Source organism: Nesoenas mayeri (genome assembly GCF_963082525.1).
Source record: "Nesoenas mayeri genome assembly, chromosome: 6".
Taxonomy (NCBI): domain Eukaryota; kingdom Metazoa; phylum Chordata; class Aves; order Columbiformes; family Columbidae; genus Nesoenas; species Nesoenas mayeri.
The window spans coordinates 17009777-17081865 of record NC_137545.1 but is presented as its reverse complement, the minus strand read 5'-3'; the positions used below and the strand labels follow the sequence as shown (position 1 = coordinate 17081865).

Here is a 72089-nt window from a genome sequence, read left to right as displayed (position 1 = left end):
TCTAACTCGATCTTCCAACTAAAATATTCTTTCCACCGCTATATTTAAGGTAGGAATGGATATTGTAAAATTAACGAGAAATTGGAAAAACTGAGACTTGAAAGCAGAATGCTAGGCCATATCCTAAAAAAAAAGAGGCTCCCAAAATGTGCACTCTCACCCTGTGAGATTTCTCAGTACAGAGTAACTGTTACACAGACCATCCACAACTAGCATTTATTTCAGCTGAGCTGTTCTGCAATGCTCACGGTGTCCTCAAGACAGTCCCCTGTCTCCCCAAGGCATGGTTTCTTTTTGTTCTGTTTTGTTTTTTTCTCCTGAAATCAAACTGCAAAATTAGGGGCATCAAGGTCTATGAGTACCATGACTGAAACCCATTTTCTTATTTTCTTCTTTTCAATTGTGCTGTTACAGATAATATTTCTATTTATGACCTCTCCAAACAAAATTTAATTGCGTGTTGCTGTTTGATCTATGTACTGTCATAAATTCCACTGTGTACAAGAGTTCTGATTTTAGGATTATGCAGCTGAAAACCTCTTAAGTGGAAAGGATACCTGATACTGGGTAGTAGCTCAGATAAGATAATTAGATCATTTGGGTATTGGGTAATATCTATAGATATAAAAATATTTATTATGTAGGGTAATCATGACAGTTCTTTGTCAGTAAATTAGACTTTTGAAAATAAATTTCAAATTTATCTTCTCATATCATTGACAGTTGAAGTCATTTTGTGACTTTATAGAGGAATTTATTTGACATTCGTGCTGCCAAAGGTGATGTTGGTGCATCAGGGAAAGTACATAGAGTTTGATCTCAGCCAGCAAGGCAGTTTAGGGAAATGAAAGAGTTCAGCAGCAATAGCTCTGATTCAGTCACCCATAAATCTCCCTGAGGGATGCGCACCCCCATCCTTTAGCCCTTTGTCTTTGCCCTAGCATACACTCTGAGGGAATCTCTACTCCAGCTTCTTTTAAGGCCTCTTCTGGCTCATTTTCCTGTTTGAAAATCCATTTGCTTTGTGCTCAGAAGAAGCCAGTTTTTCTGCCCACCTCATGATTGCACTGACCAGTTCAGACCGCACTGCAGGGCGAGCCTTTGGTGCTCTCCCCATGGGCTGCGTGTGCTGGGCAGCCAGTTGAACAATGAATTAAATAAAATATATCCCTTAAAGTGAGGGGGAGATGCATTCTGCCCTCAAAGAAAATGCAGAGAAGTGGGCCAGGCTCTTAAAGTAGCAAGAGACATTACAGCTGAGTCCACCCTTTCACAAGTTTGTCTGTATGGCTTAATTTTTCAAGGTTGAGAAATGTATCTTCCAGGCAAAGGTGGTTTGGGGACTTACTACAAGTACTAGGAAAACCTCTTCACTTCATACCCATTAAGCATCTTCAGCCTTGTCCATAAAACCACATGAAAAGCACATTTTGGGGAATGAATTAGCTCTTAGAGATGAGCTGATTTGCTCTGAACAAAGCTGGGATGAAGTAACTCTTTACAGCTACCTGAAAGAAGGTTGTAGCATGGAGGATGTTGGTCTCTTCTCCCAAGTAACAAGTGATTGGACAAGAGGAAACAGCCTGAAGTTGCTCCAGGGGAGGTTTAGATTGGAAATTAGGAACAATTTCTTCACGGAAGGGGTTGTTGGGCATTGGAACAGGCTGCTCAGGGCAGTGGTGGAGTCACCATCCCTGGAGGGGTTTAACAGATGCAGAGATGAGGTTCTTAGGGACATGGTTTAGTGCCAGTATTGGGTTAGTAGTTGGACTCGATGATCTTGAGGGTCTCTTCCAATCAAAACCAAGCACTGCTGAGCAAAAGTCTTTATATTGGTGAGTTATCAACACTGTCCTGGCTGCAAATCCAAATTGCAGCACCCTATGGGCTGCTATGGAGAAAGTTAACCCCATCCCTGCCAGGCCCAGGGCAAGTACAAAGCCTGTTACTTGTTTCATACGTGTTAACCTTATTCCGTTGTTGCTCATAATGATGTTGATCTCAGTGTGAACACTTGAAGGTGCAGCTGCTGATATAACATTCCTCTGAAACACATTACTTCTCCACATTAAGTACACCAGTGTCTGCAAGTGTTACAAGATCAAGAGGAGCAGGGTCTTAGTGTGTCACTGTTGGTCCATGGCTTCATCTGCAGCCATGGGTGTCTTTATCTTTGTTTAGTATTTTACTTCAGTACCTTTTTGGATTGGGAACCCTGAGACTGATTTTTACTTCAGAGAAAGGAACGTTATGTGAAGATTGGGTCCTTAAATTCCTCTTACTTCTCTCTATTATTTCCCTTTGTGTGGCAATTTTTTGTGCAGCTACTGCTTTGATGCTGTCCTCTGGGCTCTTAGTTTTTGGCGTGCCAGTGAACATATTCAATGTGATTTTTGCCTTTTTCCCAGATAATATTTGCCTATCACAAAGCTATAAATTTCAATGTGGGAAGAAGATGGCGTTTGCAGCCTTGTGTCACAGGGAAGCCTGATGTGACGTATTGCCATGTGCAATAAGTTTGAGTTTATTCTAGGAGAGATCTAAATGTAAAAGCTTTACCCGCTTTCTGTCTGTCCGGCTTCTCAGCTGACTGTAATTCTGGTGGGCAGCTTTTCAGTCCCAAATCTCTTTTGATCCTCTTTGCAATATTCTAATGCCTCATGGTTAATCCTCTCGCTGTGCTGCTGCTGGGTGTTTGCAGGGCTGCGGTTCACATGTCCTCCCGTGCTTCATGTTTTAACTGCTGTTAGATATTGATTATACAATAAAGAAAAGGGGACTTGCATATAAATTAGGAATTTTTCTCTGCCTTATTACCAAAAATGTAAATAATACTTGGTATTTACTGTTTTTCTGGTTTATGTTTTCTAGTGCTGTGGAGAGGGTAAGGACGGTCTCCGCTGAGGAGGAAGCGAGTGCCCGGCTGCCCGAGCTGTATGGCTGAAGCCATGTGTCCACCCTGTCTCTCACACACAACTTCTCAGACCCACTCCTAACCTTCTGCCCAACACAATCTCCAGTTTCACATATAGACAAAAGATAAGTGTCACTTTCCTCAAAGCTCCTGGGGAGTTTTTATTGCTGCTGTTTCAGTTTTCCTTCGTGATGAACATGCAGTGCTGCTTTGGTGATGCAGTGCTCAGCTTCTACACACAACACAGAAGGAGCCATCCTTTAGAAAGTCTTTGTTAGTTTAAATATTCGACCTCCTCCCACTGTAAGAAATTCCACTGTTCTAGAAAATTGTCATATTGAATGGGAGTTAATAGTCAGCATCAGTTTTAAGGATTTCTTGGCTGCTTCTGAATTCCTCAGGTGTCATTGCTCTGCCTTTATTTGAAGACACTGACTACCGTGCTTTTGGGGAGCAGGGTAATTTAGAGAGTCCCAGGGAGTCAGCACCACTCGCCGTTGTAGGGGACGAAACCTGGAAAGCCCCAAGAGCACTGGGAAAACATTAGGCTTTTATAATAATCTTTGCACTTCAGAGTAACCCAGGAAAATCTAGTATGGTGAAACTACTTCACATCAGTCACTAGAAAATTACTAAAAAATCAAGACTTTTCTAAGTTTTTCAGCTCAAAACCAAATTTTCTTCTACTTAACACTTCTAAAGCATATGGTGCATATAAAATGAGGCTTTATATTACAAAAGCATCTCAATTTTGTGAAGGAAGGAAAGATACATTTGTTTCTGGTGTGACTAAAAATCCAAATGTCAGTCCAGTTCTTCCTGCTAGAGATACAGTGTTCTGTACTGTGTCCTCCTAAAGGGTTTTTCCTCTCTATCCGCGGGCCAGACTCTGGTCCTGCTTTTACCTCACTACATGTAAGCTATGATGAAAGCGTCTTTTTGTATTGTAACGGCACTACGGAAGATGTAATGTATGTTGGATAGCAATGCTTTTCTGTATTTAATATTTACTGTTTTATTAATGTTTCTTGAGAATTCTGCTAAACAAAGGTGTAAGACAGGAGAGGTACAAAAATGGTAAAGAATGGACAAGAGGAGATTTATTACAAACAGGCATCAGGTTTCTGACTAAAAACTAGAAATAAGGAAAGCATTTCAGGCCTTACCTTGCAGAAAGCAGATGACAAAAGCTTCCATGGGCCCTCTCTGACTTAATGCTTTCTTGTAAACTTTGTCTTGTCTGTTCTACAAAAAAACTAAACGTATTTTCTTGTAACAGTATTTCAATGAGATGTGGTATGATGTAAGTTCTTGAAAACATTACAGGTTTTATCAAACAATAAAGACCCATTTTGTGAATTAACTTTTAAAGATTCCTAAGATTTCCCAAATAGACTTCCACTACAAACTTTCTGTTAATTTCTGGATTAATGGCTAACACACATTGAAACAAAGGCATCTAACAACTATTACACTCAGTTGGCTAAACATCTGTGCTGTATATAAATTGGTAATTTATTTTATAACTCCTCTTCTGGTTTCCTCTTTTTTATTACTGATAAGTATAGTTGTTCTATGGGAGAAAATAATTAATACCCACACATTATATCTCATTTTATTTGGGCAGAGTGCCTTTATAGTATAACATATTGTTGTAATTATCTTTTTAGCACATTAGTAAGCATCCAGGCAAGCTCTAAGTAAATATTGTTGTTTCCTCATGGAAAATGTTGTGAAAATGGAGGCTTAAGTAGTTCCAAATGTCTTCACACAGGTGTTGGTGACTGGATGAAATGAATTACTGCAAATCAGCCCTTATATGCTGAAAGACTGCAGCACACGCTGAAGCGTAAGTACATGAGTAAAACTGAGCATGTGCTTCAAGTTCTGCTGTTAAATGTGGCTTTTCACCTAGTTTTTGGAAAAAATGGGTTTTTCCCCAAATATCTCATTGCAGTTATGATCAAGATTGACCATAAGAGTCAGCTATTCTCACACAGTGCTGCGGGTTCATTAATGTGTACAAAGTTCAGTGAATATATGGATGGTTCATGTTGTTTGTTCTCCTTTGAGCTATAGCAGTGTATGCACATGCAAGTTAAAAATAATAATAATAATGAGTTAAACATTATATTTTAAATATTCAGGATACCTTTATACAAGAAAGCTGAACAAGGGTTTACCTTTATATTCTAAACTTGGTTAAAAACCATCAAACCCTTTTTTGAGAGTGGGAGGATGGGATGTTCCAAAAATAATTGTGATCTAGAAATCAATGTTGTGCCCTAAGGTTTGGAGCAAATGTGCAATCGCCCTGCAATGCACTTTTATAGTACGAGAGTTGAAAACTAGGGCAGCCCTCAGTGATTTCTGTGGCCTATGCTGCTTGGGGATACTCTAATTGTACTTGTCCATCCTTTTAATCCATCTAGTTGTAGACATCAAGGAAATATTTTAAGACAACTATGAGCTCTGAGAAAAGGCTTTTGTAAATCTCAGTTGTGCACAGAATACAAGAGCAATGCATAATAAAACAAGAATTAAGTAAAAAAGAGAGGAAAAATCCATAGCTGAGGAAAGGAACATCTCTCCCATCAACAAAGTTTTTGAAAATATAGCTTTTATTTACATGACGGTTACTTAGTCCATAAAGCTGGTTGTTGCAGGGAAGTGGAGCTTTGCATCATGGTTTTGATTTTGAAACCAAAGTATCTTATTGCAGGACAATCAGGGCATGTTAGGTAAAACTTCAAGGCTTTTGGATTAAGAGATTTTAGTCAACAAAAAAACTTGGGGATTTTTTAGCTCTTCAGACTCTATATTGATTATTTTTGGACTGCGTAACATTTTCCAACCCATACAGTTAGTGGGTTACTGCACGTATAAATAGATTTTGTAAAGTCACCGCGTGACCATGGGCGTGCTGGGCGGAAACTGCCAGGGCAGAGAATACTTGTCCTACCTTCCCTTCTGTAACTCTTCAACTGAATTAGAAACATGTGCCTCAATAAAGTCCTCCTGAACACAGATATGTGGATGTATACTTAAAATAAAAAAGAGAGAGAAATGGAGCAAGCATGAAGCCAGCAATGGATGACTAGGGACTGAGTTGGACAGATTCACTACTCCTCCGTGGAGTTGTGTAGCACTTTCTGAATGCCACATCCCATGTCCGTGAGATCTTAAATTAATTTAAGCACTGCTTGGGAAAAGGATTTGGAAGTTTGGAGAGGGGTTTGCAGATGTGGAGAAGCTGTGAAGTGCAGCAGGTGGAAGGATGAGGACAGAAGCTATGAAATTGTATCAGAGGGAAGGAGAAACCAGATTTCATTTATTCTGTTACCCTTGGACAAACTCATTAGAAGTCTGACATCCGGTACAGAGGTTGGTAAGTGACAAATTTTACATCAAAAGTAGTAGGTTAGCAATTTCTCACCTAAGTTCCTCTGAAACTTCAGCATAGCTACCACCAGGTCTTGGAGTTGGTGACTGCTCCAGCAATGCCAGTTCAAGCACCATTCAGTAACTTCTATGGTTCATTTTGTGCCATTTTCCTCCCGTTGCAAATGTATTTATGCTGCATCCACCTTATTATCAGAAAGTGCTTGTATCACTCTGGGGACATCTGCGTGCAGAGCATGGCATGCCAAGCATTTAGAGGGTTAGGGCTATTACAAGAAGATCTAGCACACTCCAATAAGTAAATAACTAATTAAAAAAACCTAATAAAATAAACATCCGATCTTATGACAACAAAAACGTCAAACTTGTTTCAAAACCATTTCTTCCAGAGGGCAAATGCCTTTCTTACCCCTACAGCAAAATGCTTTCAGCCACTCAGATTGGGAAGGTGGTGCAAGAAACAGCATGATCTGGGAAACGGAGTCCCAGGAAAGGCTTTGGTGTCCTCCTGAACCGGTCAGTGCACAGCATGGCCTCCTGTGTCCTGGCAGGACTAGGTACCCTGGGGACCCTGCGGCCCTGCTCCCTGTGTGACTGCTGCACCTCTGAGGCCTCCGTGCTGGGGCTGGAGTGCCTCAGATTTGGACATTGTGCTTTCCAACATCACAGCACCTGTGTGTGTCCCCAGCCTTTCCCACCAAAATGCTTTATGAGCTAAATATTTCATCGACTGCCTGGTGGTAGTCATTTCAAATGGATGCTCCGCATTTAAAAAGACCAACTGCTTTGCTTGAGCCAGACATAATAAGCTGTCTTGCATACTCCACAGCTTATAAAATATTAAATATGTTTTGGCACCCAGAAATAAATATCTGCTCAAAATTCTCGTCACACCTATCTCCCTCTCCTTAACTCCCTGTCCCCCTCTGCTTTACACTGAAGTGCTGCTGCTCAGACTAAACGGTTTGTTGTCAAGTCATGACACGGGGAGGCGAGCGCTGCACCAGTGCCGTATGGTTATTATCAGTTGGGATGTAACAAAGTGATCCAATCGGTTGCTAGTGATGTACTTGCAGCCTGTGAAATGTCTGCCCCACGGCTCAAAGTTGCTCAGTGGGAACTGCATTCACTTAAAAACTGGAGTTCAAAGTGGAGCTGAGTTAGAAAGCAGGCTAGAATAAAAAAGAGCGCAGTAGTGATAAACTGCTACAAAGATATTCATAATTTTGTTATGAAATTCTTATTTTAAAGTGTATATAGTTTAAAAATCACTGTTGTAACAATACCACTGTGTTAATGCAAGGCAACCATGCCTTTCCAGTACTCTGTCATGTTTTAATTCCCAGGGCTATGATTTTAGTTTATTTGCTCTTCTACCCAGCCAGGGGTGAATTAAAACAGTAATAAAAGATCTGACTGAAATCCACCCAAGGCAGTGGGTCCCAAGTCAAAGCTCCTTGAAATCAAAGGATATAACACTGCCAGCTCTAAGAGGCTTTGGGTCAAGCTCCTAAAACCCGCTCCTGCAAACACTTAAATACACGTGCTTAGCTCTCATCTGGGGAACTCATCACTTCAAAATCGCACGTGTGAGCAGCCAGAGCTGATGTTGGTACCTGAGGTTGCCTCCCCTGGGAACTGCTGCTGCGGGGAAGCTCGAGGTTGCCCCCCTGCCTGCACCCCAGCCTCAGAATTTCTCCCGTCGCTCTCTAAGGGCAGCGTGGTTCCCATTAGTGCTTTGGTGAAATGATGCAGCAAATGCAGTGTGTGCGATCCCTGTGCACGGCACTTGTCAGCTGAATGCTTCCTCCAGGAACTAGTAAAATCTGTATATTTTTTTATTTACTGACGGACTATTTGCAAGTAATGAGTGTAATATTGCGTGCTGTTGTCAAGTGGTCACAGCAGCTGTAGGCTGTGATCCTTTTGTGTTAGGTGCTGGATTTTGTTTGTGGAGGTGCACAGGGGGCTGCCTAGCGCTCTGGGCTGGAGAGGGGGTCTTTATTTTTGCTGCTCATGTGTATTTTTCTGTGCCCATCCAGGCCCTGGCTGTCCGGCTCTGCAGAGCTTCCCCAGGACTTGGTAACAGCCATGCAATGGACTAACTGTGACCCAGCGGCTATACTTATAATAGCATTTTTCTTTATTAATATTACCAGCGTAGCGTTTTATTTGGCTCTGATAACATTGCAATAAATTCCTCAGCTGGCCACTGACTAACTGGAAATACATTAGAAACCTACTTGACAATAAAACATTTGCCTAAATACGGAGGAAGACTTTGCCGTAGGTCAGCACAGGCATTTAAAGCCGGTTGTACTCAGCCCCACAGCCCCCCCCGGCTTTTAGCCTCTCTCTGCAGGAGAAACCAGGGCTCAGCAGGAGCCTCCCATCCCGAAGCATCGAGCCTGTCCCTGCCAGGACCGGGAGACCCCTGCCAGTCCTGGGGTGCTGGTTTCCAGCCCCAGGCAGGCGTGAGCTCCAGGTTGGCCTCGCAGAGGTGAGACCCAAGGCGTGCACTTGTGCTTTTTGCAGCAGCTTTGATGTCAGGACTCCCCAAAGGCAGGAACGCTTTACCTGAGATCTCTGTTCAGCCTCAGTTGAGAAATATTCATTTCATTTGTGGCATCACTTTTATTTTAGAAATATTAAAAATGTTATTTTAGTTTGTTCAGGTTCTTCATTCAGGAAGCTTTCTTTTAGGGTGGGGGCATTTTTTTTAATGGTTTGGTATAATTAATATTTTTCTGTAGTTGTGATTTGATGCTGTCTGGCAGGATAAAATAGGAGACACATCACCCAGGCCTCACCCCCAGCCCTTTCCACAGTTGTCTTCACTTAATCCTCACCAGTACCGAGTCATTCACCGTTCTGTGGCACGTTGGTGTTGTACCCAAGGGCTGCGATTATGACAGCGAGAAGCTTTCAGAGGGTGACTCTGTCCTTTAGAAACGCTTTCCCTCATTTAAAAGACGGAGAAGCCAATGAGAGGCGTCTTTCCTGGGTACGTGATTTCTTTCCCCCCCCCCCCTTTTTTTTTTTAATGTTAAAATTTTAAATCGCAGGCCCCATCGTGCCCCCGGCCCCGCTGCCCCCGCAGCCGGTGTGGGGGGCGGCCCGGCGGGCGGGGCGGCGGGTCGGGGCCGCGGCCCCTCCCTTCCCCGCCCCGGAGCCCCGGCCGTGCCGCGGGGAGGGCGGAGGGAGAGCGGCTGCCGGAGCGGCGTGAGTGGCGGCGGCGGCAGCGGGGGCCCCTCCCCGGCCGCTACCTGTGCGAGCTGGCCGGGCCGGGCGGGAGGGGGCGGCGGGGCCGGTGGCGGAGGCCCGGCGGGCGCTGGGCGTTGCCTGGCGGGAGCCCCGCGGTGCTGCTGCTCCGGCGGCGCTTGCGGGTCGTTTCCCCGAAGTGGTGTCAAAATGGACTTGGAGGATGACTCCGCGTCCTTGTTGTTTACCAACAGGAACCTGGAGGACGCGGCGTTGGTGGGACGAGGGCCTGGGTCAGACCCTGCAGGCGCCTTTGGAGGAAGGAGCAGCCCTCTCCAAGCTGACTGGCCACCGGAGTTTCAGCTCGACGGATGGAGGCACACTGGTGGGATCACGTTTGCAACGTGTTCTTCGCGCTTAGACCAGCCCCATCGCGCTGGTAGGTCAGCTGGGTTTTTTGCTCCCTTCTCATCTTGCTCAGGTCCTCCAAGGAGGACTGGGACAGCCTGGTGTGGTGTTGCCAGAGGAACGGGCTGTGTTCTTTTGCAGCTGTCACGGTGAGTGGTGACCCATGGGGTGAGCAGTGGCGTGGGCAGGACCGGCCTTCAGCATCGTAAGCTGGCGCTGTAAAGGAGAGGAAGAAGAGCCAGGCTTTGAGGTGGGGCGTTTCGGGGCTGGCACTGGCGACGCCTTCCCCCTCCCATCGTCTCACAGCGAGGTTGCTAGCAGCAAAGTCCTCAAAAGTGAGCAACCCAGGGGTGCTGCTCCAGTTGGGCACCCGTGGCATTGCCTGGGAAAGCAATACGAGTGCCGCAAAGCGGGAAGGTAAACGGTGTGGCTGCTTCCCTGTGAGCTTCGTTCCTGCTGGGGGGGACACGAGACAGCTGTATCTGCTGGCTGAGGTGGGGAGGGGGTTTCTCCTCCGCCCCTGTTCTGCCGTGAGGACCTTTCCCAAGCTTCAGCGCAAACCTGTACAGGGAAGGTTACCTTGATCTGGCATGTTGTAAAATACAGATGTAGTAGCACGAGATCCGTCATGGCAAAAAATTGTAAAATGTTTAGAAACATCTTATGTTCTTTCGTGGTTCAGGAAGTAGGAGTCCAAGTTAGGTTTCTCAATATGGTAATTAAGGAAAAATATAGATGTTTATACCATAGTCTTAACAAAGTGGCATTTTTAACTTTCGAGTACATACAAATGAGTTTTCTTCTGAATGTTGTGTTCTGCTGAGAAAATCCTTTCCTTAAAATCACTTTGGCTTTTACAAGTCGTACGTTTGTGTCCGGGGGGACAAGGTGGCTCCGTGGGCAGCGTCCCGGGGGGCAGGGCTGGCATGGCCGTCTCTCCTGGCTGCCCTGCTGCGAGGGCTGCAGCTCCCTGAGAAATAGAAGCTGGCATGTTAGAAGGGATGAAGTTCAAGAAAACAAATACTGGGGGAGAGCTGTGAGACAGAGTGGTTTTTAAGGCTGACGTAGTTCTTTATTGCAGTTCTGGGCAGCTTTTGTAGAGCTGGAGCGTCTGGTTGTTAACTCCTCGCTTTGTTCTCTTATACCTCGGCTGATTTCTGCCAATCTTAGTAATGTAGTTGTGATTTTAAAACATGGAGCTGTGTTGTTCTGCACATTCATGCATGAGACGTGAAAAAACGGGTCTTGCGTTGCATTCCTAATTCTGATTCCAAGTTTTACAGTTGGGTTCTGTATAGGGAGATTAAAGAATAGAATGAGGTTGTGTGCTGCTTTGCTTGTACTCTTCTCTGGTTGATCTTGGGCAGATCCTGGCCACCTGTTTCCTTCTTACTTTTATTTGTGTTAATCCAGTGGGGCCTTTGCCTTCATAAGGGCATCACAAAGCAAACCAGCTTCCCTAATTCAGCCCTTATGATCTGCAGCTCCATATGCTCGGAGCAGAATCTTGTGACAGATACTACAATAAACCGCGACCCTGTCAGACTGAGATAGCGATGCACTGTTTTACCTGCTGCTGCTCATCAGTTGTGGCTGGCAGGATCCCCAGGCTGGGCAGCAGCCAGCGACAGTGGCAGGAAGGGTTTTCTTGCTTGTAAAGATCGATGCATCCCCGCTCATGGCCTGCAGCAGCCTGGCTTTGGCTGGCACCTGTGGAGGACAGTAATAGATCTTTAGAAACAAGGCTAGAGCCTAAGCTTTAGTATGGGCATGAGTAGCTTGATGTTTTAACATGTTCCTGAAAGTGGGCTGTGACTCCACGATTGGCTTGTTGGGATTGAAGTTTTGTGGTAAATAGAGGAAAATACCAATTTCCACTCTAGTTTGTTCAGAACGCTGTCACAGCGTTGTTAGAAACCAAGAGGCTGCTCCGTGTGGGCCCAGTGCCGTGCCTTGGAGCAGTCCAGCCTGGGTGTGGGGCTTGGCCAGTGTCTCTGACACCCTTTGTTTGGCGGGACACCTGCCATTTTCCCCTGCTGCGGGGAGAACGTTTGTGGGGGTCTTCTTCACACTGTAGGTTTGCAGCTAATACGTATGGGGGGCTGATAACTGCAAGAACTGTTTTGTTGAAAGGTGTGTTGAACCCTTATCTTTTCATGTTATGCAGGGCAAGGAAGCAGTTGTACATCTATGTAAGAACTTTATTTCTTATATTTTGTTTCTGTTCACACACCAGTTTTGAGCATTATTTTGTGTTGGAGTTCTCAGAGAATTTCATATCTGTTCTATAACCATTATTTTTTCCTTCCTTTGAACCAAGGCATTCCTCTGTAATATCCATAGTCGAGTTCCTTAAATCTTGGCTAAACTTCCTGCAGGATGGAGTTTCTGAGAAACTCTGTGTCTTCTTCATGCCTTTTCTTCTACAGCCTTGCTCCCTTGCTAAGGAAATCCATTGGTCTGTTCTTACTCATCTAGAATTGTTGGACATATTTCTGTCCAAATCTGGAGAGAATAGTAGTACGTACAGTTGCTTGGACAAGCAGCTGAGGTAAAATGAGAGCAGGACCTGTAAGAAGTTTTCAGCATCCTCTTCCCTTCTTGCCTTCAGGCTGCTCTGTGGCCTGCAGGCAGTTCTGGTAAATAAACGGCTGTACTGGAGGGAAGAGGGAGGATTTCAGGACAGGCGGACTGGGTGCAGTTTTACTTTCATTAAATTAGACAGCTACTAAGCCCATGGTGTTCTTTAATTTTAACAAGGCTTTTTTTTCCTCCCCTGGATGAAAACTAACCTTGAGGACTGTACCTATTGGCACTGCTGTTTTCTGATCTATTGGTATTTTCCTCTGAAGGTTCCTTGCTGTGCTTCACCTTTCCTTGCTACATCAACTGTCCCTTATTGAAAAGCGTTTTAAAGTAAGCTGGAGATTATGCCCCATTCTGAAAAGTGAGTGCATTGTTTCCCCATTCAGTTACAAACTGCTTGGAAGCCTGCAGAGGTTTTATCAGTTCTGGGCATGGAGGGGAAAAACCCAAACCTTTGAAATTCCAGCCCGTACCCTGCGGCAGATAACCGGGAGACTTTCACTCGCTGCTAATGCTGCACAGCGGTTGTTTGCTGCTTGTTTGCCGCTTGTTTGCCGTTCCTGCATCCAGCCCTTTCCGAGCTGCAGCTCTTATCTCTTGCTGGCAGCAAGCGACATGAGAGGGAGAGGATGGCCCTGCGCAGAATGAGGGCTCTGGTTTTGCTGCTTGTTTCCCAACTCGTTTCAGGGTATTTAGGTATTTTGGTGATTGGAAGTAGCTGGATCTTGAAAATGGTGCTTGTCTTAAAACAACTGCAGCTTTTTAAAACTTCCTTTTCCTGTGATTGGAAGGAGACTTCATTATAAATGTTACTATGGCGCATCTCCCCTGTAGGATTTGCAGAAAAATGGGTGTTAAGGAGAGGCAGAAATTAAACCTGGCGGATCGGCCTGCGTTGAGAGACCCTGCCTGGGGCTGCTCTGCACGGGGAGCTCAAGTCCTGAGGTGACACTGTGCACTAAGGGAAGGATTCATCCCTCTGCCATGTGCTCGCTGCTCCCTTCAAAACTGCAGAATATCCAAAGGCGTCATATCGTGTATCCTCGTGAATAACATCTCCCCTTGTGAGGAAGCGGAAAGGCAGACATAGGATGTTCTGTGTTTCTGCTTCTCTCTATTACTACATGGAGGATGTAAATATTTCATACTATTAGGTGCAGTTCAGAGGTCTGGATGCCTAAATGCTGTTTGGCTTCAGCTGGTATGTGAGCTGGGTCACCTGCCTGGAGTTTGAAGGTCTTTTCTACAAAACAGTGATGTTTATTGTTCCCATGATCATGACAGCACTGTGAACACGTGCTTGGATGTTAAAGGTCCGGGTCTCAGCAGAAGCTCTGAGAGGGAGAAGGGAAAACAGGGGAGAACTTTTAAGACTGTGCAAAAGATGGGGCGCTCCAGATGCTGGGGTGTCACCCTTCCTGTGTCCTTGCTGAGATCGTCCTTAATTGGACTTGCTGCAGCCGGAAGCTGGAATCCTGCACGTAGCACACTTGCCCATGCAGTGGCTCCACTGCACACCCGGGATTAGGTGCTGTGTGTTTCTTAAGTGCTTTGTCATCCTTTTACCTTCAGCAAAGCCAAACAGGCAAGCAGGCTGCTGCAAGGACAGCACTACAGGTGTGTCTGACTTTGTGATAATGTGTTAACTTTGACATCTTCCCAAGTGCTCAGTTTTATATATTGTTTCCCCCTGCAGAGTCCCAGTTGTGAAGCTGGCTGTGCTGCGCTGGGGACAAGCGGGACAACTCGTTAAAAGCAGACACGTTGTGGGTAAGTACTGTGCTGAGCTGCTCTCGTAGGTACTGAGGAAAATACTAAAAGCTACCCTGGCTGGAGGAGGGTTTCGAGGAGTCATCTTTGAACCTAAAAGTTTGGAAAGTGAGAAGACTGGCTCTGTCACAGCAGAAAGTACTCACTGTTCAATTGGGCAAAGCTGCACTAAGCTATTTTGAAAAGTATGATTTATTTTTAATCTCGTGACTTTTAGAGTGTGATAGAAGGTGAGTCTTTGCAGTGCAGCACTGAACTTCAAGGAGATTTTTTTTTTTTAAAGTTGTATGGATAGAAACCATTTAAATGGTGGTAGGAACTTATTTGCCAGTGGTAAGCTAAAGATGTTGTGTAACAGCAAAACTCTTGCTCTTATGCCTGTCTTCTTCATATAAAGGTGTATTCCAGAGAGGCATACGAAATTCTTTATTTTTTGATAGCTCATACGTATCTTTCCATAATTATTTCTTATTGATATTTTTTAATACCTTAAAAAGCCTTATTTATCTAAATAAAACTGTAGTTATGCTATCAATTTCCCCCCCCCCCTGCATTTTTTATTGTGTAAGAGTGAATTGCAGCCATCTCTGTACCATTGTTTTGTTTCCTTCCGTGATGAGAAATGAACTTGCCTTGGCAGGAGACGCTTAGCAAGGCCAGCAGGGAGTGCTGAGCCCTCTGATGCAAGGTGAGTTGAGCTCGGTATTGCCTCTCTCCTTGCATTACTGCAGGGCACACGGGTCATACATAACCAAACAGGTGAAACAACGCCTGAACTTGGCCTTGGGAACTTGCAGCTCCAGGGACATGGAAGGGAATCCATTATTTTCAGGGCTTTTCTTAAAACAATGCACAGTGTTTATTGTGCTCAAGTTAAATGAGGTATTTAGAAGCATATTGACTATGTGTCCACTGAAATTGAGCACAACTAGGGATCTGTATTTTTAAGATGAATTAAATCAGCATTTCACTGACTGTAATATCGGTCTCTTAAAAGAGCAGATACGTTAAGGTTTGTGCTGTGCTACCTCCTGGCTGACAGTGTCACAGAACAGGCTGCAGCTCCCCAAGCGCAGCCGGCAGCTCCACAGCAGCTGCTCACACAGGGGCTGCAGCTGCAGAGCTTTCGCCCTGAGCCCCGACTCAGCTGTGCAGCAGTTTCTGAAACACAACTGGCAACAGATTAGGGCTTGGAGATAGAAACAGATTACTAGCAGACAGTTTTGCCTTGTGCGGTTACTGAGTGAAACACGGTGCTGGGAGTAAAAAGAACGTTTGCTTTTTTTCCCCTCTGAGAGTGTGAGTGTAGTGAGGAGAGCTAGAGATGTTAAAATCCCTGTCAGAACTTAAAACTCTGGAGATGAGTTGAGAAGATTTAAACAGCACTTTACTGTGTATGTGCGAGCAGTGGTTGTCAGAAAAACAGGCAAGCAGTCAGAAGATTGAGAGCAACTTCACTTGCAGTCATTTATGTGCCAACAATTATTAACTCAAGTACAGCAGGCAAACTATAAAACTTACTGCAGTGACTTGGGAAGTACCGCACCCTATAAATAATGAAATGAGCAACAGTCAAGAATTTAAACTAAGGTCAATAACTTTGCTTTTAAGCTTAACTAGTAATCAATTTGGAACAATTTAGTTGTCTTGCATGCCTTTCTGTCTGCAAGTTTTATAGCCTGCCCTTTCCTCTGTGTAGGACAGTCAGACAAGCTTTGATTTAGCCCAAATGAAAAGGCAGAGGTAAGAAGTTGGGAACAGAGGCAAGGCCTGCAGAGGAAGGTGCTGCCCTAGGGCATGTCTCCCTACCTGCTTTAGGACATGTTTGTCCTACTTCTACTCACATTCCCTCCTTTCTGCTGGACACCAACTCATCTGCTGGTGTCCCCTAAGAGAAGAGGAAAGGAAATCTCCAGTTGTAGGGTAGAAATGTATATATATAAACAATAATAAAATACTAACTAAAGCTGGCTACCATTTAACAGACCTCCTTTAAAAAGCACAAAAAATGGATAATGTATAAAAGAATACGGCTCCAAACTTAGATAAAAAAATCTAAATCTGAATAGTCATTAGATAAACCATCAGGGATAAAACTCTGATAAAATACGTTGTTGTATGTACTGTGGTGTAGAGTATTTGTATGCTTGGGGAGTCTAAGGTGTAAATCTACCGTATTTACAGTTCTGATGAAGCCTAAGGAGGACATGATCTCTACTCTAAAGCTTCTGTGAGCAGCGATGCGGTAAGAAGGGATGAGGCAGCGCAGCTGTGTGCTTCCCGCTGGCCCCTGCGCATCCATCGCCCGCTCTGCACAGAGCTGCAGCTTGCGGGCGTCAGCCTTATACGTGCAGTTAGCGATTCTGTACATTAGTAGATACTTCAAGCTACATATTTGTCCAAATGAGCAAGTGGAAATTCTTTTTATTAATGTTTTATTAAGGGTAAATATTGACATTAGACATGCACAAGATACTACTATTAGAACATTTTGAATTATTCAGATGCCTGAATTGCTTTCAGCCATCAGCCTCCGGTCTGTCCACATGTTCTGTAAGCTGTTTAAGTTTCATCAATCCATGCAGTTGATAGACATGGGTATAAAGCTCATGTCTTTCATATAAACCTTGGGCAATGGAGGGAATCTTTCCTTTTACTTGTTTAATAACAAGTTATTACAATAAAAATCTCCCCCATTGCTTGGCTCTCTGTGTTGGGTAAAACTACAACTGCCAGTAACAGGGTTTGTTAGAGGCTTGTTAACTGCACTGCCTGCTCCAGAACACACTGGCTCATGCTGCAGGGTGTCATTATGCACAACAGAAACTTACTAAATTTTATTAAAGTGATGTACAAACATTTCTCTAAACCACTGAAATGTTCCTCTACGAAGCTAAAGGTATGAAAATGTGTGTATGTTCTTGGTGGTTTCAGAAACCTTTAGGTCTGACTGTCTTCCAGGAACTCCAAGCAGCACCTCAGAGTGCTGGCACTTTAGTCGTGCAAGCTGTTTTCTGAACAGGTAGCGATGTTCTCATGAACTAGCAGAAAGAGGAGAGAAGCTCCTGGTTCTCCCGAGTCAGCTGCTGGGCCAGGGAAGTGCCGCCCTACCTGTGCAGCACCATTTGCCTGCAAACAGCATTGATTTCCTTTGCAAATACTTGCCTGTGATCAGGTTACTGATCGGAGACCCTGTTCCCCTCAGTACATAAAGCGAATAAATAAGGCTTAACATCTTTGCCATGATTATGTTTTCAAAGGCTATTTATAAAAAAGTGTTTTAACTTTGGCTGACCTTAGTACAGCGTCATTGGGTGAAGCTGTAGGGAACAGTTGGTTTCTGTGCAGCACAGTCTGTATTTTGGCTGCCAGTTGATTAACTCTGAGAAGCGGGTAAGCTCATGCCAAGCAAAGTCAGGCACATAATGGGATTCTGCTTTGCCCATGGAGAGGAAGTAACCTGAGAACCAGCTTTGTAGGCTAATAACCAAAGCAGAGACCAGAATTTGGGGCTGACCAGTTCCGATTCTTGAGCAGTTTGATGAGAGGACGCAGTGGGGTGTTGTGTTCCTCGCTCTCCCTTCTCTAGCTCTGGAGTTGTGCTGCTTTAGTGAGAACAGGGCTCTGGCTCTGTCAGAACTGCCCTGAGCGCAGCCATCACCTGCTGCTGCTCTCCCAGCCTCTCAAGGGACAAATCTGAAAGCAGCTCATTTCTGGTGAATACCTTCTCGTGGCTGTGTGCCCCAGCATCCTTGAGCAACGGCAGAACCACACTGAGAATCGGTGTCACTTGTGCCCAAAGGGTGCACAGCAGCCATGACACACGGTGCGTGTTCAGTGGTGCTTCCGTGGGGCAGTTTGGGGTTTTATTTTCTTTTGCAGCAGCAGTCACTGGAGTCAAACAATATTTGTTTACAGACTGAGGAAAAGAGCAACTGCACTGTCAGTCTGGAAGAAATAGATTTATTATATTTTTCCAAGGCCATTACATTCCTGGATTGCTTACATCACATCCTGGGCACCGCATTCAAAGGCGGCTTGAGTCAGGTCAAGCTTTGCCTACTTGTAGTAGGTGGACGTTACTGATAAAAACATTTTAGGTGCACCATGCAGATATTTATTAAAGTTGCTTCTACAAGTGTCTGTAGTGAATTTAGCTTTCCCTTGAGCTCACTGAGAATGGTAAACTATGTATTGTGTTTATACGAAACACTATTTTGACAGATTTCTTCAGAAGTAAAGAAGGGCAAAAGGAAACATTCTGTTCTGTGAAAGTAACTGCAACTACTGGCAAGAAGCAGCAACACTGTGCATCAAACAAGGAGACCATTTCCAGGTTCTCAAAACATGCTGTTGAACTGAGCTTTGCAGCTGCATTTTCAAATGTACCATGGGATGCATCAAATCCAAGGACGCCTTTGCAGGTTCCGATGCTACCCAGGATGAAAGGATCCGGGAAGGTGACGAAGGCCACACTGGGGAGAAATCATCCCTGATCGCAGCAAAGGCGGACGAGAAAGGTCCATCGAGCACGATAGTGCTGGACTATGCGCACCGACTGTCCCGGGAGATTCTCGATCAGGCCGTGAAACAGTGGGCAGTGACTGAGAGCAAATACAGCGACATCCCTTTTATCGAAAGTGATGTGCCCTGAGCGGCGAGGACCGTCTCCACTGCGAGCGTCCTCTCTGCTGTGCCATTTATATTTGGTACTAGTGCAAATAAAGTAACATCAGCTGTGATTTGAGCATAATTTGAGCTGCTATATGGATGTGTTTGCAAGAAGAGGCTGAAAAAAATTGCCTTTTAATCTATATTGCTAAGAAACTAACTGGATTACAGTAGAATCTATTAATCAAGTGTCATTTGTTATCAGCTGTATGTTGAGTATATTCTGTCTCTGCATGTGTTGACTGTGATCAGAAATTAGTGTTAAAAAGGCGATGAGAAGCATGTGGCTGTCCTGCAACTGTACAGGCACTGTCACCGAGGCCCCAAAGATGCTCAACAACAAAGCGTGGGTTATTTTTCTGTACAGCATAAAAAGTCAGTGGCCTGTTTGTAGGTGAAATGAGAAGAACTCACAATACTTGGTAAATTTGTCCTCATTTTGCTAATGTGAAATCAGGGTCTACATGTAGCAAAGGTAACTGCTGTCATAAATTTTACTGTCATGCTTTGACCTGACAACATCTGTAAATCACAAAATCATGAAGGTGATTAGAAGCATTTTATAAAAGCAGTATTCAGGGAACCACAGGGATTGTGATACTATTCAGCTTCCCTTCTCAAGTGAAGCAGTGAGAAACATGACAATACTGATCAACAGTGCTTTATCAGTACCACATGCTCTGACTTCCATAAACGCATGACGGCTCTTCTCTAAAATCTGCATTCAGACCAAAGCTGTTCATTTTGGTTTGGGGTTTTGGATTTTATTTTTATGTTGGGTTTGGGGGTGTTTGTTTTGTTTTTTTTACTGTATCCCTGATAAGTGTGCAAAGACTACTGATGCTGACGAGCAAAATGAACCTTCAGAGGCGTAACAATGTTTTGGGACTATTTGTTTCTTGGGAACTCTGGCTGCGTTTCACTACAATTCTGCCCTTGGTACGGTGTGGCAGCCTTCAGGCTCTGCAGGCTTCTTCGCGTCCCCAGTGGTGACACTCCGTGTGGTGATGCAAAAATGAGCGACAGAAACCCAGAGGCTGGTGCTCAATTGGCAAAAATAACCCTCAGGCCCAAAGCCGCAGGGCTGTGTTCTTCACCCATTTTATATCCACACGCTGCACCTGCTCCTCCCGGACCTGCAGCCTGAGCCACTGTCCTCAGAACTCACCTCTGAGATATCGAGAAAGGGATGAGTTAATCGTAGTCATCTCAAAGGTAGGATTTTGCTGACATTTTCTACAAAGTGAACACCTTGTAAAAGCTGGAGTTTCCAGCACCGTTTTCTGTTATGGCCAGTTTAAAGGATGTAGGTGTGGGGGTATTTTCTGTATCTAAGTGCTTTCCATTTTATGTTTTCATTTTGATAGAAAAATGCTTTCCATACTGGCAAAAACTGTTACTATTTTTGAAAGGTACGTGTAGTTCTGGTAAATTATATAAAGGGTGATTTTTGAAGCAATGGGAAGAGGTCATTATTTTTAGCTTATTCTCAGACATGAAACAGTCTATGAATTGGGCTGTTTTGCAAACTTTGTGACGCAAACTCAGTTATTGGAACTTCACCTATACAGGGAAGTGGCTGCATCAAGATTAAACAGTGAAAAATGCTGCTTTGTAGCAGTGCAAGACTGCCATTAATTCACAATGACCAGAATAGACCCTGCTGTTAAGACTGTTCTTGGGCATTTGCTGGAGAAGGGAACAAAATCTGCTTATGCTGTACTGTCATCTCTGATGTAACGGAGTTCTTTGAAGCCCATATATAGAGGGACGAAGGTATTATGGTGCATTTACATTCTACTGCTAACAGTGATGTTCCTTGAAGCTCTAACGCATGTAAATCATTAGATTATCCCCTGCATTTGCTCTATCTAAAAAAACTCCATGCCATATATTAAGGTGAATTAAAAAAAAAGCAAACCACCAATCAGTACGTATTAATTGGATATAAAAAAAAATATTCCTATTCTTATAGCTAAAATAAAGCTGTATTATAAAAAAAAAAGAAGGCCAACCTTTCTGTAACATTGATCTTAAGAATGTTAACACTGCCAAAGACAGTGATTAAGAAAATAACCAAACCAAATTGCACAGAGATGATTTGGCAGCTGGGTGACTAGCAGATAGAAATCTGCATGCACTTTTAAAGTGCATTTAGGTGTATCTGTGTTGACCTTGGTGGCTGCCATGGGGACTCCGGTCTTGCCATGTCTCAAATCCTCTCCTTGGATGCAGCTTTAGCATCCGACTCTTCTGGAGTCACAGTGTGAGACACGCTGTTGGAAGCAGCTTCTCTGTCAGCAGACTGCCATGGCAGAATTCAAAAAGGATATAAAATACCCTGGAGTTCCATTGCAGCATCCCTACTGATAAATACTCAGAATTTCTGCAAAGGAGCAAGTTACCTTGGTGTAAGCAAACAAGCTTGCGAAGGCGGAGACAGCTTATCACTGGGAAAATCATCTCTTTACAAGGCACTGGCCTATGATCTAGTGAGATTGAAGGATCTCTTTCCAGAGTTCTGCTGTGTTTTTAACAGGCACAACACTAATACATAATAATAATAAAGACTTCTTTACCTAAATAAAATTAGATCTGTTTACTTCTCCTGAGATTGCTCTAAGTTGTACTATAGTCTCATAAAGCCACTTACAGTGCTACCGATTCTTTGACTTGATTTTGTGTAATAAAGGCACGGCAGTATGGGACTGGCATACTCTGTAAAACCATTTACTTCTATTTAGGAGTTACAAATACATTTGCTTTATGTTTTCTCCAGGAAACATAAGTATAGGCTGAGTGGGTACAATGTGACTGACTTGATATACTAAAAATAGTTCAAAACACATTAACTGCAGCACAACTTTGTAAAATCAACATTTCTGGAGTAAAACATGTCAGTATGCCCAAAGAAAACACACTACGATATATTTTTACAATATTTTTTGTGGAAAATATTTTCTTGTGGACCAAATAAAATTAAACTTACCATCTGCTTGTATGACTTTTATTTGATAAAAATGCACAGATTGACCAGGATCTTGCTACCAGGAGTTTGGGATAATTCCTGTTCACATACATTTTGGAAGCAACTGAACTTGCAAGCCAAAGTTTACTGATTCAGAGGTGCACTCTTGCTAAAATGTTCAGTCAGCGAAGGCATGATCACTGTGTTTTTCATTAAACTTGGTCACTTAAGATTGCTCCTTTTGTACAAAAATAATGGAATGAACCAATTTTTCCAAAATAAATAATAAATAGCCATTGTTTCAGAAACTAAAACATATACAAATTTAAAAAATAAGAGGGGGAGTTTCCATTTCTTACAGAACCAGCATGAGGCAGAAATCCAAGTCATATTTTAAGAATGACCCTCAGAGTATGGATGAAATCTCTCTTCTGCCATTGAAAATAAACTCCAGAAGTGTCTCCTAACAAATATGCACATGGGAGCACTAAGTCACAGCTCAGATTTTAACAATTTTAAAGATTCTAGTGACAAAGCAAGGTGTGAGTTTTTGTGGATTTCGCTCTCCGTTTTACTCACCTCTCATTCTTTGAAAACCAGCCTCCTGCTCACCTTGATACCTGAACTTCCTGGCCTTTGTTTCCAGGCAGCAGCTGCGGGCAGGGAAGGAGCCTTGAGCCAGCGTAGCCTGTTACTGTCGGTAAGAAAAACTGCACAAAGTTCAAAACTCTGTTACCAGTTCTGCTGTAGCTCTTTTTGATCCCCCAGGGCTGATTACTGACTATGTTATTTGAACAAATGTTTTCGTCCTTTAGTCTCAATGGTTCAGAGAAGCAAAAATTTGTATTTGTCACCTGCCTATAAGTGTAGAAACAAGTAGAATGAGCTACTGATGTATGATTTGATTACCCATAAAAAAAGCACGCAGTCTTAATGGTGAAGATTAGTAGCTGTGCGTTGTAAAAACAGCAGAAAACTTACTTTACCACCCCCCTGCCCCCAAGATGATACATTTATCAAGGAGCTCTGGTTATGTCATACAACTTCAAGTATTAGTATCAGTACCTAGCAACATATACACGTACAAGGAGGAGGTTTTGATGTACATTTAAATTTTGATTCCAATAAATACATTTGTTAGGATATGCTGTGTTAAAAGACCATACGATCTGTGCAGCAGCAGATATTTCATGTTTCCCCCAGCTTGTTATCTTGTTTAACATGTCTGGCATTTTCCTTTGTAGCTCTGTTTTGAAGCATTATGTATATTTTATTTCCATTGTACAGAGAAGAATCTGAGGCACAATCCAAATTTAACACATCAGTGGCAGAGCTGAGAACACAAAGGTCTCCTGACTTCTTGCTGATCAGATCATCCCTTAACTATGTTCTGTCCCTCAAAGACTTTATACAAAAAAATTAATCATTGGGTAAAGCAGTAAAAATAACTATTTGCCTTGAAGTAATGTTTCCCTTATAATAACCAGAGATATGATTATTTTGCCATCAAGACAGCATAACAAAAGAGAATGTTGCTGAATGCAAAGAATTAGACTTAGGAATCTCAGGCTAGCTAAAAGAGCCTTGACAAACTTTATCACACTACTATTAATTTCTGTATCATAGAATTAAGCAGATGTATAAGATGTCCGTAGGCTTGATTTTTACAACTTGAGATCGTTGCTTCCCAGTGGCTTAAAACAATCATCCACAAATTGGTCGCTAACTTCTTCCAGAGCAGCTGGCCTCCACCTGGGGGAGTGGTCTTTGTCAATCAGCACTGCCAGGTGGGGAACACAAACACAAAAGTTACATTGCAAACTCTGTCTAATTAGGATGAGGTCAGACTGCAACAAGACAGACAACCATAGCAAATACACAGGAGACAAAATCAATGTGCTCTGGAGAAAATGGAGGTTTTGTAACATAAGTATTTCTACTAGAATAAACATTTTTGCATTGTGACCTGTCTAGAGATGTAGCTGGGTTTCCTCATGACACAAGAACAGTGGGTCACTGCAGCAGTAGCCCAAGCTTTGAAAGAATAGATCTGAAATTAGCGCTTTCTGTTCGATTTACTACTGACTTCTGCTCTTCCGTGTAAAACTGGGAAGTCTGGATGATACTCCTTCTCGACAAGGGCTTTTGCATCTCGGTGCAAAATCTGACTCTTTGTAGCATATAGGAGATGACTCAAAGTAGGTGTTAAATGCTTAAGGCCCAATTTAAACACATCAAATAAACTACTAATGAAATGACTAATGAGGACAGAGTAAAGCAGAGTATCTTAATGGGAAAATCACGAATATTTATTTGTAAATACAGACAGTTACTGCGGACCTATGTACACTTAACTGTGAAGATGTGTATAATCTTGGTAAGTATCCTTTACAGAATCACAGAATGTCAGGGATTGGAAGGGACCTCGAAAGATCATCCAGTCCAACCTCCCCATGGAGCAGGAGCACCCAATGAGGTTACACAGGAACGTGTCCAGGCGGGTTTGAATGTCTCCAGGGAAGGAGACTCCACAACCTCCCTGGGCAGCCTGTTCCAGTGTCTGTCACCATCACTGTGAAGAAGTTTCTTCTCAAATTTAAGTGGAACCTCTTGTGTTCCAGTTTGAACCCATTACCCCTTGTCACCGAGAAGAGCCTGGCTCCATCCTCATGACACTCACCCTTTGTATATTTGTAAACATTAATGAGGTCACCCCTCAGTCTCCTCTTCTCCAAACTAAAGAGACCCAGCTCCCTCAGCCTTTCCTCATAAGGGAGATGCTCCACTCCCTTCATCATCTTTGTTGCCCTGCGCTGGACCCTCTCCAGCAGTTCCCTGACCTTCTGGAACTGAGGGGCCCAGAACTGGACACAATATTCCAGGTGTGGTCTCACCAGGGCAGAGTAGAGGGGCAGGAGAACCTTTACACTGTACCCTGGGAAATACATCGCCGAAGAGCAAATCATCACTGAATGAATTGTGTGTAAACGTGTAACAAGAAAATACCAATTCTCAAAAAGCATTCCTTGTATCACAGGAGTGTTTACGGCATGTCAGCAAGAACAGCTGCACTAGCAAATCATAATAAGAAGAGAGAGTTTATTTGTGTGTAAAAATGACCAGTGTGAATAGAATTCCAGAGCGCCCTTCCGAGCACCTTTCTGGCTCCAAGAAAACCCATAAAGATGCTATTAAAAATGTGATTTTTTTAAGAATTTAAAAAAGAGCAGCTGTAGTGACTGTGGCTCTCTAGGATAGACTGATCACCCAACACCCCTCCTCACATTCCCTGCAGGTGTGTGGTTATCAGCAGCTGATTTGGGGATGCACCGGTGTCCTGGAGACCTCCTGACCACACACAGCACATGAGGGAGGACGGGGAGGAAACACCTCCCAGTTCCTCTGCTGAGAACAGAACCTGTTCCTTTTCTGACAAAGAGTTTGGAGCAGGATGGTTCTAAAGCTGTGTGGACAGAAGACACTCAGAGACTAGATATTTTGAAGAATAACAGTTTTTTTGGTAAGTGGTCATGTCTTTCTAAACAGGCTGCGTTTGTGGTGACTAAACTAGAACCAACCAGGATAAGAAATGTGCAAAGGAGTCAGATTTGAAGTTCAGTAGAAAGAACCCCTACCTAAAGATTGTGTCTTATCGAAAGACAAGCTTTATGGCAGTCTGTGCTAAAAAATGTGACTTGGAAACTTATTTTTAACTTCTCCCTCTCTAACCAACTCTTGGAAAATACCTAGAAAATAAATGCTGTTCAAATTATAATGGCACTAATTAATATTTCTGTAGCTGAAGACACACAGGTATTGCAACCCTTTAGCTTGCATCTCCAAAGAGAAAGGAGAATCTGGGTCCTGCATCCATTTACCTGCAAATACAGGACACTGATTTTGAAAAGAAACCTATTATATAGAAAAAAAAAAAAGTCCATGTGTTTACTACTACAACTTCAACTCTGAAATACAGTAGTAATTCCCAGTCATTCTCCACTCTATGGCACTGCTGTGTAATTAAATTAATCTTTCTGTTTGGCTTTGTGGCCAGTTTTACTCTGGTGGATAAACTGATCGTAATGGTCTCTCAAAGGAAATCTTTAACCTTGTACTGAGTTAAAGTATTTGTTTTCTAATAGTATAATGAAAGTATTCCCATTCTGTAGTAACTTCTGTATATTTTGTATTTCTCCAGCTTGAGATATCGATCACTACAAAAGTGGAGCAAAAATTCTGAAGCTTCAAAGGTAAGCTAAGGGAAGTTTATTAAGATGAGTAACTGAACTCAGACATCGTATTAAGGGTTTGTTCTTTTGGTTTACATTAAAAAAACCCAAACATGTCCTCTGTTTAGTAGGGGAGAGGGCAGGAGCCACACAGAAATAAGGTGTTTGCAGGGCAAACAATCTGTAGGAGGCCTTTACAATTCCAGTTGGGGTGTACATCCCTGCACAAGCCGTTAGGAGGCTCGTTTAACAGATTTCTGTCTCCTTTGGCTGTTGAGGTTGTGGTCTATCTGGATGTCTTTGAGCACTGACTCCAAAAATGACCACTTTTCTTATGCAGCAAAAATGTAAAAATGAAATGATTGGAAATTACCCAGAGCTATGCACTTCTTAGTTTATGTATTATTCTATAAATTGAAGTGAAACATTGATATCTGAAGTGTCCAAAGACTGCGTTTACTATTATATGGCAAAATGTTGATGAAATACAATTAAATATGATCTGTGTATTTTATGCCTTAAGGGTTTTGGCTTTTCTTTAGTAGCTGCAATCACAAGAATCATAACTAGGGAAGACCGTGTGCCAGCAGATTTTCATCCTGGTTGAAAGAGAACTGGCTAAAAGAAAAAAGGAGATTTTGACTTCAGGTCAGAGCAGGCTTAGAAAGCTTTTAAGGATACTTCTTCCCTAGCATTCCTATTCAAGTTATTGTTTGAAGCAGATAAAAGCCATTATCAAAACCTGATCTGTGGCCATTGCTGCTGGAAAACAATAATTAAAAACTAAAATCTGATTATATTTTTACTTTGTGGTAGACAGGGTCAACAGCTGGCTTTTAAATGCTTGTAATGTAATGTTTTCATAAAGAAAAAGGTAATACTTAGTTAAAATTTTTATAATTTTTATTTTTATTCATTGTGCTTGATCCTGTGAAGTGCTTAATAATCTTACTTCCTATTAACAAGGGTGCTCAGCACATTGTTGGATAATGATTTTTATGAGATTAGACCTAACTACAAAAATGATCTTGAGTGAGACTCTGCACCACTCTGAAACAAGAGAAACAATTTTAAAAGCTAAGACTTTGCTCTGTCACTCTATGTCAAAGCTTCTCAACTGCTGTTCTTGCCACTTCTTCCTTTACAAGTAGTTTGTGTAATTTACTGGCCACGCTGACAAGTGATTTACTTTCGTCCCCTACTGCGTCCCCAGATGGTTTGATGACCTTGTGCATTACAGTGAGAATCTGGTTTGGGGTTAGTCCGCCTCTCAGCCTTTGAGTCTGTCGCTTCCTGAATAACATTTCTACGTGGTGATTTGGAATATATCCTAGGAATATTCATTTTAAGCTATCTTTGTCCCCATTACCAACACAATGAAAACCATGCACTTCCCAACATGCATGGCAAATTCTTCAAAGGAGTCTCTGCTAATAAGTGCCAAGATGAATTATTAAAATCAGAGTCTTTTTCCATGCTGTGCAAACTTTGCATCTCTCACACCATTTATATGTATATATAAAATATAGTATTACTAATAGTGAACACTCAAAATAGTATCCTCTACTCAAGTAGATTTTAAACTACTTTATAAAGACATAAAAATAAGGAGGAGGTGATGATACATAGTCAAGTATGAAACTGTGTGAATTAAAAGGCAGGTTATTCATCCAAATGTCTTGTACTGCAAGCTCCTTGGAAAAGGAAATGCCTGTGCTTTGTTTCATCTTGTGCTGAATAGTACATAAATAATTACTACAGTTTCTAACAGATCTGACATTGGGTTTGAGAAACTGCACAGTGAATCAGCAGCAGAATCAAGGACAGAATCTGTCCCCTATATGAACTTGCTGAGCTGCTGCTCTACTTTTACTGCTACCTATCTTGACCCATGCCATAAAATGCTGAATTATTTAACATTAAGTTTGCATATATACTTTTTTAATAGTAAAACACCTGTGTACAGATATATTGGACATGGGTGAATGTAGCCTCTGTTCTAACTATTTTCTATGCAAATAGTTGGTTTTGACTTTGAGTCTTAAACCATGTTATAACTGGCTGAACCAGCTCTGTGGCCACGCTCCATCTGGACACCTAAATGATACACACAGCTACTTGCTACTAGCAGTATTAAATACATTTTGAACTTTCCCAATGAACTGATGAAACCCTTTCTTGGTACTGGGTTACCAGACAGATAAATAACGTTAGGAAACTGAGGTTGCCCAAAGGAAACAACATGTGTGTCACACTGTGGAACAAGTAATAAATTGTGGCCATATGGGAAGTGTTCTCTGGTCAGCTGCTGGGGCACTGTTCTTAACCTCTAGAGATGCAACACAACAGTGAGTCTGTGTGTTATTAAGTTTGGGAAGCATTTCAGGTGTGCATGCTTACCTGCTCGAACTCCTTCATAGAAGTCAGGGCCTTTCTGAAAAATTAAGGAAAAAAAAAAAAAGCTGTAACATGACAGATTGTTTTATCCTGGCTTTCCCTATCGCACTTCTTCTTGAAATACAAGTTCTCAAGATTTGGTTAAATCCCACTTGTACTGTCCTCATCTAGTCCTGCTTTCTCTTCACTTATTAAAGAGCTCTATATTATCTTGCTTAAATGCAGCCACAACTCTTAAAATCAGTCCGTTAAACTATCAGCCAAATCCTACACAGTGCAGGCTCTCTCTCTGGGTTACAGCTCAGATTTTTATTGGTTTTTCTAAAGAGTTTTGCATGGGAGAGGCAAGGTGTGCAGGATCAGAAATTCTTCAGAAAAAGGCCAGTCTTCAGGCATTGTGATGTATTCTGCATCCTTGGAACACTTTGGTTACACAGAATCCTGGAAACATCCAGTTATTTTTTTATAAAGGGAAACATAACATTTAAATCTCTAAGGATGCTTCACTGGGAATGAAGGAACAATACTACTTTGAAGACAGATATGGCAAGGATACTGCCAGGCGCTACAGCGTGTCAGAATTAGATACATTTTTCACTCATATTTTATTTTAAAGCATTTTCTTTAACCATCACATATCATTTAATTGGATACATAAAAATATTATTTTAAAATCTGACAAAACTAATAATAAGCATGCCACAGGGAAGCTTTATGAGGAAATAGTTCAGATAATTAGTTAGCAACTCTGTTCTGCTGAAAGGATCACTTCCTCAAATGTTAACCAAGTACTCAGCCCTTACTACAAATAGTACTAACATCTCTTGTTTTCTTTAATAATTTTATCACAGCACTCCTGAAAGGCAGTGAGATACAATTATTCCTATTGTGCTGATGGGAACTGAGGCACTGAGGACTAAGTAATTTAAATAGGAAATCTGTTGAAGAACAGCAGAGTTTTAAAATTATGGTCCAAATACAAAACTTTCTATATTGTAACATTATCGTAGTTTTCTTAACAAAAGCCCTCTAGCACTCCCATCTGACCATCATTAATGTAGTCTCCTTCGAGTTGCATGGAAGGACAAGGAACTGGGAAAAAAAAGCAAGTGACTGCCTGACAAATACACAAAGAAGATACTGAAAACTAAAACTTATAAACTGTGAGTCTTTGATGCAAAGAACTGCTCGCTCACCAGACACGCTTGGCTCAGTCTGTATTCCATCCTGAGTACTTCTTGCAAGCTCATGGAAGCTCCTTCTCTGAGCTGCCTGAGAGTAATCTTTAAGGAGGTAGGTGACATCTTGTTAAGAGTCTGGGGAAGACATTAACAAATATTTTTATTCTCTTCAATTCAGATACATTTGTAAGTCTGTCTGTTGTGCATTTTAGACTTGTGAAGGAAATGACAGCACTCTTGTCCCTGAGCACACTTCTGTGATACTGTTCCTCCTGCCCCCTCCCACCATGCTGTCATCCTCAATGAACTTGCAGGAACTTCTATCAGCAGCATTTCTGGGCTGTGCACCATCCCTTGTGCAAAGCCTCAAACTCCTAAGGTCACATAATTTATGAGGAAATTACTACTAGCCAGAAAATTTAATGCAGCTTGTAAGCCATTTCCAAACAGGTTATTTTGAGAAGTGAAGGCGAGTGTTACAAGGAATTATATACCATTTTTTAATATCATATCTATAGTCTGAATTCCTCTTGAATATTACTGATATGGTAGCTGATATTAGTATTGTACAGCATTTAAGTATATTTGGTAAAATAGTCAGAATAGCAAGGTAAAATAGTGAGATTAGCCACAAATTTTAAGTAGTTGCTTTAGGATCATCTGCAAAGACTAGACAATAGATTAAGAAGAAAATTGTGAAAGAAGAAAATGTATTAAAAGAAATGAAACATAAATGTGTATTTGTCCAGGTTTCTGGTCTGGGATCAACAGATACTGCAGTAATTTGGCCCTGCACTGCTCTGCCGATAGGAAGGCTGGAGGTCTTACCCTCCTTTTGACTGAGCTATAAATATTATGTGACAGGATTTTGTTAAAGCACCCAAACAAATGCTGCAAATCTGGCTCTCATGACTATCCCTCAATTAACATGCCAGCAAACAGTAGGAGGAGGTGGGGAGAAAGAAAGAAAGAAAGAAAACTGAGTTTTAAAGCTTTCAGGGTTGTGGGGGAAAGGAGCTAAACCTTAGTGTTGTTGATCTTTGTTTTCTTGCTCCAAACAAGACTCTTCTTTCCCTTTTAACACAGCTAAAAGGTCTGTAGTACTCACAGCACAATATATGTTTCCCGTTGATTAGGATGTTTCACCAGTAGTGAAAAGCGGCAGATGGTAAGATTTGCCCCTTTATGTTATTTTCATGGCAGACATTAGACCCACAGACTGAAATGGCAGGTCATCAACATTAACATTTTTCCTGGCTCCCAATTACTCTTCATCCCTCTCCAGACACCAGCTGATGCAGCAATGACCCATTTTGCCAAGTTAAGCTGGAAAACATGCGATTGCCAAGTGTATTGCAAAAGCACCGGTTCTGTCAGTCTGTTATTTGCATGTTGACCACTTGCCTTGAGAGACAAGCTGGTTTTGAGAGAGCTAATGCTGGCTCAAGCTGTTGACGTCTCCTCAGTTCGGGTAAAGCTCTCTGATGACGACCTGCCTTTCAGCAGATAAAGAAACCAGCTATACCTCTAATTCCATCACCATGTAGGTCTTGGATGGATAGCAACTCTTAACTGGACTCTTCCTTTCCTGTGATATGCTCTTGCTGGCTCTACCTTTGAAGGGGACCTTTTCACCTTTGCGTTTCACATTCTGTCACTAGATTAAGGATTCTTCACCGAGGCCAGATTAAATGGTATGCACAGTGCAACCAGATGGTTCCACAGGTGAAATGGTCACGGCAAATTCTTTCTGGTGAAAGAAAGCATCGAAATGGGGAATATCTGAAAACTGCACTCAACTAGACTAGGGCATCCAGCAGCTGCCTTCCCTTGGCATATCAACGAGGCTGAAGGTGGAGGAGGCACTGCCATAAATCAGACTGAAGGAAGAGGAATGAGGAAAGAAAATGGGTAGGTGTAATTGCAGAAAAATGAGTCACCAGTGTATCTAGAAATAAATTCCCTGTACAAGGAGGAGGAGGGGATCAGTGCTAGGGAACAAGCCTGAAAAGGAGAAGTGGGGGGTACTAAAATGCAAAGAAGTCTTCACAGACATATTTGACATCTATTCCCGTAGCTTTGAGACCGTCTTCATTTCAACATAATGATCCTGAAAGCTACAAGCTGAATTTGCACTAGAACTGAATTCCAATTAGATACTATCAGAGGGTGACTGAATTAAGTGGCACCGACTCAGTGGAGTCCCTTATAAGAATGGCAGCTGGAACAGTGGCTCCATCTTTTTTTCTCCGTGGCCCATTAAAGCTTCTGAGATGAGCTGCTGAGGGTCCCTGAGGAAGACTTTAACTTAAAAATAAACAAAATAGCTCTCAGAGCTCCAGTGCATCACTTCCCTTGCAATAGGTGAGGATACCTGTCATTTATACTTTCTGAGATACCAAAGCATTTGTTCATACACAGGGAGCAACGGTTCTGGATGAGCTTTGACAAAATAGGTGCATCTAGCCAAAGCATCATAGAAAAGTTACTTAAGGACAGAAATAGTGCTCCCTTGCTGGTCTGCTAAGAGTTTCAGAAGGCTGTTTTGCTTGAATTCAACACTACTGAGATACCATCCAGCTTCATTCCTGTAATCTCTCTCGTCCACTTGCTGCAAACCCATTTTATTCAATGAAACTTGAATATAAGTTGAATGTAATATAAGCAAAGCTCTAATGGAGTTTTGTTTCCATAATGCATATGCTAAACTTCTGGCAATGTACTAGGTGTACTGGTTGGCACCAAGATAATTTTAAAACTTCCTTTTTCAAAAACTGTTTGAGAGTTCCAGTCCCCAAATATTAAAACTTTAATTAAAAACTAAACCTCAAAATATATCTGTGTATCTGGGACAGGATGCCTAATGTTAATGATACTACATTATAAAACAAAAGCCTGAAGATGATGGATGTTTTATTTTCTTACAAGAGCAGCATTTCTTCTGTAAGCTGTAACTGAAGTACAAACAAAGCTTGTTCTACCCAATTGTAAGTAATATTTAACAGCTCCAGGACAGACTTGTACAATGCACCTGAATACAGACACTTCAAAAGAAAATGAGAAAATACACACATTACTTAGAAATGAAGATAAATTGCTTCTTGCTTTTGAGTCTGAAGTGTATATTAAGTGTGTAGTATTAGTGTACATTTTGTTTGAGTAGTGACTAAATCCAACACCCAGAAATGCATTAAAAAGATCAAAAAACACTTTGTGATGATAAATTGCTTGCTGTTTACTCAAATGAGATATCTGGAATGGAGGAAGAACAATGTTCTTCTGGCAATGTTTTATTGCAATCCTTGGCAATAAAATGAGCAGCTATAAAAGGAACCTTTATCACCAACAACCCCCGAACGTGGGAAGGGGAGAAGGGAAAGGGAGGGGTTTTTTTTACTAGATGACAATTTAATGCAATATATGATGGTATGCATAGTGTGTGGTTTTACAGAGGAAGATTCTTGTCTGTGTAGAAGTACTGACAATCCCATGGGACTGTATGTGAGAACCTGAGGATCTTGGCCTAGTGTCCTACTAGTGTCGCACAGCATTAGTGATGTTAATAAGGTGACTAAAGTCTGCCCCGCGATAAGAAATTACAGAACCAGAAATAATCTCTGGGACGTTACCTCTAGCTGCTTAGCGGCAAAAGGAGAACCATCTTGCTTTAATTTTTGAACAATTTCTTCTACAGTATTTGCTGAAAAAATACTAAAAGAAATGAGTTAATAAGTGAATGAAATACTTCAGGCTTCCTCTTCCCTCTGAAGTGATAGTAACAGAATTTAGAAAGCGTAACCAGCTGATCTGGCTTTTCTTAGCAATCGTTTAGTTTTCAGTAACTCATTTGACAGGCATCTCCTCTTCCTTTACAAGTCTTCAGCATTTCAATAAGTCTCACTCACAAACTCTGATATTTATCCAGAAACTTTAATGACTACCCTCAGTTTTATCTGTATTTTTATAACACATCAAATCTTTAGCTATGGGCTCCGTTCTACTGGTTTGCTGTCAACATCCTTCACCTCTAAACTTAGTTACTGCCATCCTTTTTCAAGAGTTTTAGCTGATTCTTATTGCTCTCATTTATTTCTCCTTCCCTTTCTGATACACAGAATTTCCAGTCATAGATACGGTCTTATACCAATGAGTGTAAACGCACTACGTAACATTTCATGTCCAACTGAACGATTAGTCCCACAAATTCCCATCTACTTTCTATAGAAAATTTTCATTTTAATGTGCCAAATGGTAGTTGTTTAATATAATGGTGTACGAATCATATAAATATGTTCAATATTTAGTATACTGATGAGTGAAATATTTAATGAGCTTCAGATAAAGCTCCCTAAAGACCAAAAAGTTTAAATTGTTAACTTGAATGTAATTTCTGTCACCTTATCTGTGGAACACTGGTACTGTTACTGGATTTAACTTCATATTCTCTATCTAAAAGAAAAGAAAATAAGAAAGATTGCTGAATACCTGTTAATCTTCTCCATATGTTCATCAAGTACAAACTCCTTTTCCAGATCAACTTTGCTCTATTTAAAAAACAAATACTTGGTTATTTTAGACTGAAAGCTTATCAGTACTGAAAAATTTCAATTACTTGCGTTACAGAAATATCATATATTAACACTTATTATTCATAAGGCATTGACACTTTTAATGAATTACTATTTTGCAGTATGTATAAATGTACGTATCCCTTTATCCTGTAAATGTTGAAGATGTTGCCTCATAATGCAGTGCTTGCTCTGAGCTAATATTTATGCATATTTGAGTGGGCGGTTATCTTGTACACAAGTAATCATTATTATTCTATCAATACATTTCTGTAATATACACTAAGAAAGCCAGTGTAGATAAATCTACTCAAAAACTTGAGGATGTTTAAAAAAACCCACAAACACAACAGTTTTATTTCCTAAAAAAATATACAGGCATGTATGTAGGGATTTTTTTTAAAAAGCTATCAAAAAAAAGGCATTTTTCTTCTTTATCTTTTCTCTGTCATTTTACAAAATGTTATTTAGGCAGCTCAAGAGCGCAGAAGATCTGTTGTCCTTATGTGGAAAGGCTGTCAAATGTTTCATATCTTCTGGCATTCAAGGGTTTAGGACATAAGCAGATGTTTCAGTAACAGCAGCTGAGGCTGAGAAAGGTTCCCTGTCATTTCAGTTCTGGTATCTAAAAATACACGGCTTTCTCTTCCACCCAGTGTCACCTTGTAAAGCACTACACTGCAACATTTCATCACTCCTATTTCATAGCTTTCCAGTTTGTCAAAATAATCAGTACTACTATGTAAATTAGCTCATCCCATTTATTTTTCTAATTAATCTTTATATATAAACTTAGTCATTCCAAACCAGAAATAACAAAAGTAGACACTGCTCATTTTAAAGCCAAACAACTGGGGAGTAATAGATTGACTGAATACATGGAATCCTGACTTGACTCCAGAAGTTTCCTTTCTTTTGAAATAAGATTACAGTGCACATCAAAACAGCTAAAATAACCACTGAATGAAGCAACTGTAAAGCCAAAATGTTTTGTTATCATGCCCGTTTTTACATGCAGCTAATACAAATACTGATTACGTATTCTTGACGGAGTTACATTCACGTCCAGAATCACAACAGAGATCTATGGGTTTGTCTACTGGGAAAGCAGCAGCTTTTTCCTCCTTAAAATACTGCTGGAAGACCTCAGGTGCTTTCCCTACAATGTATGTGCTAGTACTTATCCTATGGATAACTGCTGTGCTTATTCCGTCTTTCAATTATCTCAAGGTTACAAACATATAAAATATTTCAGAAATTAAAGGAAAAACTCAAGCCTTTAAATTCAGGTTTCAAATTGGAACTGCAGATGATCTGCATCAAAATAATGCTAAAATTTACATCAAATGTATCAAGCATTTAAATTTTAATTTTGACCACTACAGAATGAGCGCTACAAATTAGAATTTTAGAGAGTGCTAAGTGTTTGGACACCCATTAGTTTTTAACCATAAAACAAATGATCAATAGCATGCATTAAAAAAGCATTTGTATTTACGTAAGTTGAACAGTTCTGCTTGATTTCAGCAACTGATCGGATTACCTTCACGTGGTAAGAGTTCAGTAAGTCTGCAATATTTTCTGTTGAAGGAGATTCCAGTGCTATCAGGTCCTTCTGTAAGGCAGGTAGCTATTACAAATAAGATTTAATTAAAAATAAGTAAAACAAAATGTACTTATTGGATTATTACTACTCTGGTAATAGTAATAGATAGTATATATGTATATAAACACCACCCCACAATTTTTGCACAGATCTTGAAGAGGTATTAAGTAAACAACACAAGGAGCCAGAGTTCACTTTCCAGTGTTGAACCATCTGGACTTAGTGATGTGTGCAGTGATGAGCAACAGACTGATAAAGAACATATTCATGGGGTGTTAACTATATTTAAAAAAAACCCTGTTCACAGTGCATGGCCAGTTTATTAATGTAATGTAATTGTGCCTCTGCATGCTGACAGAAGTATACTGGCATGCTACACAACTCAAACTTGTTGTTACAGCGCAGGCTGTGCCCTTGCTAGCCCTGGTTAGCACTTACCTTTTCAGAGTCTACAAAATGCGTGGCAATGCCAGCTTTTAGTACATCTCTTCCTTTCAGCCGAAAACCTGTTAGTGCCAGGAAATAGCCCATCTTTCCTGATAGCCTTGGCAAGAAATATCCTCCACCTACATCAGGAAAAAGGCCTGTAATAAACAAAACAAAACCGAAACATGAAGGGAGAAGAACTTGTCCTAATCACGGATGTAACTTAGCAGTTCTTTTTTCTTGTCTGGCCTGTATCTCCCTGATGTAGGTACGGCTCTCTTGCCCAAGGAGAGACTTGCTCCTTGACTTAGTTTGACATTTCTCTTTCATCAAAAGCCTTCCTAAAAGAAAACTCTGGAACACCTTCCAAACTGACTCCTTTCCACTGGCACATAATTTACAAATATCTGCCAGACAACAGTGTCCGTTCTATCTGCCAGCGACTTGAGACATTTTTAGAAGCCTGAAGAATCAAGTATGCTCTCAGAAAAAACAGAGGTGACATAAAGAACTGTGAAATAATCTGTGCCACCTCAAACTGGCTGCTCCTTTTTCCCTGAAATTTGTTATTACTATAAAAATATCAAACAATGATGAAGTGCCTCTTGCACATCGAAGTTTGAACAAATTTTAGGGCTGAGAAATTCTTAACAGATCAACAATATTGCCAGGGTCTTCCTCAAGGTGGAGGCACAACACGCTGACCTAATACTCAGCTCTTTGATGGGACTAGGTCTAACCTGCAATTTAAAAAAATTATATAACTTTCCCATTCAGTGACTGTCTTACATTTATATTTTTTTAGAATCTAGAGAGTAGGGTGATTTTTAAAAATTCAAAGCTGTGAATAAAATTTAAAAGACATTTAACAGTTGTAAATGCAAAATATACCTACTTTTATCAAACTTTAAATATTTAAAATAACTTTGTCAATATCTACATTATTCCGTTATATACACTAATCACGTACACAATAAATTCAAACACTTTTTGTAGCTTTTAACATACTTAAGAAAACTAAATCTAGCTTTATCAGGCTCAGAAATCTAAATGGAAAGCAGTATCCTGCTTCTACTTCGAAATAATCACCCATGGTGCATTCATGAAACGGAAAGTCTTTTGAAAAAATTAAAGGTGTGATATTTTTTTTCACTTTGAGAGAATAAATGAAACATTAAAATAAATGAAAAAGGATACAAATGAGCAATAAGAAACTCAGAAAATATTTCCAAAAGCAGAGATAGTAGCTGGAAAGATTAAGATGTACATAAGGAGTTTAAATGAGGTTCTGACAGAAGGTGATAATTTTTTCACTCACAAGTAGTTCCTTTCAGTCACAAAGGAGTATGTATTATATAAAGACTTTATTGCAAGTATTTTAAGATGTGGGAAATTAGTGGTGCCTGAACATCCCTCCCCCCTGGATAGAATCGAGGGGAGGTTTTTTCCAGACAGCTTCTCTTCAGTGTTTTTCTCGATAATCTTTAAATTTCAATGCTGCCTTAGGTTCTCACGCATCTCAGCTTCTCTTCTGGTTTCCTCTTGGTCCTGCCTTAGTTCTGCAGCCTCTAATACATCACAAAGTTGGGTTTAGAAGCCACTTCCTACCAGTTGTAGTGTTCTATTCCCATGCCCACTGATGTGCATGTTGCCATTAACCGATTTATTCCTGAGCCATACAGCTCTTCTCCCAGAACACTGAACGTCTCGTTAGCACCCTTTAAAAGCCCTGAGCTGTATTAACCTCAGTTCATCACTGATCTTTTTCATCTGTACTCACTTTCTGAATAGTCTACTCTGCAAACCTCAGTTTGAGCCAATCTCGTCGCTGCCAAGATCGTAATTTAGTTTTATGCTGCTATTCATCTGTTTCCCCTTGGATATCCCACTACTGCAAAAAAAATCCTTCACTTCAAAATGAAACTTCCTTACAAATGCCCTCCAAAGCAAAAAGGCAATTATGTTATTCTCCCCATCCCCCAGGACTGCAGCAGCCAACAACCTTTCTCTCTGCTGTAACTAAAATACCAACGCTGAACTACCATCCTCCCCATGCTCCACCTTCCCAGAGGAAAAGCCACTTGCCTGTTGGGTTCTACAGGGCCCTTCCATGCGGCCATACACAGGGAAATTAGTTCTAACTAAACTGGGAAGTTGATTAGCCTAAGTTGCTTTAGAGGTGAATAAAACGAAACTGAATTAAGGTTTAATTTATTAGGGAAATTATACACAGGATTACTGAAGGTGTAAGTAATCCACTTTAAACTCCCTTGGTTGCCTAAGTGCAGTCCACCATAGCTTCTACTGTAGCCTTTCCAAGGTCCCTGTTGTCTTTTCTTACAATTTTACTCCTCTTTTCCTTGTTCTACGTATTTCTCTTAATTCTCTCAATGATGCTTCCAATATGTTTCTGCTTGCTACTAGGTTTCTCTTACCATATTCCATAATACTTGTTTTTTGTGTTGCCTTTTTTTTCCTTTTGATAGTGTTTATCAGTTATTTCTCATATTCCTACGTAAATAAGAGGAGAACGGACTGTCTGCTGGGCTGAGCAGGCTAAAACCTGTGCCTGTAACGCTGCCTTGCAGCCTGCACTCTGAGACAGATGCAATGTGCTTCACTGTAATAACTATAGTGAAACTCCCCGCAGTTTCCAAACATAAGGTAAAGGTGCTGCTTCTACAGTCCTACCTTAACTTGCAGAGGTGGTTAGAGATTTATTAGTAAATGACTTACAGAAAGCTAAAAACTTGGAGGGATATACAAGAAAGTGTCCACTGTTTTTAGAACATCACCTTAGAGCCCACTTCTTACAACGTACTTTCACCTTTTGTTCCACCTAAACTACTTTCCAGTGCTTTATCTTATCTTTGTCGAGTTCAAACTCCTACAATCTGGAACTTTTATTTCTATTTGCAAAGTGGTGTATCTATCTCTATCCTTTTATTTGTGGTGGTGTATGAATGCAGAATTGTGTGAAAATGTAGCAGCTGAATGAATGCTTTGTTTTCATTTCACAGGAAAGGTGTAATGCCTACTGAAATAACTGAACATATGAAAAAATCAATTAATAAACATCTAGACAGCTAGACATTTTAAACATACACCACAGATCGAAACAGCTAAGCCCCTAAATCCAAACAGATTTCGGTGGGTTTACATCTAATTGATCCTAAAAAGGTTTCAATTACTTTATTTACTAAGCAGCTTTTAAGCTTTTCCTTTCCATGTCTTCACAGTCTATTTTTTTTAAGTCAGTCCTTGTCAACACAAGAAATTATGTAAAGTATATAATTATTAATCTAAAACTACCTTTGAAGAAGCAAGTAAGGAAGATAACGTTAGTGTTAGAGTAATTTCATATGCTAAAGAACCTCGCTGTTAAAAAAAGTTTCCTTCAAATGGTTTTCTTGTACAACAACTGATTATGAACTTCACACATTTAGCAAATTCATGTTGTGTTAGTGCTTAAGCTATTTAATTTACCATTTTCCTTCAGCAGGAAAAAAGCATTTGGAGAGCCACAATAGTTTTTGTTTTTCTAATCCCAAACTTATTTGTTGGGATTTTTTTACCTTATTTCTTTCTTTTAATATTGTGTAATTGTTCAGAAATTCTTTTAAGAAAATAATGGTCACTAGTCCTTACAACTAATTATTCGAAGTGAAACTAAAATTGAACCTAATGGCTCCATGTCTGGTGCCATTTAAACTATTCAACCACCAGATAAGATTCTCATTTCTGAATAAATGCATTCAACGGGGCCACATATTACAGACTGGCCTCATTCTCCTGCATGAGGACATAAAGATCAGAACAATTGCAATCACCCTTGCCCTGGAAGGATGTAGAAACTAGAAATTTTGCAGGAGACAAATGCACAATAGGCTATAGGTTTTAAGCGCTCTTCATAAACATTGTTGATAAGCAGGGAGAAGAGACTGGAATGCTGATGAAAGCATTAATGGAGTATATATGCCAGACCATAACAGGCTCAATGGAGATACCCGGTTGGTGCCAGGATTGGCTTGAAGGGAAACACAAAGGATTTCACAGGAGAGTTCACTTTAATCTGACTGACTCCTCTTGAGCTATACCACCATCTTCACAGAGCTCTGAGACACAATATTTTATTTTGTACATCTTAGAGCTGACAAAGAAGCTGGAGGATCAAACATTAAGAAACACCAGATACATGTTGCTGTTTAAAAAAAAAAGTGACAACACTGTGATCTCACCCGCACCCAATCTGTATGCAATTGTAATGGGTCTGCGTTAATAATCTACAAGAAAAGCTGGAATTTCAACATCTGTCTCATTAACATTGCAGATCAGCTTGTGGTATGGCTAGTTTGACTTATACTGTCCTCCAAATGTAAAGCTGGGTGACATCCTTGCACTAGGATCTTCACACTTTACCTGCCTACATCTGTAGCAAAGACCTAGTTCCTCAGATCCACTTCTGTTTTGAAAGAATTGTATCCTGCTGGTATTTGTGTCAGTCTAGACAGTAAACCCAGGTTAAGAACCTCAGTGTTCAACCTCCCAGAATACAGAGAAGTTTCTATTAATTTAATAGAAAATATGGTCATCTCTGATTCCTTTTTTAAAATTCTTTAATTACTGCTTTCAGTCAAAGACATTTTATCCCAATTACACAAACATTGAAACTATAGACACGTTAACGTGTGATAATCTGTTTTAAATACTTACCTATTGCTGTTTCTGGCATTGCGAAAACTGTTTTTTCTGTAGCAACTCGGAAACGCCCATGGACTGAAACACCAACTCCCTGTGCATGGAGCACAAACAAAAGACACGGTTATAAAATTACCAGTAAAAATAATCATAACCATAATCCTATGTAATCACCTCTTGCTTTGCTTTACAATGAAATAATATTAGATTTACCATGCACATCTCAACAAAATATTAAAAGGCCTTTTACGGTTCAAACACTAATAAAGCATTGTATTACCTTTATGATTTGGCTGAAATAACATTATTTGCTTTGAAAGATTGATGAGTCATGCAGAGATAGACTTCAAACACCCACGAGAGACAGCAACAATATAAACGAGTGATCCCATTTTCTCCATTAGACTATTGCGGGAATTGTCATACTTTTGCTAATGTTACCCCCTCTATAATTTTTGCACTTACTCCAAACCACCACAAAAAAAAAAGCCCACCAATACTTTTGGAATATACACGGATTGCACAAAGTTGTAATTCTAATACATAAAAAACGAACCGTTCTTATAATATTATATTTACCTACTATATCAATAGAGAAGTATTTTAAGCAGGAAAAGCTTTCAGTTCAGCGTTATCAATTAAAATTCAAAGTATGTGGTCAGAAACTCACTTATTTAACCTGAGGACTTTCGTTCTCCAAGTCAGAACTAGAATTCACATTTCTAAGTATCCGGTATTCTCTAGCACTCCCTCCTGATTTGACACTTCCCTTCAGGAGCAGAAGAACTCCTGGTATTGGCCATCACATCTTTTCAGATTTAGGCAGTAAGCAGCAGCAAGGCCAAATGAAAAATACAATTTCAGTTCACACAAAATAATTTCATTTAGATACAGTTCAAGAGGCAAACTGACAAATTTCAAGAAAAATCTTTATCCAACAAAGTTACTGTTATTTAGTAATAATATTCAAAATAATCCAAGAATATTTGGATTAGTGGATACAACCACAACATACACGTGAAGAAGTCTCACTTCTCAAAACTTATCTACATGATACATGTCAATAAGAATGTGTGTTAGATCTTACTTGAGACAAAACCCTCTACGAAGAATTATTTTTCATACAGATATTTTCTCTCTTTTCCTTTCCACTGTTTCAGATTACTTCCTTTCCTTGTTGTTAAATTTCCCTTTGCTTAGTTCTTCTATCCATCCAATTTTTATACTAACCTAAGGTCTCTTAAATAACATTGGCCAAAAGAAGTCAGTGTCTAATGACAATATAATAAGATTTTTTAAGTAACATTTCTAATTGTTTAGATACTAGAAAAGTGGCACTTTATCTGGCTACTGGTGTTCACAAAAGTGTTCACAGTAATTCATACTTTACATCAAGAACAGTGGGATTAATTGGGTGATACGGGCTCACACTTGCGCTACAGATCTGATAAGATTTTAAGGAGGGAGTAGAACATAGTAGAGCTTCTTGTCATTTTGCTTATCTACGGACATCTTTGGGTGGGGTTTACATTAAAATTTTAAAAAGTTATTTCAATTTAATACAAGTTACATCCATTTCCTCACACCATTCTCATGCATTTTTCCCTGGCCTCTCCTCAAATTCTGCCCAGCAAGAAATTAATTGTCACTGCTTATTCCATTAGGATGACACTTGACTAAACTGGAAAATGTCTTCAAGTTTTTTTTCTGTAAAATAAATATCTGCCAGTCTCAGGTTTTAATAGAGATGTATTATGTCTTTAAGATTCCAGACTAATTTCCTGAGAAATGGACACTTAAGGTAATTGGTATGATTTTATATCCAGAGACTAAGCCAAAACCAGCTCTAGAAGTCTTCAATGAAATGTAAATGTGACGTTATCACTTCTAACTTGTTAAAAAACATCATAACAGCACATTTTCACTGTATCTGGTAAAGCCTGGTGTTGTTTTTATGCATGTTCAGCGATAATGACAACCTTTCTATGAAGATAATGAAACTTAAAAATCATGCCCATTTTGCTCTTTCTAATGCTGAAATTACTTTTTTCCTAATCCCACATCTAATGTAAATAGTATCTATCATAAAGCTTTTTTTCCGGCTTATTTTCGAGACAATTGGAAGTTTATATAAGGACTCAAGTTTTCAGCTTGAGTACTAAGTAACAAAGACTAGAGTGTGAAATCCATGAAGAGAGCTGCTCTTCCAGGCTTGTTCTTTTTTACAGTGATAAAAATAACTGTAGAGTTTTAAAAATAAAGAGTTGAAAGAGGAAATTTTCTCTTGAAAGAAGTAATTAAATCAGATTTCACTTTTTCAGGCACTAAAGCCATAATTGGATTTGTTTTTTAGATAGCCTTCAAGCTTTATATTATAGATAAGAGCTTAATTTTAGATGTATATTTAAAAGACTAAAACTATATTTTCTTTTAATTCATTATAAAGAAAATAATGCAAATATGTCCTTATTTCTTTGAAGATCATTTCTAAATAATCCAACATAAAGATAAAATAAGGAGAGAAAAATGAGTTAGTGCTTTGAGGGTACAAACCGCAGTAATTTATTAAACTAGTGATCATGTGCTTTCTAATGTTTATTTGCAACTTCCCAAATAGTTATTTTAACACACTCACTGTATGTGTTTAACCTTCTCCATCTAATACAGAGGACAGATGCTTCTTAGTTTAATATAATAATATCCCAAGTAAAGGAAGTCTAAATGCATTCCTCCTTCATTTCTGGCTTTTTAAAAATCAAATTTAACTGAAATCTTACACAACTAGAGTTAAAATATATACTAAAGCTAATATCTTCCTTCAGACTTTTCCAAGATAATAGATTCCTATGGTGAATCAAGCTTGTTTTTTAATGCAGATAGTTTATCTTAATTAATGGCATTGAACTTTTTTTCCCCGTTGACAGCTGAATGTTTGAATTTCATAAAGGATACTTAAAGAATAAGACTAAAAGTTAAGAAATTACCAAGCAATTAATTTAAACAATCTTCTTGTAGGGTTTACATATGAATTAACCAAAAACATAGATAAGAGCAGAAATGGTGGTCTGACAATGTGTTACTGGAAATCAATTAGCTATGCAGGTCTTTGGTTACACATTACATTTATTACTGCATGGATATTAAGATATTAATCCTAAAACCAGTGCATTACAGCTCAACTATTAGGCTCAGTTCGCCTCAATAAGGCACATGATATTATAGGCAGTTCTGTCTGAATTCCTCAACAAGCTTCTGAAACAGCCAGTAGAGTATCTGAATTTTACTTCGGATACACGATTTCCTACTCAATGCCATATTTCAAAAGTCATTATGTGATTGTGTATAGAAAATTTATCATTGATTTCCATTTTTTTATCATGATGAATACAGAACCTTATTAGAAGTATTTCTCAAATGAAAACCAAGGTGCAAATTACTGATAGATGGAGAAACAGAATACAGAAAATTAAACTGTAGCTGGAAGGCTGTTTTATAGTATCTTAAATTGAGAATGACCCATATTAGTAAATCGGAGAACTTATCGCATCTAGGGAACTTATTAAGAAATTGAGGGACACCACAACATGCAGCACAAAATAAATATGCCCTTCCTGAATGACGTGTATAAACATCTGTTCATGTACATAAAAACAGACCTGTGTCACAGCAAAACCATAAATTATATTTAGTCTATTTACTAAATAACCTAACTCAGACTGTAATCACTGCCTAGGAAAGCATAAACAACAGAAAAAAAGAAATACAAACAGAAAAAGCTTTCAGGATTGTTCCTTTTATCATCTTCACTAAGCTGATAAAGAATTCTTAGCTGTTCAAGCAAACAATTTTGTGATAACACCAATATTAATACTGTCTGCAGTGAAAGTCCTGTTGCACCAGTTAACATGCCATGATCACACTCATTTTTAATTGCATAAGAATACAGTTGTTGGTAGGGCTAGAACCACAAAAGAATCGTCACAATCAACAAACAAACTGAGTGTAACACAACAAAGGGCAAATATACCTGACTACAGATTTACAAAAATTGCCAAGGTGCAGCAAAAACATTTTGAAAAGCATCAGTTAGCAAAGTAAGTGAGTGGAATTGATTCAGGAAGCAGCAGGAGCTTATAGTGATGTTAGATCCAAAATCACTGACGTAAGAGCATTATCCCCTGCAGCCAGACATAGAAAATCTTAAACTGAATCAAAATTAATCTTTGTTCATCGCTAATGTTATGGATCACTCCAGAGACTATAATCTGTTTTTATCTGTAGATACTAACAGACAAGATGACTTAGTGAACCAGAGCAATGCAGTATAACAGATCAATCTGGACTAAGAATATCACTTTATTTGGTTGATGAAAGATAAATCAACTCTTATTAAAGTATTTTAAAAATATCATTTAAAACAGTGGAGTTTTTTTAACATTTCAATCATCTCGTGTGGTATTTTAAAACAAATATTAATGTAATAGGATTTAAATGTAAAATATTAATTTCCACATACTGATTATGCATCAGAGATTCTCACAGAAGCACAACTAGCTCACTGGAGACAGATTCTCTGTAATAATATCTGATGTTTCAGTCCTGTTCTTCTGACCCCTAATTATGTAAACAAATTTGATCCAACCATATTAATAGTAATCACTTAGGTTCTTCTTACAGTGAAACTTGTAAAAAAAAAAAACCACCAAACATCAGCCATTCCATGCACCAATGCTGCTAACAATGAGTGACCCTTATCAACAGAATTTAGTTTGAATTTTTAAAAGCTCTTTCATGTCAGAGTCTATAGCAAAAGTAATTAATTACTAACAAGTGACACTTTTTCTAGTGTTAAATTTGAAAGCATTCTTTATTGCCCAATGTTGTTCCCTAGTGTCCCCCTATACATAACTGGCTGTGTATGTTCAGAAAACAATAGTAAGCACTTTTTAAATTGTTTCTAAAATTCTGGAAGACAAGTTCTGTCCCTTTGTCCCTCTATATCACCTAATAATTCAGCTACTGCAAGAAATCTGTATGTCCAACTCACCACATCTTAATGTCTGCAGGGAGAACAGGAGTGAACTCATTTCATCAACGTGTACCAATGTGTAACTAAGTTTTGGGTTTACCTTAAAATTGAGGAAACACTTCTTATTGTTTAAGATAGGCACATGCAACAGAACTTTATTTAAACAGGGGCACAGTTATTTGGGATGACAGGAGTAATTGAGGGCATTTTGTAATGATGTGCTATTTCTCGAGAAAAAGTGCTTAGAAGGTATAAGATTAAAACTAAATCCAGGAGAAAATGAGTATTTGAATTCTTCTGGAAAGGAGAAAAATTAGCAGAAATATGAAAGGATGGAGAAGCAGGCAAAGATAATTCTCTTCAGAACCTATTTCCCTTGATCTGTAATAAAGGGAAGGAGAGGGAAATAATTAGAGAACTCTCAATATGAGACTAGGCATCTACATGAATGCCTAGAATTAGAGAAAAGTAGTGCAGCTTTTAGCAAGAAGGAGTCTGGTATTAAATGATCACTGCAATGACAGTCAGCAATGTAGGGCTAAGAAAGTCCTTTCCATGAAGCCACAAATAAAACCTCCTTTAAACATACACAGGTGTCAGAAAAAAATAATACCCTAGAAAGTGCAGCTTAAAACTTCAACTTCAGTCTCGGAGTAGACAAATGATTTTTTGCTCTGTGATCTGTATGTTATTACATTGCACAGGAATGCAAATGCAAACACTTATTCTGTAATTCTAAAATATTAAGTGCAGTACAATTGCATAATACCAACACCTGTACCGTGTACATTCATGAAGCTTGCTTTTCCCTTTGGGTGTAAAATAGTGGAATTAATTCCTTTTCATAACGTATGCTGAATAATGCAGTCATTGTAGAGCTGGGACAGGAGTTTTACTTACTGCACCAGTACTGACCCATCATTTAAAGTACTTGTTTTCAAGGCAGTGCTTTATGACAAGCTCTTTGGGGAACAACATCACATGCAAATTATTACACATTCAGTGGTTATTTTTTGGTGATGTCAAGAGCTGCTGATATTACAGTTCAATTAGCTACAAAGTGAAGTGCAACATTTATCCCTTGGATCACAGGCAGGAGCTTAGCAGGCAGACCAGATGGTAAGTATACTGTAATATCAAGCAAAGAGCGCATCCTTTCTTCATATTGCCTCAGCATTGTTTTCAACATCCTATATTACAAAAGCTAAGTGGTACACCAAGTCAATCTCACAAAGATTTGTATGACAAATGACTAACTGCAAAATCTGTGTTCTGTATTACAGTAAAAGCTGCCTTCAGCTTTGAAACACTGGCAACAAAAAACGCCACAAGCTCTTCTGTGGTGCACATGCATGAGTTTCCAGAGAGAGGGAGAGAATCAGAAAGCAGCTTTTCCAGGTTTAATATGACCATTTAACTTCAGAGCAGATTTTAGAGCATACATTAACACAAAACCAAAGATGGATGCACATTCCTCTAATTAAAAATTGTATCACAAGTGGGCAAAAAATGTGAGATTTTACACATACAATTAATTCTAATGTCTCCTAGCTTTTCAATGCTAGTCTCAAATGCTGCTATTTACACCTCTGTGTAAGAGCTATATATGCACACAACTTCTAAGAATACGTCCTAAGAGCAAATAAATTAAAAAAAAAAAACAGATGGAAAAACATATTACAATGTGGAGGAAAATGGGGAGCTTCCCCTGCACCCCATTGTGGTTTTATTTGCCTCAGGAATATCAGAAGACACCTAACTTAAATGTTTACATAGCATCTGCAGCTATTGCGGCCTATCGTATTTGTCTGGATGCTTTTCTGGCAGATTCTCTATTAACAGCTCACAGTTCAAGTGAGGTCATGATGCAGTAAAGCAGTCGGTTGTCTTTACACTTCCCACCTTCCTCTTTCAGTCTTCTGTCACTTCAGCTAAACATATGGAAATGTCAGTATTCAGTGGTTTACGAGATCTTAACTTTGGTTTTAGATAGAGGCTCACAACTTCTATTTAAATACTTTTTATGGAAAAGAACAGGCAAACGTCACGTATTATGTTCACAATGATTCTGTTTCACTAGTGTGCAAGAAAAGACAGACAGCAATGCCAGGTAACTTGCTCAGAAGGACAGACTCTGTAGAGATGTCTGTACCTACAAATGGCACAGAGATCCAGGGCAGACCCTTCTCTCCTACTTTTACATCACTAGGAACTGGGTTTGGTACTGGGCTGTGGACTGTGGAATCTTTGAGACATTCCTTCCCTTCCCTCCTCCCACCTACCGCAGCAGTGCACCCAGTTGTAATGCAGAGGGTAACTCGTGAAGCCTGGGAATAAAGAATTTTATTTATGCTTTTTATCTGCAGTAGTAAGAAAGGTGTGCTTTATCTTACACTGCAATAAAAAAAGAAAAACAACAAATAATTCCAATTTACAAATATGTAATTTAAATTCAACATTGATGTTGACTTTTTTAAACATGTTTTGGAAGAAACAAGGGAAAAAGTGTTACTTGCAGATGTATGCCAGAAATTTTACATATATGTTGGCAGGGAATGGAACATTCCTGAAGAGTTATAGCCACACAATCTGGATAAAAATGGAACAGGATAAGAACAGCTATTGCTCAACTCCAGTTCCTGTGTGTGCTGGAATTCTATTGACTAAAACATATAACATACAAGCTGCTTATGACATCACTACCAATTTACTTGATAAGAAATCATAATGTAATAAGAACTGCTGACCAAGAACTGCTAAAGTATAAGTTTAGACATCTGTAACTATATTGGTAGAATCCCCATGGAACCTGTAGCAAACTCTAGCAATATTGTTCAAGAGAACATCATATTAATTTAGCTGTTGGAAAGTATTCACTAGAAATTTAATTTCTAGTCTCAGTAAACTCTCTTAAAATCTAGAAGTGATGGTCTCCTAGCACCTGATGCTTTGAGAAGCTGACATTTAAATGGGCTATTTGTGACAGATTATCTCTCTGATATATGGAGGATAATTATTCTGTTCTACTTGGTACTGACGATTTCTCCAGCTGAAATACTGTCTGGTCTCTAGTAATGAACTGTAAAGCACACAAATTGGAGAGATTCCAGAGGACTGCAGAAAGACCAAGAGACTTAATCTATAGTTAAGGCTGAATAACTATCCTTATCCCTATTAAAGAGAGATGACTAGGAGCAAGGAATGCAACTATCTCAAAATGTTCTTAGAGAGCTGTGACTAAGACAAGAATATATTGATTACACATACTAGAGACTTAAATTAGACACTGGGGAATCATAACCTGAAAGAATAACTAATTCCTGCTGTTGTAGAGTTCTGAAAAACTGCTAAGCAATTACCTTGCTATATTTAACCCTTCTTCAAGTGCAAATGAATAATCCTGAGGCTTCTCTCAACTCTATACTTCCATATAATCTAAAACTTAACATATTTGACACTACCTGAGTGACTAACACAAACTCAAACAGTTCTTTAAAAAAAGAACTCACAAAGTGGGCCCTAGAATCTAAGAGAGTTGTGGTAAGGAAATAACGTTGGGTGACCTTTCTCTCCTTTAATTGCAAGATACAATAAACTTTCAACTTCCTCTTACTCTCCCTAAACATGATTAGAAAATAAGATTCTCAAAGGGCTTTGCAAACTATTTAAGAGAGCTGTCAACTCTATCAAACTCTATTTCTGTACTGAAAACGTTGCATGTTATCACATAATTAAAATCTACTTGCCCCACAGGAAGGTGTTATCCTAAAACTCAAACTATTAATTGTTAAAGCAAGAAGTATAACTTGTCAAAAAATACCAGATGAATGGAGAGGTCAGCAGGATTACTGATGGTTATTAACACCATGGTTCTGAAATAAATCCTAACTCAGGAAGTTTCTAAATCATGCATGCTCTAGGATATGGTACTAAGGAGGTGGGTAGTTTGTATACACTGTCATAGATTCCTCCCTACACTAAAAGCAATGGCCTTTGCTCCTAAAAATGATGTACTTGTTATTTGGCAATATGTCACTAAAGTTTTAAATTTGCTTTATCTATTTTTATTTAACTTTGCTTAAGTAAAGTTAGTCCAGTGACCTGAACCCCATTCATTAACTTCCAAAGTCTATGCCCAGCATTTCTTTTTCTGTCAAATATTCACCTTGAATTCTCAGCCAAATCAACTGAAAGCCACTACTCAAATCTTTCTAGTGTACTTTATTTGACTGTGAAACAGTTTTAAAATACATTTTTATTAATCCTTTTAGTATGTTAGAGAAAGTATCTGACGCAGTAGTGTATTCTGTGCAAAGCCCTATTTATCACCATAGATTTAGACTGCAATTATAAAGCACGCTTCTATTCAACTCCAAAGAACTCAGGAATGATTTGGGCTTTTCTAAAACCAAGAAGCCCAAAGTTAGGATGTCATTTACAGACAATAATATTAAACCAAACAAAAATGTTTTAAATACTGCATTTCTTGTCCACTGTTTAGGTATTTCATTTCAAATAAATAAAAATCTCTGGATAGAACTCAACTGAAATAATCTGAATAGTAGTTTTTAGCAGCATGAGTCCGAGCTGTGTTCCCTTCAATGGTATACACCCTTTAGCAGTAAATGTGGTATTTATAACTTGTTTCACGATTTTTTAGTAAAATGCAGTCATCTTTGCTTCATCGAACATACTTGTCATTTGCACTTACTGCTCTGAGTAAGTACAAGAGATACATTTACCTTGAATATCAATTTTTGATGAACATACATGAGCATATAGGCAAGGAAGTGCAGAAACAAGCTCCACGGCCCCATCTGTTGGCTAACTAAACTCTAAAGAAAGCCATCCACCAGCCTCCAGCTAACAATGCTGAAGTGGGACCAGTTCATTTTTTTTTATACAATTCCAAATTTAACCATCACAGATCTATGATATCAATGCATCAGTAGTAACTTTTACTATCTAAGCACATAATTAGTGAGTTTCTAATTCGCTTGTCTGATTTTTAGTTTATTCTAAATTAGAACAACAGAGCACTTGATGTGCACAGTGCTGCTTTTTTTTCAGCAAGTTTGAGATTGACTTGGTTGCATTTTCATTCATAGATAAATGGTCTGTAGTGAAATTGCAGTATTTAAGAGGTGTCCCTTGATTTTTAAGCCTAAGCTAAAACCACTTGCTTTTAAACCCAAGGGCTTGAACGGAAATTTTTTTAAAGGCATTTACTGTAGCTTGTAAGTGGCAAATGTTTCTAGCTCCCACACTGCCTTGTAGGGACTAAGAACTTGACCATATGAAACAGAATAAATATGACCTGATTGTGTTAAAAACATATATGCTAGCATCTGAGTGATTTAAAACAAAGCATCTAATTATTCCTTGAATAGAGTAACTCCTTCAAATGTATGGAGTTCTAGTGAATAATTACAGTAGCACCGAGTACTTCCATACAGCAAGCAAAACAAGATAATAGTATCACCATGACAAGTTCAAGGGCTTTTTTTAGAGGTTTTAATCTATAAAATCCCACTGCAGCGAACCATAATAGAAAACAGCTGATGCAAGCCTGAAGTTTGGTTAAGGTCAGTTCTGACGGAGCTCCCAGCACTGAACATGGTGAGAGAAGAGGGTGGGGGAAACATGGGAGCTAATGCACTTTTCCTATGTAAGCACTAGTCCATTTAGAGGGATCAAACCAAATCCTATAGTCAGGGAAGGTGGTAAAAAGGGAAAAGCATAGAACACCACTCAAAACTAACACAAAACTCCATAAAATATCTCTTATCCACAAATCTTCAGGTCTCCTGTGTTCAAAACAAACCTTCTTCCACAGGAAGAGCTACAAGACTAGTCCTCTTTATTCTGGAAACAATTTCTGCATACCAGACTGGGAGGAAAAAATGGCTATCTAGTGGAGATCTTTGGGGCTTGGTAGCAGAGGAGCAAAGGGGAAGAAAGCTCTTGCATGTCTAGATCACAAGCTGAAAAGACCACAACCAAAGCAGACAAAATGTATAAGGAAAGATAGAAAGGGAAGAGTCATGAGAGGTGATAGATGATGTGGTGTTCCACTTTCTGCATGCTGTCTTTAACAAACTTCATTTAAACAGACTGTACACCCATATACTGATGTGCAAGAAAACAATCTAAGTGACAGTGTGACAGACAGACTTCAGCATTGTTCAAAATAACTTAAGATTATTGTATTCTACTCCCTGCTATGGTGCAAATATATCCAATAGATGTCAAACTGAACTGCATTTTAGCATGTAGAAAAGCATGGTATTGCCCTTTTAACTACCAACTCACAGTGTTTAGAGCCAACAATTGCAATTATTAGCACTGAGGGTAACTAGCAATAGGATCGACTCTTCTCTAGGTTGCTACAGTAATAAGGTGCAGCCTTGGTGGGGACATGGGGGAAGTAATATTTTAGGAGTACTGTAGACATGAGAAAATAGATGCATTTCCAGATTATTTCTTGGAAAAATAGAGAACTCATTAATGTCTCTTAGAGTATAGCTTAGAATGATATTTTTCCGATTTCTACTTTAATTGTATTTGAATATAGTTATATTTTTTAATACACTTTGAGCAGAAAATTGTCAGCTCTTGTATGATCTACAAACTCGGATCTGAGTACTCTGAAAATCTTTGTGAAGGGTGTCTCCTAGAGTGACAGAATCCTGCTCCTTGCCTCAGTCACCAGATCCTCAGAGAAAGCAGTTGCATTAGCTGTCAAAGGACAGCAGAAGCACTGGAAGAGCAGCCATCTATCCTGACAAGCAAGAGACAAAGGCTCGCATTACGATGCTTGTTCTTGAATTGAAATGTTTGAAATGACACATGTGAGCTTCATTCAACTCAAGTACAGAATATTAGATTACTTTAAAGCAAAATATATCAGATATCACACCAAGGCATGTAACTTACCCCTCCCATTGTAATGCCATCGATAAGTGCCACGTACGGCTTCTTGCAAGTGGCTGTAAGAAATGTAAAAAAGATCGTACATTTTCTTCAAAAGAGTGGACCTGTGACTAGCTGTATACATGACACATTTCCCCATGTCTTACTTCAGGAAGAGCAATAGAAAATATATGGTAAATTAAACAGTAAAATAGCAACTTATAATGAAGGTATTTAATGTAATTCTTAAGCAATGAAAACAAACACCATTTAGTGACTTGCTGGATTCTGAGTGTTGTAAGAGAACATTATACAACCATCAAATGTCAGATTGGTTGTTATGTGAGTACCTGACAATTTAGCCACATTTGGCTATTACAAATAGCTCTGTAGGACACTGGGACACAACAATTTCCCTTTCACCCCATCTCACAGCCTGGATTAACAGCGCAGAGTGTGTCCCCGCGCTCCAGTACTTTACCACAAACCTGGATGCACTGGGAGGCTTCAGACAAAATGTGACTATGAACAACTGCTATGCAAACATGTTCTGTCTTGCCAGCTCTGTTGCATGTTGCAACCCTGAATGTGGCACACGCAGGTTGAGATGATAATGCCCTGAAGTACCAACACCAGTTTTATCTATCAACTTTATCTGTTGGGGCCTTTAGGAAGCATAAAACTAGAGACCTGATGCTTTCAATTACCATTCATAGAAAGACTCAAAAGTTCACTGTGAATGAAATTGCTGCCTCATAGTCAGTGTTTTCAGGTCAGATTCAAAGTTCAGTCAGATTGTTGATACAGATATCTGCTGCAGCCATGTTGCTAGCTTTTCTGCAGCAACTATCGAACCTTGTTTAAAAAAAGAACTATTTCTAAAGGCTGCTCAGTTCTTCAAATTAGTAGTTAGAAAATAGAACGTGTAAGCTAATGGACGGGCTCTAGATGTTAGTCTTTGAGCTAAATTTCTATAGAAGCATGCTTTTCCAATAGAAAATGCTGTATATTTTAAGTTGTAAAATGTAAGATATAAATAAATATTTTTGGAAGAAATTTCAGTCTTGAAGGACTACAATCATATCAAAGTTATTAAAAATCTAGGTTTTCTAATTACATGTGTTATAGACATAGAACACCCATACCATTTAAAAACACCCTAATCATTAAAAAGCCCACAACTTTTCAAGTATGTACACTTTTAATATTTGAATAGACTAGAATAGTTAGTTGGAAGGGACCTACAACCATCATCTAGTCTAACTGCCATGGTAATACTAGTTTTTCCCAGGTATGTGAAACCTTAAACTTTTTTTTCAGGAAGGCAAGAAAGGTACACGACAAACATGCTATAACTGGAATATCTGTCAAACAAAGTAAAAATAACTTCTCAGAAATTACTCTAACTCTATGCTCTTCTGTCAACATAAATTGATAGGCAACTTGTTCACCTCTCCTCCTGTGCTGACTAACACTAGCTACAGTGTTTAAAAACTAAAACTGTATTCAATTAAAGTACATTTGGAGCAGTTTCTTCTCACTGAAACATTCAACTTGTACTCTAAAGAATTAATATCCTTTCTTAAAATCCTTTAAGACAGTAAACTTTACCCAGTGTCTTTGCTGTTAGTTATTTTAAGACCATGTACTCCTAGGTTCTTAGCAATAAAATAAGGCAGTTATCTCCTGGCCTGGGTACTCATTTATGCAGTTTATTTAAATTGAAAGCTTTAACATAATTTGATCTTCTGCTTTCTGACTGAATATTAATGATTTTCTGTGCATCTATTTTCATCTCAGGTCTTCTTTGAAGCAGACTAATGATACTTAGTGCAGAAGTGCACTGTCTGCACCTAAGACTTAATTCATCCATAGTAGAAATATAACTACCCAGAAAAATGGAATGGGATGAGGTAGCTGTCAAAATATCTTAGCAAAAGAAATAAACCCTGCATGCAAAGTATAAAAATGAGACATGTTACACTACTGGTACTGAAGTTGGTTAAAAAAAAATTACTACTTCTGTTATGTTATCATAGTCTTTTTTAGATTAGCAAAGAGAGCAAGTGAATTTAGATTTAAAGCCATTATTATGAAAACTGTGCTGCTTCAAAATTTGATATTAAACATACCAATGGCATTGTTCAGGCTGTATTCTACTCTGAAGAAATCCTGTATCAGTCTACTTCCAGCTTTTCCTGCATCTGCGATGGCTTAAGAGAAATAAATTTTTTTAAAATAAGTTTAATAGAAAATACAAGTAAAAAATCACAAGTAATACAAGCAAAAAGTATCACATGATAACAGTTTTTTCCCTACAGCAATCAAATAGCAACTTAATACTGCTTTTTTTTTATTTGAGAGAATTTGCTCAAACGTAAATATGAATGCCAAGTTTCAAATTTGAGTCAATTCTATTGTGCTGGAGACTTTGTCACATACTCGTGAAAGTGCAGTCTACTTCCTATGGTATGGAACTGCTTCTAATGTCTGGTAGTCTTGTTTGTGATACTTCAAATGAATATATAGAACAGTCACTTAAAACTGATTATACTTAAGACTGAATACTAAAAATGAGAAGTTAATTAGAGCAGCACATAATTTAACAATAACCTGTGCTACTTGTTTACCTAAAATTTGAAACAATTGCTAATTTTCAGAGTTTGGAGATTTCCTACAATTCATAATAACAAAATAATCACAGATGCATTGACTACCAGTGTCAGCTCTGTATCTAGCCATCTCAAACATCAGACACAAATTGTCCAATAGCACCAGAGCTACCTATTAGGACTCTTGAAATTTCTTGTAAAGAAGCTGTTAGTAATGAAAATCTGGGAAGAAAACAATACAGACAAGAACACTTTATTCCTAGGAATGACTGGCTGATATCACCAGTTATTAATAAAAGCCCAATTTCTACTCTTTAATACAATGTTCTGACAGCTGTCTCCTGACAAATAACATCTGCACATCCAGGTGTCATAAGTAGTCAACACAACTAATCTCTCTTCCTGTGGTGTAGCAAGCCTCTGTTTACCTGAGTCACAGTAAATAAAGGAAATTAATGAAAGTAGTAACTGGCAAAGATATGTCAAATGTTTAAGTGACTGTAGTCCTTACCTCTGATGTCACCGCCAGCACAAAAAGCTTTTCCTTCAGGTCCCTTTATTATTATTAGAAAAGTCTCAGGATCTTTCTCCCAAGTCTAAAAAGAAGTAAATGTTTCCACATAAGATGAAAAGCTTTGCAAAAAATGCTTTCTCTTTATACAGTCTAGAATCCTTTTTTTTACTTTTTGAAAAAGCAAATCAAACCATATTTAAAATAGTTTGTCTTAAACTGAAGTTTGAGAGCTCAACGTCTTTCTGCCACTCCTGGGTCCTATTCAGCCTCTACACAGCAGACCAGCAGAGCTGTGTTTCGTATTTCAGAAAAATGCCTGTGCAGAGCTCCCAAACTCTGAAGGCAGCACTCCCTAAAAGAGGGCCTGACGTAAATCTCAATGGGAACACAATCCTGGGGCAGAAAGCTGGGAATATAGAAAATATAATAACAATGTTTCAGGCCAAATCATGGAAGCTGTGTAAATCTAAGATGCATGGCAAGGAAAACACCATGAAACTGTTGACAGATTTTGTCAAAATGACTGCAGTCAATGCTAATCAAGGACTGGATCAAATCAATTTGTGTGCAGATGTTTTGCTAAGTAAAAAGACTATGTTTTGGGTTTGTTTTGTTTTGTTGTGGTTTTTTTTCTGAATTAAATACACTGGTACAAGACTCCAGCAGTGGTGCAACTGTGTTGAGAAAAAGATGTCTTTTACAGGCTTTTCCCCCCACCTAAACTATGCTCATATATCCCTTATTCAAGTGTACCCGAATAAAAGAGAGATAAGACATTTCTCTCTACCAGCTACTGTATTTAAAATTATGTGACCTTCTAAGGTTGTGCTTCAAATAAAGCCCAGTATTCAGCACTACAGATTAAGTATTTATTTCTTTAAATGTTCTTCGAAGAATGCATAAATTTGCAACATAATAGATCATATAATTAAATTTAAACGCACTAATTACATGCTTAAAATGTCACATTAATTCACTAGCTTGTAGAAAAAGTGTCTCTAAATCCAAAAAGTTCTCCTTTAAGAATGACACTGACAGCATTTTGCTTCCTAATGGCTTGTGTCTTTTATTTCAGCCACGCAGCCTTCCCACAGAACGTGGACCAAATCTAGAGGTGACAACACTGTATAGCTTGGAATGTGTGCATGACAGACCAGCTGGGTGTTGCCAAAAGGAACATATAAATGCTGAGCGCTGCTTGCTTTTAATTCAGTTCTGGTTTTAATATAGGTGCCTCTTTAACTATCTAGATGCTGAATTTAATTTTGTCTGACAGCTGCTTTCTTTGACATGTTTTATCCTCTTTCTAACTTGCTGGAAACTGTCTATTCTTTCACACCCTATAAATCTGAGTTCATTGGACAATGTACTCACACAGACTTTCATTCTTTAAATCCACACACTGAGTTCAGACTGAATTTCAAATTTGGTTTCAGATAATACATGTATAGTGGATGGGCAGAAGTGGAGCTACTAACCTTTATTTGTGAATGCATTTGTTGGATCATGGAAAAATTTAGTGCATTGAGAATCTTGGGTCTATTCAAAGTTATTATTCCTGCACCTCCTCTCTTTTCCAACAACAGTTCAGCTGTTGAATCTGTTTGCTTAGACATTTTCTGTACGTGCAAAAAAAAACATAAAGCAAATGTGATCAGTTGCATACCTTGAGTAACATACAAAAGTGTTTATGGGCATACATTCTCAAAGTGCACTATTTAAGATCATAAAACGTGTTTTGGAATTGTATGCTAAGGCTTTCAGGCTGTACTTCAAGTTTTAGTTGCATTTCCTAAACAGTTTTTTTGAAATCACTTTATGTTTGAGCGCCTCAGTGTAATAAACCTCAGACAAGTTTTTGAGCCGCACACTCTTTGACAATGACATTGGAGTTCATTAAAAACAAACAAACAAACAAAACCATGGTTCTTTAAGACTCACATTCAGAAAATACCTGCAACAATTATAACAATGACAGTTCCATGGTTTTCTATTGGTGGTTTGATATTGCAAACCCAAATGTACTCATTGCTTTGTAAGTAACTTTTTTTAACAGGAGAGAACAAATCACTAAAGTATTTTCACAACTGGTTTCAAACTCACTGTTTAATTATATTTAAGGAATACAGAAACTAACATAGACCCTAACTACAAAAGTAGGCAAGGTGAAAATAATTAAGCTTTAATTTGCAGTGTACTATGAACTTGTAAGAAAGTGCTCAGACACATGGGCAACGTTATGCCTGAGCAATAAATGATGGCATTCAGAACCACTGTGAGCATATGAACAAGTCACATGTGCTGTCTGTCCCAGGAGAGTTAGAGAGTCCTAAAAGCTTCCAATTCAGTCAAACAAGATGCTCTTCTTACCAAATGTTGTAATATTACTTGCAGCCTGTTGAACGGCTTCACCCTGAAAAAAAAAATAAAATAAGATAGCTAAAAACATAAATCAGCTACAAAATGCCCACATACATGACAGCTAAGTTAAGCAAAGCTTTGTCAGAAAAATTTCTGAACACAATTGTCTTATATTCTCCTTTTTAAAATCAAGTAAATTAGAGTACAATTCTGAGACCCTAACAGTTGGCAACTTATTTGCTTACTAGTAAATAGATGGCAGATATCAGTGCCACCTACTAATGTTTTCAATGTGTTCATGTTAGAAGCTGGAAGTAACAAGACAAAGAGCTTGGGGTATATGCTTGATTCTTAGCAGTGCATATCTTAAATATTTACAGCCTTTTTCTGGATGTTTAAATACCAGCGTTTTTTAAATGGTCTTGTCAAAAATTTGTACCATTTCCAAAGCTTCCAGAACACCAACCTGCCCTTACATCCTTGTGTATGTACATTTATTAAGGGCCTGAACAAGGCTCAAAGGAGATACTTGTGCTTGGATGTTTTGTGAACAACGTTACTTAAATAATAAGATTATTGTCACTGTATTATATTGAGGAAGACAGTTATCAATGGTGCTTGCTGGACTTCAGCCACCTGGCGTTTGTCAACATTAACAAGTAACTTTTATATTTCAGCTACTTCAGAGCACTAAACACAGCTAATTACCATGCTACATCGCAACCGCCCGGCATCCAAAACTATATGCTCATTTTAGAACGGAAAAGTTAACCTCGGCCTGACTGACTGAGGCCTAAATTGTATTTTACACCAGTTCAGGGGGCTACAGTGCCGGGCACCAGAGGCCTCCCCAGAGGAGCGCTCCCGCCGCAGGCCCCGCCGAGCCGCCCCGCCGCCATTTAAAGCCCCTCGGCGATGTGGGGTGGTGTGAGAAAGGCTTGGCCGTGCCTCAGGGCAGCCACCGCCGCTTCCCCATTACCTGGGCAGCCTCCCCAGCACACGGGCGGCCATGGCGGCAGCCGGCGCGATCGATCGCCGTCACGGGGTGAGCGGTTCGCCGGGGAACGGGGGCAGGGCGCATGCGCGCGGGGGGCAGGGCGCATGCGCGGGGGGGGCAGGCGGCGGGCCGGGCTCCGCTCCCCTCAAGCCGCCCCATCACCCTGCCGCGAGGAACCGGCGGGTCTGAGGGGGTGTCGCCTCCTCGGGGCTCCTTGCCCGCTCTGAGGGGCAGTCCCCGCTCCACGGGCCGCCTCTCGCTCGCTCTGCAGCGCTCACGTACGTGAGGCGACCCGCGGGCGGCCGCCGGTTCCCGCCTCAAGAGCCCGTTCGGCCAGCGCGGCGGCTGACGAGGGCGTGTAAGCGGGGCTGCGGGCCCCTTGGCCCCGCTGTCTGAAGGGTTCCTACCTTGACAAGATCCAGACCGAAGGGGGGCTGCTCCCCACCTTGGATCAGGGCAGGGAGATGAGAACATGAGGTGAGGCTGAAGCAAATAACGCAGTATGTGGCAATAACATAAACCACCGTGATTGATGCCCAGGGTGGAGAAAGCCAGGGTGGAGAAATTACCTTCAGAGCTGAACTTCATGGACTGAAACTGCGTTTCGATGATTCCTTGTTTTCAGCCGGTTTTTAAAAATTTCTGAATTCTTTGTTTCTCCTCATCCTTCACACCTCTGGCCACATCTGTGCTGCCCTCTGAGCTGCCGACACACAGATCAGTGAGCAGGAGCTGCTCTGAGGTAACGTCCCGCCAAGTCTGGTTATCCTGGAAGGTAGATACAGGGGTTAAGCAGCCATTTACCTACAGACACAAGTGTGAGCTCCAACACAGCGCGTGTTCAGCATAAAGAGACTCAGAAACTGCAACTGGGAAATTCTCTATTAAAAAAAAAAGTACGGCCATCACACTAAGAGTCTACAGAACTAAACTTCCGTTTATTTCAGTAACTGGGACCATTAAATTAATTTTTTAGGCCGACACATACCAGCATGCCATTGATACTGAGAAGTGTGATGAACCATGGAGTAAATGACAATACAGTGCATTAAGTAGAAATGTAGCTTCATCATCTCTCTATGTAGCAAGTTCTTAGCACTGGCTGTCTTGATTCATATTCATATTTTTTAAAAAAAATAAAAACTTGTAGCAAAATTATTTTGCTGGAATTAAAAAAATCCCAGCTCTTGGAAACACTTTCAGAGAAGTCCCCAGAGGGCAACCTTGCTCTTCATTCCAAGAAATTATTCTGCCCAGGCTCATAGCAGCATCATCTGTGTTGGCATTTCTGTTGCAGTAACTCTCAGGGTAAATTAAATTTGGTTGTAAAAATCTTAAACTAAATGGGCACAAAAAAAGACACAGAATATTTCCGTATTACACAGTTTCATTCTTATATGCTGTGAACAAAAAGTAACTGATAACAGGACATGGGGTGCTTTTGCAGGCATTAGGAGATTGCCTACCTTGGACTAGTTAATTGCAGTATCCATTAGGCAACACAGACTAGTCAAATTTTTACCTACAGATTATAGGATCATCAAAGATGCAGCCTATTAGTATGGAGTATACACAGCCCAATATGCTGTTTTACAGCAAGTACCATGCAATTAAATTTAAACAAGTCTAAATGACATGAGATTATCACAGTTACCAAATCTGAACCCTTATTTAGAGCCAGGCATAACCAGATTATGGGAAGTTTCATAAGCAGATAACACTTTCGTATTCTGTATTGTATGCCTGCAAGCCTATACATGTCATAGATAAATATGAACAGAGCCTTTCTGTAGGGTAATTTTTTGTCAGTGTCATTAAGAAAATAACTAAATCAGCCTGTGCAAGCTACCCTTGGGTAAGAGAAGGTGCAGGCTGTTTGAAGCCCCTGGAAATCTCAATAAATTCCACCTGTGCATTGTGCACATAGGTAAGGCTGTGATTGGGCCATGATTACATAAAATGTCTGGTTCTAGAGCCCAGAATAAAAATCAGCGGTCTGATTCATCTTTTGCTTATGCTGATTTTAATCTATTTTGCCTTCAGTATAAATAATGGTGTAGACCTTTCTTTGTTGGCTTCCAGCTGTGTGTCTGATTTAGAACAAGAGTGGGGCCTGCTCAGTTGTAAACACTGAAGAAACAGCAACCAGTACCTTACAATAGCTACTGATTTTTTTTTCCACAGTGCTGACACTGAATTTCTGTGTAATATTTTCTTTATGTTATTTCCTTTTTTTTTTTGGTGTTAAATTGGTTTCAAGAAGAAGGAATGGTAACAGAAGAGCCGTGTTCCTCCAACTTGATGTTCTACTTTTATTTTAAAGCATGCTGGTGCTGGTTTGAATTTACCCATTGGGGGGAGGAGGTTGGTAGGTGTTGGAAGATAGTGATTTTGTCACAGACAACCATTTAGTGACTGAAAGCCAGTCCAAAAGTAACTGTTTTTTACTAGTCCTCCTGCACACCCCATTTTCTACAGGATGGAATATCAAAGTGAAAATGTTTTCTTAAAGACTTCTGTAAGTAGAAATAGGCAAAAGAGTTAAAATAGTGGAGTTGCAAGAGAATATGCATAATGAGGTTACTTTTAACCTGGGAATTATGGATGCTATTGCTATTAGCAAAGAGGGCTGCAGGAGACCGGGGTGAGCAGCACCCCTAAATAATCGAGCCAGAAACTCAGGGAGTGTGAGTGCAACAGGCAGGTTGTAATTCCTCCCCTTGGAGAAATTCCCTGGCAGTGTGTTCAGCAGGTTTGGAAAGAGAAAACAAATTGCAGACTGTAGGAGGACTTTAGAGTTGAGCAGATGTTTTCGGGATTTGTTTCTGGGGTTTTTTTTTTGTTCATTTCTTTTCCAGAAAAACATATCACTTCATGATGTGGGAGCTCTTGCTCCCAACGATTCCAAGAGCAGCTCAGCTGCATTCTGTGTGCAACCTATATAGACCTAATTAATTAATTAGTACCTCTCACTTGCCTCTGAGAGCTCCCAGTGTAGTTCACCAGGACCAAATAATAAATGGTATAATACTTCATCAAGTCCCGTGCTCCCGCAACCAGGCTTGCTGTAAATTTAATCTTTGCTGGTCTAACAGCATCTAATTTCTCTGTGTGTGGGTAGTAAGTGCATCCTCACAGTGCATGAAGGTAAGGAAAAATGTGTCTGTGAAGGCCTGAGGAACAGAATGTGAAAATGTCCAGTTAATTCCTGCTAACTGATTATTACTGCACTGACAAGCAATCCTCAATTTGCTTTCTCTTAGTCCAGTCTCAGCTGACAATATTCTAAAACACCTCCATGCATGACACAGGTTCAAATTTCCTTGTGCCAATGTGGGCACCTAAAGGCTCAGGTCTGCAGTGGGGATTCTTCCTTTGACATCAGTGAGAAGTAGAATTAAAATAAGTGGAAAACTAATATCTTTCTCCAGTCTCCAACAACAGGCCAGCCCAGGGGAGGACTGAAACGCAGAAATTGCAAAGGTAATATATAGAAGCAAATTTTTGCTTTTGTCTGTAATGTGAGTAGTCCCATGGGAACAGTTTGCCTTTCTCAGAGACTTCAGATAATGCATCCATATAACATCTGAAGTCGTAGATTTGGGATGAGGGCACGACTAATGACATGCAGTAGTGAATTTCTCCTGTAACCAGAAAGTGTGTGAGAGGGGAAAGAAACAACCTTTTTTTTTTTTTTTTTTTTTTTTTTAAAAAAAAAAAAAAGTTAATTTGCATCTTCTCAGTCAGGAACTAGAATTATTTGGAAAAGGATGCAAGCAAATCCGTAATGAAACTGTGTGAGTGGTTTCCATTTTCTTTTGGCCTCTGAGGGTGCCAGGGACAGTGTCGGGGTGGCTGGGTGCTGCTGCAGGTGCTGCCATGTCGGTGAGGCTGGGGAGACACTCCAAGCAAGGTCCGTCCATCAGTGGGTTCCCCCATTCCCACCATCTCGCCTTAGCCATCCACCCTGCCAGTGCCCCCGAGGGTAGACGGGACCCTGGGCAACCACCCTCCCACGTCTTTCTTCCCTGCTGCCACATGCCATCTGTCACTCCTCCCTATGAACCACCCTCCACCTACGTAAGAAAACATAACTGTCAGGAACGCCCTCGTCCCTTCCCTCTTCCCTCCTTGTTCTTCTTCATGGGTGAAAAATCTGGTTGCCCCTGAATTTGACTTTGAGACCCAAGCTGTTTGATACCTTTTTAGGACCACAGCTTGGAAAGCTATGCTTGCAGATCTATTGTGTTAGGTTTTCATTTGCATATAATTGCATGTGTGTGGGTGGGAAGGGGCTATTTGCTTCCCACTCACTTTGATGTGCTCCCTTCCTAAGAGGACCCGCTTCCTTTCCCTTCTGCTCTCGGCCTCCCACGCATCCAGCAATGAGAAATGCTGCAGAAAAGTGACCAGCTACCAGCCCGCCCACCTGAGGAGGAGGAGCACCAGCAGCAGCACATTTCTCTTTCAGCTTTTTAAACACAGTTAAAAAGAGCTGTAGCGTGGGCGGAAATAGCTGTAGGGAGTGTGTGTGGGAATGAGGCCAGAAGAAAGTGAATTTGCTGTTGGTAGGACGGTTAACTTCTAGTGGACGAGGAAAATCCCCAAAGGATATCTTACTGCTGAAAGTGTCTTTGGGTGTATCATTAGTTCTTAGGGTGGTTTCCCAGGTCTGGAAATAATCAAACTGAGTTTCTTTTTCCCTGGTAGTGCAAGTGGCAGCCAGCACTCCTCACACAGGGAAGCTTGCCTACGAGACTTCAGGAGTCTGCTTAGCAAATTATATTTGTATTGCATCCCGTTGTGTCATCACGTCTCTTGTTCTGCTCACGATGTACGTGTTTGATTTTGTGCGAGTCAGAGCTGCCTGTATGTAGGAAGAGAAAAAGGCATGTGGTTTTCACACAGTGTGGGTCTGTATTTCAAAATACCATTCCTGCCGGACCTCTTGAAATAGCATGATCCCAGAATATCAGTTAATTCAAGATTTACTCTAAATTTGTGCTTCTAAGAGAAATTAAATTCAAGCTTATTTATGTTAACAGGATGTTATCTGAGGTGCTTTGCTTGTATTGCATGAAAATAGCAGTGAAACTAGTATAGGAAAACAGACCTTGTAGGACTAGTGGTATAGAGCGCACAGTGGTACTGCTGTTTCTTGAGAAATTTCTCTGTCAGACTTCAAGAACCGAGGGTACAGAACAGCTTTCAGGTTCTGAGTTGTTTTGGTTTAGCTATCTGGAGTACAGGTTTTGCAGTATGTTATCCTAATCAAATTTGTCCTAACTTGATCTAGTTACATGCATTCTTCTCAATGCAAAACTCTACCCATAAATTTATTTTGACTAGATTTCTCACCAGCATCAGACTTTTCCATATATATTACTGATGCAGAATCTTATATCAGGATGTGGTCTGTAACGTTTCAAAGGGATGCAATAACAGCCAATGAATGAAACTTAGCTATTAAAGTATGAGAGATTTAAAAAAAAAAAAATATTGCACAGGGCATGGAACTTTCTCCTAGTGAGTAGAAACCTCGCACTTGATATTTGAGTGGTGTTAGCCCTGTGAAGGACCTTTCTGCATGGAAAATGAGTGCATACTGGAGTGCAAAATCCTGTCACAAGGCAATTTCCCTTCCAGTCAAGACAGCAGTTTGCCAGGTCCCTTTCACAGGCCAGGACCGCACAGACAACCCAGTATGGAACTGGGATCGCTGACTTTGGTGCCTCCCCCTGCTTCCAGCCTACTTTCTGTAGCTCCGGAGGTTTTACCCTAGAGTAGGAATGAAAAATGTAGGCATAATTCCTTACACTGCTCAGCTCAGAAACAAAGGAAGTTATGAATAAGGCTAATTAACACATTAGCATGTGACACAACAGAAAGATCAGCTGATAGACTCATGTTAGAAAGAGCTAGAGCAGTGCCAATAGAGATGTAACCTTAATGGAACTAATTATCCTGATGTTTTAAATGTCTTATTTCTGAATGGTGATTAATATTTTTAAAATATACTTATAACCTTCCGCTGAATCTTATGTAACTTATAATTATAATCTACTGGAATTACATAGCCACCCTAAGGAGGAACAATATTGCAAATAGCAAGTTCACGTCACTTGACTGAATTACTTTAAAACATCACAGTCATTCCTTTGTCAGCAGTATTTCAAAGCACTATTGGCCTGCTTGTAATTCTACCGCACATTTAGCTTTGGTTCAGTTAACTTTAAAGGTAGTGCTTTTCATACCTTTTATATCCATGAATGTATCTCAGATTTTAAATACAGATTATGTGCTTATCTTGCCAACTACTGTTAGCCTGAAATTTTCCTTATATGATCTATTGTGATGGAATGATATTATTCAAGAAGCAGTTAAAAAAAAAAATCAGAAGCATTAAATATCTTTTCTAGGAGCTCAGTCCTGTGTGTAACATCCCTGTTGGCTTCCCTGTTTTATCCCTTGTTCAGCTTGAACCATCTGGTACAAAACCTTTCCTTCTTAGGGGTCGTAGTGAACAGCTAGTTACATCATTTCAGTCAAAATCACAGGGAACTAAGCACAAAAGCATTTGATGCTAATTAGTAGCTTTCTGACAGTCCAGGGATTTGATGAGTACAGAGAATACCTCAGATGTTTATTTTAAGAATTTGTTGCTCTAAATTAAAGTCAGGCTCTTCAGCAGGGCAGCATGGCTGACTGCATGACAGTATCTTATTAAATGGATGTGTATGTATTCAAACCTTTCCATGCTACTCATCTAACATCTTGCACAGGTATTAATTTTCATTTGCAAAGATCTACCTTTGACTTTAAAAGTCAATATTAAGAATAGTTTTCAAAATGTCTATTTTATTTAATGCTGGAATACAACTAAAACTGTTCAGAAAATAATCCTTTGAATAACGTTGCCCAGGGAAAAATGTGTCTCTCATTTACTGTCACAAACAATGCAAAGGACAGCAGAGCAGACTGGAGAACTTAAAAATGAGGAGAAAAAAATAGGTTGGTAGGCTAAATAGAGGCTTTCAAGCTATTAAAAAATAAGCATATATAATTCCTTGCTGCATTTACATTCTGTTTGTAAATATGAGTTACCAGGCTCAAATACGGGGTAACTGTGAGCAAATGCTCTCAGTTTATGACCTCTGGATATAATTATTAATCTGTTGGAAATGATGTGTAGCAAGTCAGAAGAGAAAGTGTGTGTTTGTTTTAAAAAAGAAATATGGTCATCCTGAATCATAAACAAACTTGCAATGGAAGTGACAGGGACAGAGTACTTGGTTCCTGGTGCCCTTATTCAGTGGATACACTTCCCAAGGGATATGCTGCTCGGTGAAGAAGGCAGTGGCAGCCGTGGCTGGGCACAATGGAGATCTAAGTTGTTCACAAGGAAATATTTGGTCTCTAGTATCATTAGTTCCTCCCTGTAATCATCTTCCATATGCCCCATGGATTTCATGATGCTGCTGGTTCTTCTGTCTAGACCTGGACAGTCTCTCTTTCTCTCTTGCTCTCTGTTTCTGCAATATCAGGTTAGAACGGAGGTTCATGCTGCTAAGAGCAGTATGTGGGAATATATAATTATTTCAGAAATAACATGCAACACAGTGTGATTTAGTCATACTTTGACACACCTCTGTCTGCCAAGAAAAATGCAGGCACTACCTTGTAGAGCTGTTGCTAAGAGCACTTCTTCAGGCTCTGGGAGTGAGAAGATGCTTTATTGTGTGGTTAACTGCAGGAGCTAACGGCAGGGTTTCAATCTGGGACCTGCCAAGATATTAAAGCACACAAATCTGTTGCTTGAATTAAAGACTGCACTTGTGTCTAGGAGACCTAGCACTGTATAGAATTAGCCTGGGACATTATTTCGTAAAATTAAGAAACTTTGAAAAGTTATTTTATTGACATTTGTAGCCTAAAAAAAATTGAAGAAGAGAGAGAAAGTTCTGGCCAGCACCCTTTATGCTAAAGCTAAATAATTTTCTAAGACACCAGAGATTTTATGTTAAAAAAAAAAAAAAGGAAAAATTTCTTTTCAGTCTGAAATATTAAAGGAATTTCCCCCCCACCCCCAATGACCAAGCAGGAGAATCATGAACCACATTTGGACTGTGCATTCCTTTTCCTGTGCCACCACAAGCATCCCTGTGGCTTTTATGAGTCTTTTGGAACATTCGCCATCAACTAGTTTCTTCCTAGTAAGAGACTGCTGAATTTTACAGGTACAGGTGTCTGGCATCATAATTACAATAGCAACATACAATTTCCAACATTCTTTAAATAGTCAAAAGAAGCAGACACTGAGAAATAAGTTTGTAGCTTTTTCACTATTCTGCTTTAGTTTTCACTTCTGTAAAGTGAAGAAAGTAACCCTTAGCATTTTATTGTAGTATCAACATTTGCTTTATGGTTGGAACAGTAAGATGCCATATACTGGTGATAAATAGGATCTTGTCATTACACAAAAAATAGCTCCTATTATTGAGCTAAAACATAAGTATAGTTTATCTATATATTTGTAGTGTGTATACCAGAAAATGCCACATAGCACAATGACGCAGGCTTATGGGATCCAGAGGAAGAGGATTCAGATACTACATGCTTTGAATTTCTGTGTGTTGCTTTACAAATCGACACATGGAATATATTTTCTGCTTCTATGAAAAAGAAAAGAAAAGCTGTTCTGTAGACTGTTATAAACAGACATCCAGCCAGGGTCTTGTATGCATGTTAGAAAGGATACATGTTTTTTCTTTCTAACGAATAATCTGACCACTGTTTGACCTACAAGCCTGTAGTGCTGCCATCTATCAGTTATTTCCCAGCTCTACAGCAGGAAACAAGGATTTTAAAATTTTTTTGGTTTAGCACAGGACAAACAAATCCATGCTGTAATAAAATGTGTTCACTCAGCCACACTCCTTTCCTCAGCAGTATTTCAGTTATCTTTTCTTCTGAGGAAATTTCCCACACACCTGAGAATTTTCCACCTTCTTCACTTTTTAAGTGTTAGGTACTCCAGTATGCAGTTTCAGGAGGTTTGTAGGGTATTCGCACAAGCTGTCAGCTCTCTGTTTTACAATAATTTGTTTGCTTTTATTAGTTATTCACAATAAGCAGTCATAATGCTTGCAGGTAATAAAATTACTAACTACAAAATGACTGCAACAACGGATTGTGACTGGTAACCACCAGAAGCAGATTTCTCGGGAATATATGGAGTTATTTCTAGAAGGTGAAGGAAAACATCCTCCCTAGAAGATGTCTCTTTATCTTAAATACCTGGAAACTTTTTGCCAAAGATTTCAGTGACCCACGCTGTGTAACCTTCACCTTTCTTGGAACTGTTTGCAGATCCACATACATCTTTCACACCTATCTAATATGTAGAATGTGGGCAGTATTTACTTATCTCATTGAAAACAATAGTTCAATATGTTTTTAAAGTACTTCAGCTCAATAAATAGCTAAATGAAAGTTCAACACTATAGAGTTTTAACTGTAGTTTAGTTCACTTTCTGTCTCTGTTTCCCAGATAGGCCTGAGTTAATTAGTAGCCAAGCTTCCAACACTTGCTTCCTCCTTTTGAGCCTTTTGTGTATAAACCAGGTATATTTGTTCAGCCATTGTTGTTTCAAGGAGATCACCCCACCCAGCTCAGAGTCCAAAGGTTTAGCAGTTTTGTTTAGGTGGGTAAGATAAGACAGATTTTGTAAACCAATTACTGCATTCCATTTTAGTGATACTGTATTGACTCAAAATTTGGTGGTGGTGTGTCAGAATTTAAAATATATTGCAGTTTGGGGTCTTTAAAATTCTCCTCCAGTGTTATTATTTGGAATGGTAGTTGATGCTTAAATTATTAATTTAGAAAGTAAGTGAGACATACAAGGTTGGCAACCTATGTGTCACAAACATTTATGTTCATAAGCATTTTCATTTTTGCCAAAGAAATTATAAATAACTCCGCTTACTGGAGAATTTTCATGATTGGAAGTCTTACTTCTGGGAGTGCTGTCTGAAGGGTTTTTAGGCATCAGGAGGGCTGCTTCGCAATTGTCCTCCAGAGGGTTTAGGGTAATGATTTAGCTTTTTATTCCACTGCAACCTGAATAGTAAAAAAACCTCAAGTTCAGAGCTAATGACATTTGCACTCTTTGTAGTGATACTATTCAACACGCATGCTACGAAGGAAGAAAGAACTAAGACGTTAGGCTTTCCTTAACATTCCTGCTATCCATGACCAAGGCTATGGAAGACACCAGGAACACTTGCCTACTGCTTTTCTCACTTATATATATAGAGAGACATATATAGATATGTCAACAAGGAGCCAGCTGCTGATAGCTTGCTCTGGCTTCTCCTTCTGTCACTCATGTACTGACAGACGTGCACTAGTAGGAAATGCAACTGTTTTAAGTATGTTAGAGTGGCTCTGCAGGATCATCAGTAGCCCAAAGGTGATCTGCAAAAAGAGATATAGTGTTTACTTGAAACATTCAATCATAAGAATGCCTGATATTTTGAAAAACTGAAGGGAAAATAAACCGTCGTACAAAATGTTTGAGAGCTACTGATTTGTTGTTATTCTAATGTATTTTAATTGTTCCCCAGAGGATTACAGATCTTGGAAACAAAAATACATAAAAACAACCATGTGGAGTCAGCCTGAAGGATGGTCTAGCCCAGGACACCGTCTCCCAAAAATGGCCCTAAGGGGCTGCATGGGGAAAAGTAAAAATAGGGCAAACATGGCTCATACTTTACTTTCAGCTTAGGAGTCTCCTGAGTTGGATGTGGTAGCATTTTTTTTCAGTCTAGTAACCTGGGGATTTATCTTCCGTGCATTTGTCCAGCCTCCCCTGGAACTTGACAGACTTTTAGCATCTGCAGTATCTTCGCAGGCTTTGGCTATGTCTCCTACTAGCTTCATTTGGTGTGCCATGTATGAGAAGAAAGAGTAAATTCATCTGTTTCCTCCAGTTCATGACTTTGTAAATCTGCTGTACCCCTGCTAAGTTGCCCCTTTTCCTAACTGGTCAATACCAGGCTATTCAGCTGTTCCAGGCAGAAAAATAATTTCAAACTTTTGAGCATCCTTGTCTGGACCTTTTCCAACACTAATATATTCTTTTTGAAATGAAGAGACCATACTGCTTTTTTCCTGTAATTCATATGGGATCCATGTCTGAATTTCTCTCTGTGTGAAAAAAAAAAAATCCATATATTATGCTAAAATAGAATTCTTTCTTACTTTGCAATTGGTTTTGCACTTAAAATATTCTTTTTTTTTTCTCCCCTCATAAGTACTTTGACAGTTTAGAACCTTCTGGTAACAAACAGTTAACAGCACACTATAGCAATATAAGAAATCTTCAGGGAGCTAGGCTGTACATCCTAAAAGCAGACAAAATTGTCCAAGACTGCAGGCAACAGACCTTTCCTCAACTATTAATAGAACAGGGGGAAGAGAGGGGAAAGAAGAAAAGGAATTAGTAAATGACTTTAAAACGAATAGGTACTTAGAATTCACAGTTGATGTGCTGATTTTGGAAGTAATGAGATATGGCATAGAAAAAATGTAAGAAATGTTAATACTGTTACACAAAGACTTTGTTGTTGTTGTTGTTTTTGTTTTGTCACCTTCCTGTGTTGTTTTTTTACTTTTCCCACCCATTTCAAAGGCATATCCTTACAATGACACATCAATTTTTTGTCTGCTTGAGGTTTAGAAATAGCTGAGCTGGTATAAATAGATCACAATCTGCAGGAGACAAAAAGAATGGAAATGTTGTAAAAGGTTAGCTGAAAAATTTAGATGTGGATTGAGATTTCAGATGTTTCCAAGAGTGGCAGTACTCCATTTGAAATGCTTTATTGACCTCAGCAGAGGAACCCGGCCAGGTGGAATCAGGTGGCACTTCTGGTCAAGGTGCCAAGCAGAGAGTGACGTCCAGCCCCGTCTCCTGGAGCTCACAGCTCAGTGATGTGAGAAGAAGGCACTTCGCCCTTCTTCACTGTGAGGCAAAAACACAAGAGGCAACTGCTCTTTTACAGACTGTAGAGCCACTAAATCAGAACGTGTAACTTTTATAGCGTAATTTTTCTGGCAGTACCCGTGTGCTCTGAATGGGAGCATTCATCAAGTTCGCTCCCTTTTTCCACTTTGCCTCCAAAACGCCTCACCTTTAGTGAAGTGTCATAGCATATGCTTGAAACCCTGTCCTTGTTCAACAAGGCAGTGGAAAAATCAAAACTGGGAAACAGTTTAATAGTCCTTTTTTGTTGTTGTTGGGTTTGTGTTTTGTTTTGTTTTGTTTTTTCCTGAGTATCCCCTTTATAAGGTCATTTGGATCCTGCTCACACTTCCAAACTGACTTTGAAAGATCCTGCACTGAAACCTGTTACCGGGGAATGGTATTATTCCTCCAGCAACATTAATGTAGCTGAGGTCCATGTTCTTATCTTCCGACTATATAATTCTGTTAGAGTGACTGTGAGAGAGATGATTTGGTGACTGTAGGTGAAATAAAACATTAAATGGAAGGGGCAAACTTTCTGTGCAACGTGTTTCTGTTTTGAAGTGAAGCTGCTTCCTAAAACCCAGCTGGGTTTCACAGCAGC

The 72089-nt window shown here is 39.6% G+C and overlaps 2 protein-coding genes across 3 annotated transcripts; one reads left to right on the top strand and one right to left on the bottom strand.

Moving 5' to 3' along the window:
- Positions 1-18671: 18671 nt before the first annotated feature.
- On the top strand, positions 18672-18935 carry LOC308041857 (small membrane A-kinase anchor protein; the record flags this gene model as incomplete). Its single annotated transcript, XM_080346800.1, has 1 exon — positions 18672-18935. The coding sequence occupies one exon, from the start codon at positions 18672-18674 to the stop codon at positions 18933-18935; it is 264 nt and encodes an 87-aa protein (XP_080202926.1).
- Positions 18936-21810: 2875 nt separating this feature from the next.
- Positions 21811-59498, bottom strand: HIBCH (3-hydroxyisobutyryl-CoA hydrolase). Of its 2 annotated transcripts, XM_080346639.1 has the most exons (14): positions 59433-59498; positions 58463-58505; positions 57571-57711; positions 56090-56174; positions 55099-55179; positions 52991-53043; positions 41041-41119; positions 36340-36485; positions 35839-35925; positions 34213-34271; positions 33357-33438; positions 29743-29862; positions 28550-28583; positions 21811-23700 (listed from the first exon to the last, which is right to left on the bottom strand). In XM_080346639.1, the coding sequence occupies exons 1-14, from the start codon at positions 59462-59464 to the stop codon at positions 23585-23587; spliced, it is 1158 nt and encodes a 385-aa protein (XP_080202765.1). In that variant the 5' UTR covers positions 59465-59498; the 3' UTR covers positions 21811-23584. The 2 variants fall into 2 exon arrangements, with proteins under 2 accessions (XP_080202765.1, XP_080202766.1); XM_080346640.1 differs by lacking the exon at positions 57571-57711 and having other exon boundaries at positions 59433-59485.
- Positions 59499-72089: the final 12591 nt, after the last annotated feature.

Coding starts and splice junctions, on each gene's coding strand:
- HIBCH (XM_080346639.1), bottom strand. CDS start 59,464: ATGGCCGCCCGTGTGCTGGGGAGGCTGCCCAG. Junction 58,506..59,432: donor GTGCTGGGGAGGCTGCCCAG/GTAATGGGGAAG, acceptor TTTTTTTTTCAG/GGTGAAGCCGTTCAACAGGC. Junction 53,044..55,098: donor CAGCCTGAACAATGCCATTG/GTATGTTTAATA, acceptor CATTTCTTACAG/CCACTTGCAAGAAGCCGTAC.